This window comes from Quercus suber, unplaced genomic scaffold (genome assembly GCF_002906115.3).
Source record: "Quercus suber isolate HL8 unplaced genomic scaffold, Cork oak 2.0 scaffold_596, whole genome shotgun sequence".
Lineage (NCBI taxonomy): Eukaryota > Viridiplantae > Streptophyta > Magnoliopsida > Fagales > Fagaceae > Quercus > Quercus suber.
The window spans coordinates 395541-460761 of NW_027070040.1; the positions used below are offsets into that span (position 1 = coordinate 395541).

General features: G+C 36.3%; 4 protein-coding genes and 1 long non-coding RNA gene across 5 annotated transcripts; 3 read left to right on the forward strand and 2 right to left on the reverse strand.

The window, feature by feature from the left end:
* The first annotated feature begins 11776 nt into the window (after positions 1-11776).
* On the forward strand, positions 11777-17498 carry LOC112030772 (armadillo repeat-containing protein LFR). Its single transcript, XM_024063438.2, has 8 exons — positions 11777-12027; positions 15287-15456; positions 15538-15680; positions 15781-16037; positions 16293-16398; positions 16480-16618; positions 16701-16828; positions 16978-17498. Exons 1-8 carry the CDS (start codon positions 11835-11837, stop codon positions 17231-17233), a joined length of 1392 nt encoding a protein of 463 aa, XP_023919206.2. The 5' UTR covers positions 11777-11834; the 3' UTR covers positions 17234-17498.
* A 10014-nt stretch (positions 17499-27512) lies between these two features.
* On the reverse strand, positions 27513-30878 carry LOC112030764 (3-ketoacyl-CoA synthase 20). The gene is given in 5 exon segments (XM_024063430.2): positions 27513-27958; positions 27961-28026; positions 28029-28124; positions 28127-28421; positions 29974-30878. Coding segments are annotated over 5 exon segments (1563 nt in total). The 5' UTR covers positions 30760-30878; the 3' UTR covers positions 27513-27638.
* Positions 30879-43863: 12985 nt separating this feature from the next.
* LOC112030769 (uncharacterized) lies at positions 43864-44658 on the forward strand. The gene has a single exon (XM_024063435.1). It carries the CDS (start codon positions 43864-43866, stop codon positions 44656-44658), a length of 795 nt encoding a protein of 264 aa, XP_023919203.1.
* A 2129-nt stretch (positions 44659-46787) lies between these two features.
* On the forward strand, positions 46788-47696 carry LOC112030766 (uncharacterized). Its single transcript, XM_024063432.1, has one exon. It carries the CDS (start codon positions 46788-46790, stop codon positions 47694-47696), a length of 909 nt encoding a protein of 302 aa, XP_023919200.1.
* Positions 47697-54312: 6616 nt separating this feature from the next.
* On the reverse strand, positions 54313-55961 carry LOC136063925 (uncharacterized). The gene is made up of 3 exons (XR_010625576.1): positions 55896-55961; positions 54713-54801; positions 54313-54600 (listed from the first exon to the last, which is right to left on the reverse strand). It is a non-coding gene; the product is annotated as an uncharacterized LOC136063925 (long non-coding RNA).
* Positions 55962-65221: the final 9260 nt, after the last annotated feature.

Genomic DNA, 65221 nt, shown 5'->3' on the forward strand with positions numbered 1-65221 from the left:
ATTCCATTTTTTTTTTTTTTTTTTTTTTTTTTTTTTTTTTTTTTTTTTTTTTTTTTTTTTTTCACTTAAAGTTATCTTTATACTTTTATTTTTTTCATTTCAGTTATACAAACTGCATATATATTTCAAAACAATGCTTAATTTTTAATTATACCTGTTTGAACTTTTCATTATAATGTCTTTATCATGTCATAGCAACAGTACTATGTAGTTGTTGTGGGGTAGAAATCAGAACAAATCTACCTGAAAGGTCTCCTGTTTGTCAGATTTCCAATTCCAAAAGAAAACGCCATTGCTTTTACTTCCCATGTGCCACACCACTTGAAGCAATTTACAATATTATGCTCATCAATTTGTCTCTTTATATATGCCTTTTGAATGAAGCAAGTTCAACAATTGTTAGTTTTGTTTGTAAATATAAGTTTTATTTCAAGTTTTAAAAAAAATGGTAGGACATTGAGAAATATAAGTTCTTTATGAATGTTCAATCAGATTTCTCATCATTATATAATTCTTTTCATGAGGCAAGATTTAGGAGGAAAATTTGTGCTATTGTTTAAAATCCAACAAGAATTGGCTTTTGAGATTAATTTATGATTAGTTTAGTGTTATTTTATAAAAGAAACACAGTTGACTGTAATCTGTATAAACTATAGATTTTTTTTATTAAAAAGTTTTGTAGTTACATTCAAAACTATAGATGCTAAACAATTATTGAATTCTAATGTAAGGGGGTGTATTTTGCTGCATTTAGAGTCAGTGATTCAGTGTTATTCTGTTTTAGTTTTGTTTGAATTATTTGAACAATTACCTCAAAAAAAAAAAAAAAAAAAAACTCATTAGTTTTGCCTCTTACTCATTTAAAAATTATAAAAAAGAATCTTACATTGTAGACTTGGAGTTGATAATGGAAGGAGACTTATTTCTAACTCTCTCTCTTTCTCTCTCTGATTCCTTAATATTCAGCATCTAGACTCAGTATTTAGTTTGGCCTTTCTTTCTCCTCCTTCTTCTTATTCTTTACTCCTTTGTCCCTTTTATTTATGAATCTCTATGTCTACGATAATATTTAGATTAGATTACATTTTACTTAAGGAGAATGAGGAGGGGGAAGCTTTTGCTATAGTGCTTTTTGCAAGATTTGGCCACAATCTTGTTTGCCTACTAAAGTTGATCTTATTAGAATTTATGGTAAGCTTGGCGAGCTAAATAAAGGGAAAATAGAGATGCTCAATGACAGTTTCTGTGCTCAAATTGGCTTTAGAAGTCTTGGTGATGCCTTAGAAGCCTTCAAGGAGTCACCATGAAAGAAAACTTTTACAAATCCCCATTTCTATAAAAAAGAATGAATCCCCCATGTCACTTTCCGCCTTCTTTATCCTACACCTGAGCATGTGAATTTGTTTCCAACTACTAAAGCTTAGAATGACCTATTTTTCATGCTGTCTTCCAGATCTTGCACATTTGTTTACTGCCTCCTAAAGATTGCAATCTCTATAGTTCTGTACCTCTATAATGCACCTGAGCATGTGAATTAGTTTCCGACTATTAAAGATTGCAATGCCAATACCTCTTTTCTCTGAGAAACTGAACATTTTGGTACCACACACAAACAGACATACATTGATCAATGTCTAGGTTTAGAAATATATATTATGTTACTTTCTTTTTTGTGTGCTTGGAGTTGCAAAGGATGTAGGAGTTAACTTTCTTGCTGTCGTTTTTGTGAGTAGGTGTTAACTTGATTTAGGTGGTCATTTATTGCTCTATTATTGATCTTCGTTATTCTATTTTTACAAATTATTTTAATTAAAAAAAAAACTTAAAAAAAAAACTTATTTTGCAGGTTCTACTTTCATTTTTTCATTGCTTAATAGCTAATAGTTGTTATGTTTGTAAGCGTTGGTCCGCATGAAGGTGTTGTAAGATAGGAGCATCGCCTAAGATGGGGTGATTGCCCGTCTGCGCAAGTGCAATGGGACCTTGACCGAGGAGCAAGAGCAGTACAAGGAGGCCCTTCGTACTCTCAATGAGGAGGTGAAGGAGATAAGGGAGAAGCTGGAGGAGGAGGGTCGTTAGAAGAAGGAGCAAGAAGCTAAAGCGACGATAAAAAAAAGAGCTGACAACCCTTCTTGGGCAGGTGGAGAAAGCCAGGGCTGACACTGTGAAGGAATTTAAGGCTTCACAGCCATTCATTGATTCCTGCACTGTCTACTACGGTGACAAGTTTGAGGATTGCCTTAAACAGGTCAAGTCCATCTACCATCACTTGGATTTGTCTTAGGTCACTATGGACGATTCCTTGTCGTCAACTCCTGCCAGCGACACTATCCTTGATGAAACCAATGACTCCACATAATCAGAGCCTGGTCCAAAAGATGATAGTATCGTCCTTGTTCAACCTGCTACGGATCCTCCTGTCACCCCTTTGGTCCCGTCCATTGAGCCTCTAAATGTTGAAAACCCCTCTACTCAAGACGTTCAAGACAAAAATGACGAGAACCCTCAAGACGCCCCGGCCTCTTTGACTTAGCTTGTTATTTTTTGAATGATAATCTTATTGTGTATTTAGTTTAACTTTCAGACAATGTTAAATGCCCCTTTGTTTTTGGGCCCTTTTTATAAAGACCTTATTTTATGTAAGGTACACTTTTTACATCCGTCGCTTTTTAGCATGTGTTAATCTTTATGCATTGATCTATGTTTGCTCATTCTTTGTGCTTGTATGTAAAAGGGCTTAGGATGAATCCGTCAGTCATGACAAAGACCTCATCCAGTTTGAGGACAAAATAAGAACTCGTCTTCTTGGTCTTTAATAAATTGTGGCGTCAAACTTAATAGTCTTAACAATGAACTCGTCTGCTAGTGGGTTCTTGCAATAAACCCGTCCACTTGGAGGCTCAATAATTTTAACAAACCCCAAAGGGATGAACTCGTCCATTTTTTGATTTTATAATGAATGTCTTTTTTGTGGACGTTAGTTTTAAGGCATCCTGAACTCGTCCACTTGTGGACTTGATAATTTTAAGGCATCCTCTTAGGATGAGCTCGCCCACTTTTGGACTTTAACCATGTACTCATCCACTTTGCTTGACAGTCTTAAGGCATCCTCTTAGGATGAGCTTGTCCACTTGTGGACTAAAACCATGAACTCGTCCACTTGTGGACTTGATAATTTTAAGGTATCCTCTTAGGATGAACCCGTTCACTTGTGGACTTAATAATGAAGTCATCCACTAGTGGACTTAAACCATGAATTCGTCCACTTTGTGAACTTGACAATGAACTTGTCCACTGGTGGACTTGATGATGAAAGTAGTTTGTAGAGACAGATAAATACAGAGTTTATATATGAAAAACTCCTCTTATTGTGATAAATGCATGCGTAACTTTTTAAAATAATTGTTCATTTCAAAAAAGATAAAAACTTGCCCTTTGGGCTTAGAAAGTACTGGAGGCAAAAAATTAACTAAGGAAATAAACTGGAAAATGAGGAGTGACGGTCTTTATGCTGCCATCGACTGGTAGTATCTCTTAAGATGCTCAGTGTTCCATGGATGGTACAACTTTTGTCTGCCTAGCGTCTCCAGGTGATTCTGTAAGGTCCCTCCCAATTAGGGCCGAGCTTTCATTGGGTGGGGTTTTTAGCGGCGCCTATTACCTTCCTCAAGACGAGGTCTCCAACCTTGAAGTCTCTGTGCCTGACTCGAGAGTTGTAGTGCTTAGCCATAAGGTCTTGGTAATGTGCAAGTCTTTGTTTAATTGTTGCCTTGACTTTTTCTAGTAAATTGAGCTGTAGGCATATAGCCTCGTCGTTCTTTCTTTCATCATGATTACCCACTCTGTAGCTTGTGAGTTCAACCTCTGTTGGGATGATTGCCTCGCTTCCATATGCTAGTCAAAACGGTGTCTCTTTTGTAGGTGTTTTGGTTGTTGTTCTATACGCCCATAGTATGCTTGGCAGCTAAGGCTTTTGCTTCCACCTATTTAGTGAAATAGTCTATGCTGAGTATAAGGAACTTTAGCTGTCGCATTGCTATTGGGAATAGACCCATGATGTCGAGTCCCCATTGAGCGAATGGCCACGGGGCTGTCATCGGGGTCAGTTTTTCCGTCGGCTATCTAATGACGTTGCTGAACCTTTGACAATTGTCGCAGGCTTTGATGTAAGTCTGGGCGTCCTTTTGCATAGTAGGCCAGTAATATCCAGCTCGAATCAGTTTATGTACAAATGACCGCGACCTTGAATGGTTCTCACAGATCCCTTCATGTATTTCTCTCATGACATAATTTGCTTCTTCAGGGTTTAAACACCTTAGGTACGGGCGGGAGAAGCCTTTCTTGTACAAGATGTCTCTTATCAAAACGAATCGTGTCACTTGGACCTTCCGCTTCCTTGCGGCTTCCTTACCGTCTGGTAATGCGTTGTTTTTCAAGTAGGAGACTAATGGCGTGGTCCAATTACTTTTAGAGCCAATCTCCTGTACATCGATGGGATCTATTAATGGTGAAAACTGAATAAAAGAAAGTACCTTGTCGGGGATGATCATGTGTTTTGCTGATGCGGCCTTGGCAAGACGGTCGGCTTACTCATTCTCCCTTCTGGAGATTTGAACAATCTTGGCCTGTAAGTCGCCTACCCTTCTCTTTACTCGCTCCAAGTACTTTTTCATCCTTTCACCCTTACATTTATAATCCCCATTTACTTGATTGGAGGCAACTTGGGAGTCGCAATGAATGACCACGCTCGCGGCCCTTGCCGCTGTAGCGAGATCTAGTCCTGCCACCAGAGCTTCATACTCTACTTCATTGTTGGTAGTAGGGAAGTCGAGACGAACTATGCATTCAATCTCTTCCCCTGCCAGAGAATGAAGCACAATACCCGTTCCCCCAGCCTGTCAGTTGGACGATCCGTCAGTATGTATACTTCATCGAAGATAATCTTTTGCCTCTTGGCTCTCTCCGTTAGTGAACTCTGCAATGAAGTCAGTGACTACCTGCCCCTTAATGGCATTATGCAGTCGATACTGTATGTCAAACTCACTCAACTCTATTGCCCAAAATGCATTCGTTTGGTGGCTTCAGGATTGCTCATTGCTCGTCGTAAAGGCTTGTCAGTGAGGACGATTACCGTGTGGGTCTGGAAGTACGTTTTGAGCTTGCAGGTGGCTGTAACCAAAGGAAGGTGAGCTTCTCCATCAGTGGGTACCTTTCCTTTGCACCACGAAGTGCTCGGCTAGCATAGTACACAAGTTTTTGCACCTTGTCTTCTTCTCTGATCAAGGCCGCGCTGATGGCGGCTAGGGATACAGCCAAGTAAAGGAACAATTCTTCCTTGGTTTTGAGGGACTCAGCAATGGCGGGGAAGAGAGGTAGGCCTTTAGATCATTGAACGCTTGCTAACACTTGGTCGTCCACTTAAAAGATTTCTTCAACATGCGAAAGAAAGGTAGGCACTTATCCATTGCTTTGGACATGAACCCGTTCAGCGCGGCTACCTTGCCGTTGAGGTTTTGTACTTCTTTCATGTTCTTAGGGGGTGCCATTTCTATTATGGCCCGGATTTTATTTGGGTTGGCCTCGATACCTCTCTGCGACACCATGAATCCTAGGAACTTTCCTACCGTTACCCCAAATGCACATGTGCCTAGATCGAGCTTCATGTTGTAAAAGCGAAGGGTGTCGAAGGTTTCCTTGAGATCCTTTAAATGATCGTCCTCTCTTCGACTTTTTACCAACATGTTGGTGACATAGACTTGGACATTTCTCCCAATCTGCTGTGCGAACATATTGTTCATGAGCTTCTGATATGTTGCGCCTGCGTTTTTGAGGCTAAATGACATTACTTTATAGCAAGAGAGGCCCTGGCTGGTAACAAATGAAGTCTTCTTTCGATCTGCTTCATCCATTTTGATCTAGTTATAACCTGAAAAAGCATCCATGAAGCTCAATAACTAGTGTTGAACCGTAGAGTCAACTAAGACGTCGACCCGCGGGAGGGGGTAGCTATCTTTGGGGCAGGCTTTGTTCAGATCTGTAAAGTCCACACATATTCTCCATTTTCCATTGGCTTTCTTGACCATCACGAAGTTTGCTAACCAGTTGGGGTAGTAAAATTCCCTGCTGATAAAGCCCACCCCTTGTAACTTGTGGATTTCTTCTGCTATAACTCGGTCTCGTTCTGGGGCGAACACCCCTTCTTCTGACAGATGGGCAGAAAGAAGGGTGACACATTTAACCTGTGCACCATGACATATAGGTCGATTCCTAGCATGTCTTCATGGCTCCAGGCAAATATATCTTGGTTATCTCTAAGAAAAGTTGTAAGTGCTTGGCGGACTATTGGGCTGGCGAGGGTGCCAATCCTGGTTGTTCAATCTGGCTTGGAGTCGTCAAGAAGTATCTCTTCAAGCCTTTCAATGGGTTCTGCCACTGTCCGCTGTTCTTCTATGTTTATCATCTGTAGGTGATCGTCCATCTCCAATATCACTATGTAACACTCACATGTAGCCACCTGATTTCTACGTATTTCTCCTACTCCGTATTTAGTAGGGAATTTGATCATCAGGTAGTACGTTAAAGGAAGGTGAGCTTCTCCATCAGTGGGTACCTCTCCTTTGCACCACGAAGTGCTTGGCTAGCGGAGTACACGAGTTTTTGTACCTTGTCTTCTTCTTTGATCAAGGCCGCGTTGATGGCGGCTAGGGATACAACCAAGTAAAGGAATAATTCTTCCTTAGTTTTGAGGGAGTCAGCAATGGCGGGGAAGAGAGGTAGGCCTTTAGATCATCAAACGCTTGCTAACACTCGGCCGTCCACTCAAAAGATTTCTTCAACATGCGAAAGAAAGGTAGGCACTTATCCATTGCTCTGGACATGAACCCGTTCAGCACGGCTACCTTGCCGTTGAGGTTTTGTACTTCTTTCATGTTCTTAGGGGGTGCCATTTCTATTATGGCCCGGATTTTATCTGGGTTGGCCTCGATACCTCTTTGTGACACCATGAATCCTAGGAACTTTCTTGACGTTACCCCAAATGCACTTGTGCCTAGATTGAGCTTCATGTTGTAAAAGCGAAGGGCGTCGAAGGTTTCCCTGAGATCCTCTAAATGATCCTCCTCTCTTTGACTTTTTACCAACATGTCGGCAACGTGGACTTGGACATTTCTTCCAATCTGCTATGCGAACATATTGTTCATGAGCTTCTGATATGTTGCGCTTGCGTTTTTTAGGCTGAATGACATTACTTTATAGCAAGAAAGGCCCTGGCTGGTAACAAACGAAGTCTTCTCTTGATCTGCTTCGTCTATTTTGATCTGGTTATAACCTAAAAAAGCATCCATAAAGCTCAATAACTAGTGTTGAATTGTAGAGTCAACTAAGACGTCGACCCGCAGGAGAGGGTAGCTATCTTTGGGGCAGGCTTTGTTAAGGACTGTGAAGTCCACGCACATTCTCCATTTCCCATTGGCTTTCTTGACCATCACGAAGTTTGCTAGCCAGTTAGGGTAGTAAAATTCCCTGATGAAGCCCACCTCTTATAACTTATGGATTTCTTCTGCTATAACTCGTCTCGTTCTGGGGCGAACATCCCTTCTTCTGACGGATGGGTAGAAAGGAGGGCGACACATTTAACTTGTGCACCATGACATATGGGTCGATTCCTAGCATGTCTTTATGGCTCCAGGCAAATACATCTTGGTTATCTATGAGAAAAGTTATGAGTGGTTGGTGGACTATCAGGCTGGTGAGGGTGCCAATCCTGGTTGTTCAATCTGGCTTGGAGTTGTCAAGAAGTATCTCTTCAAGCCTTTCAACAGGTTCTGCCACTGTCCGCTGTTTTTCTATGTTTATCATCTGTAGGTGATCGTCCATCTCCAATATCGCTATGTAACACTCATGTGTAGCCACCTGATTTCTACGTATTTCTCCCACTTCGTATTTAGTGGGGAATTTGATCATCAGGTAGTAGGTCAAAGTAACAGTCTTCCATGAGTTGAGGGTAGGTCGTCTGAGGATGACATTATAGGCGGACGAGTAGTCGACAACGAGGAATGTAACATCTTTAGTGATTTGCTAAGAATAATCGCCAACCATAACGGGCAACGTGACCGCACCGAGGGGGTATATTTTAATACCTCTGAACCCTATGAGCGGGGTATTGATCGAGACTAGCTGTTCTCTATCAATCCTCATTTGCTGGAATGCTGGATAGTAGAGGATATCAACAGAGCTTCCGTTGTCGACCAGGACCTAACGTGTGTTATAGTCTCCTATTCGTATGCTGACGACGAGTGAATCTTCATGCGGGTGGTGGAGACGTCGGGCATCCTCTTCTGAGAACTCGATCAATCCGCACCATCTTTGGGACGAAGCCCGTTAGTTGGACATTCTGAACCATCCTGAGGTAAGTCTTTTGAGCCTTTTTGGACGAACCAAAGGCCGTCGTGCCTTCCACAATCATTCTTATATCTCCTATGGGCAGCCTTGGATGCTCGTTCTCCCGTCGGGGCACTTACTCTTAAGGTGGGTTTTCTTTTTCCTTGTTGACGAATCTTTGCAACTTTCCTTGCTTGATGAGAGCTTCAATTTGTTGCTTCAAGTCGTAGTAGTTGGTTATGTCATGACCGTGTTCCCAGTGGAAGTGGTAGTACTTGTCTTTAAACCTCTTATTAGGATCTCTCTTCAGCTTGCCAGGAAATGTCAAGGCTCCTTTGTCCTTGATTTGCATCAAGACATGGTCGATCAGGGCAGTTAGCAGGGTGAAGCTTGTGAACTTTCCCATGGAGGGCTTGAAGCGCTTGTCCTCCCACCGTTTTCCAGTCCTAGCCATCTTCCACCCCCTATCTTGCCATACGTCTTCCTGTCTTTTTCTCTTCTCGGGCCAATAGTGCATCTTCCACGTTCATATAGTTTGTCGCCCTGTAAAGTAAATTTGACATGGTCTTCGGGTCGTTCTTATATAGAGAAAATAGAAATTACCCTTATGTAGCCCATTCGTGAATGTAGCCACAAGTATCTTGTTGTCAGCTTCATCGATTGAGAGTGTTTCTTTGTTAAAGCGGGCTATGTAAGACCTCAACATCTCTTCCTCCCATTGCTTAATGCTCATTAGGCATGTAGTAGACTTCTTATATTTGTGCCATCCGATAAAATGCAAGGCAAACTGGGCGTTTAACTCCTTAAAGGTACCAATAGAGTTAGGTGTCAATCTGCTGAACCAAATCCTTACGAGGCCCTTTAGCGTAGCGGGGAAGGCCCTGCACATGATCTCGTCCGCCACTCCTTGAAAGTGCATTAGGGTCTTTAAGGATTCCAAGTGATCTAAGGGGTCCTTGAATCCATAGTAACTTTCCACCTGTGGCATACAAAACTTCGGTGGTAGGGGAATGAAGTGACGGACGTAGTGAATGGTGAATCAGTTTGATGGACCAAGTCATCGAGGTCGCTGGACACTAGTCCTTTGAGGGCGTTACACTTAACTCCTTAAAGGTACCAATAAAGTTGGGCGTCAATCTGCTGAACCAAATCCTTACGTGGCCCTTTAGCGTAGCGGGGAAGGCCCTGCACATGATCTCGTCCGCCACTCCTTGAAAGTGCATTAGGGTCTTTAAGGATTCCAAGTGATCTAGGGGGTCCTTGAATCCGTTGTAACTTTCCACATGTGGCATACAAAACTTTGGTGGTAGGGGAATAAAGTGACGGACGTAGTGAATGGTGAATCAGTTTGATGGACCAAGTCATCGAGGTCGCTGGACACCAGTCCTTTAAGGGCGTTCATCATAAAGTCCATCTGTTCCTTCATTATCTAAATTTCTGCGACTATGTGAGGTGGAGCTGTATCTGTGACAGATGGACGGCTGGTATCCAGTTGCTCTTGTCTGATTGGGGCGTTGTTGCCTTCTGGCCCCTCTTGATTTCTTCTCTCAGCGCTGGTTCCTTCCTAGTCTTCCTCCTGAGTGTTTAGTGCTGCATTCCTTTGGCGTAGCTGTTCCTCTAGGTTATGATTTTGCTTAGTGAGGCGTTTTGTTGCCGCTGCAAGAGTCTGGACCTGCCTCTCGAGGGTAATGGTATGCGATTCATATCCTTGAGCATTATTGGTGGTTGCTATCAAGCGAGTAAGTACCATGCAACTCTTTGTCTGGGAAACGATAGTATGGCTTGCAAACTAAGAACTTCCCATAGATGGCGCCAACTGATGATTCCAAAAATCGTCAGTAAGTCACACGATCTTCACGTGCTTAAGACAATACCTACACAATATAGAACAAGAAGACCTTAAGAGAGTGTCGATGTGGTACCAGCCAAAGACCCTCCAAAGGTTAAGTCAAAAAGCTTTTCACAACTCTAGAATGTCAAAGCTGGGATAAATTATGCGTACCTTAGTTTGTAAGGGTCTTAGGATTTTTATAGCAGCATGAGACTGATATTCGTTTCTTGGCTTAGAAGATCTTTCCTTGTGGGAGAGATCTTCTTTAATTCATGTATTTTACGGGATCCTTTCCTTATAGGACTCCCCTTGATTAGGGTTGATTGTGGGGGTGCAAGATATTTCCTTATATACTTGTGCATGGAGGCCAAGTAAGGCCATGTCAGACTTATTAAAGGTTTGCTTATTCCATTTAGCTTCCTTCCGTCAACTTCTTATACTGTTTATGTGCTCTAGTCATCTCGTTCATATGCTTGTTGACCTCAAGACGCACCCATCAACTTCGAGGTGGAACCGTCGTCTTTATACTTGGTTGTTTATGAAGGTGAGGCCAATGAGTTCATCAGGGCCGTCTCCTTTGCCAAATATGGACGAGTTCATCAATATTATAAATTTACTCTTATTAGCTTTTGTAAATTTGTTCACTTTATGAAACTTTATAAGATTTGCTCAAAGGTTTTTTTTTTTTTTTTGACTGACTGACTGAAGGGAAATATTGAATAATAGCATTATCTTCCAATTATCAAAACGTTGATCATTGCATTAACAAAATTGCCAAAAAAAATGATGATAATTGCAGAATATTAGTCTCTGAGCACACGCTTATAAAGACTTCTATTTTTTTTTTGGTAAATATTAATAATTTGAATTCATTATAATTTAAGATTACTACATTTTTCAATTACAAAATATCTAGGGGTGTGATGAGTGTTATGCGTTTGTAGATGAAATATTTTTTTATCACACCCCTATGTATTTTGTGATTAGAAAATATAGTAATCTCAAATTATAATAAGTGTGCGTTTGCCTAAAAATTATTTTGCTTTTTGCGTTTTTGGCTGGTTCCACGACACTATTCACAACCTAGCCAAACTTGTGAAAAACGCGCATAAGCAGGTCAGCTATGGGTCCCACGACACTATTTATAATTTAAAAATTATTTTGTTACAGTATTTTCAGTAATAAATTTTCAATTTTTAACAAAATAAGCGGTATCTAAACATATCATAAATTCAAATTATTAACTAAAAAAAAGGAAAAAAAGAAAACAAAAAAGAGCTAGTTTATTTATTGCTTGTCTGCTAGTGCTAGGTGATGTGGCATTTTTCTAAAAGATATATGCTATGTCTACAATAATTTTACAATATTATTATAACAAATCACATGTGATTAGTTGTTATTAGTTCAAATTTTAAAATAACACTAAGATTACTTTTTTGTCTCAATAATAACAACCAATAATAACCTACCACTTAAAATTTATTGTAAAAATATTATAAAAATATTATAATCATATCATTTCCCTAAAATTAAATAAGATATCTAAAACGAAAAAACCGGTACCCATAGGCACTTAACATTAACAGAGTCAGAGAGTAGCGGCGAGAAAGAGAGAGAGAGAGAGATGCAGAAGAGATCAGAGCAGGGCAAGTCTGGTGGCGGAGCCTCCGCTCCCACGCCCAAAAGAGGGCGTCCATTCGGCAGTAGCAACAGCAGCGCCGCAGCCGCCGCGGCAGCTGCAGCAGCCGCAGCTGCCGACACGGCGGCTCCGTCAAACCTCCTCGGCCCATCTCTCCACGTCCACAGCTCCTTCGCCGGTCAGTCTTTCTTTCTTTCCTCCCTTCAAACCCCTAGCTAGCTCGCTCTTCGCTTAAATTTCACTGATTTACTTTTTGTAAACCCTAATGCGTGAATTATGCTTCAACAAAAATCTTACTTTTTTTTAGAACTGAAAAATTATTTACAACTCAATGTGCTTGCGAATGCAATCAATGCATTCTGTTTTAGATTCAAATGTGCTATTCGTTGATGCTCCTCTGTTTATACTCCACAACTTGTAAAATTTACTGTTTCTTATATGCTATACACTACGAGTGTAGGAGGGTAGGATTAGATGAATGCCAATGCATTCTGTTTTAGGTTGTAGATTTAGTGGCTGATTTGAAGTGGGAATCTCACAGGAACGCGCTGGTGAAAGAGATGTGGATTCTCAAGAATTTGCTTGGAACATTAGGTGTCTTAATGATCTCAGTAAGTAAAAAGAGGTTAGGGTGGCGAGTTAATGGGAGAATGCTGTTAGGATAAAACAGGTGCTAGCTTTGAGTTCGGGTTTTATTTCTAACCTTGACTACCAAGCTAGAGGTAGAGTTTGGGTATGCTAGAATGTGGAAATCATGCGGATTTCTTTAAGGGAAATGTTAATGGATGCCCTAAGGGCATTAGTTTAGGAAGGATTTTTTTTTTACCTATCAAAAAAAAAAAAAAATTTATGAGAAAAGAAAAATTTATTGATTTTTTTAACAGCTTTTTATATTTCCCGTAAAAGTGATATTAAAACTTTCCTAAAATTGCAAATGCCCTAAGAGCATTCGTTAACTGAACCCTTTCTTTAATATTGAAATCTAATCAAGCTCTTCACTGTCGGATCTAGGATAAAAATATTAAGAAAGGGGTTTTATTTATGAATTCTTTTATGGTTGCAATACGAGGACTTAAAGAATGCAACTTTAGGAGTTTTTGTTATTGATCAAGTCTCAAGTTCAGGACAAAGCAATGATTATAATTGGGGATTTCAATGTTACTGAATATGTTATTGAAAAACATGGTGATCAAGACTATGTTGTGAGGTAAAAGAAAGGGCTTCATTTGGGGTTTTAAGGAAGAAGAGAAAGGGCCTCATTGCTGCATGCTTCTTTGAGAGGACTGTATTGTCTAGATTATTAGGGATGTTGTAAGGTTTAGAATTAGTGGTATATGTACTCAAAAACTCCCCGCCGAACAGGGTGTTATGTGTTTTTCCAGGGATATGAACTTACAGTTGTGGATTTGAAGCTTTAGTGGATGCTGGCCACAATAACATATCCTTTTTCTAATTTATTGAATTTAGGGATCATTCTACTTTTTGACATTAGTGTTGTTGATCATCTAGTATACTCCTTATGTACTTGATGCATTTTTATATATCTAATAAAACGTAGTACTTATAAATATATAAAAAAAAGAACAGTGTTATGTGCTACATAGAGGATTCTTGAATGTATTCTTAGCGAAGCCTGTGTTGAGTTATTATTGTTTTTGCAGGCATCTGCTGCGTATTGGCTGTTTATTTTTTAATATATTAGCTACTTATATATCCAAAAATAAAAAATAAAAGTCCATTCTGTGACATCATTTATAACAAGTTCCATCTAAGCTTTTTCTGCCATTCCATTTATGCTTCCACAAACTGTTTGCAATCTTTTCCTGAGATGTTAGAGCAGTGTTGTGTTCTTCATCTGTTACTGATACATTCCCCTTATTTTTTGCCAAAAATTCTGTTTTGCTTAAACTATTTGGGAATTTGGGATTGATATTTCTGATGATTCTGATGTGGTCTGCTACATCTCTTCATTTTATTCACTCCACTTATGCACTACTGGCCCTCCAAGATGTTTGAGAAAATATGTTGTCAATATTCTCTATCCTAGATTGTTTGACTGTTAAACTCTTTCTAGATCAAAACAATAAGAGGATAGTTCTAGCTATTCAAAGTGGACTAAAGAGTGAGCTGACCTGGGCATTAAATACTCTCACATTGCTCTCTTTCAAAGAAAAGGAAGACATGCGCAAAGATGCAACAAAAAAAAAAATTTATGAGAAAAGAAAAATTTATTGATTTTTTTAACAGCTTTTTATATTTTCCATAAAAGTGATATTAAAACTTTCCTAAAATTGCAAATGCCCTAAGAGCATTCGTTAACTGAACCTTTTCTTTAATATTGAAATCTAATCAAGCTCTTCACTGTCGGATCTAGGATAAAAATATTAAGAAAGGGGTTTTATTTATGAATTCTTTTATGGTTGCAATACGAGGACTTAAAGAATGCAACTTTAGAAGTTTTTGTTATTGATCAAGTCTCAAGTTCAGGACAAAGCAATGATTATAATTGGGGATTTCAATGTTACTGAATATGTTATTGAAAAACATGGTGATCAAGACTATGTTGTGAGGTAAAAGAAAGGGCTTCATTTGGGGTTTTATGGAAGAAGAGAAAGGGCCTCATTGCCGCATGCTTCTTTGAGAGGACTGTATTGTCTAGATTATTAGGGATGTTGTAAGGTTTAGAATTAGTGGTATATGTACTCAAAAACTCCCCGCAGAACAGGGTGTTATGTGTTTTTCCAGGGATATGAACTTACAGTTGTGGATTTGAAGCTTTAGTGGATGCTGGCCACAATAACATATCCTTTTTCTAATTTATTGAATTTAGGGATCATTCTACTTTTTGACATTAGTGTTGTTGATCATCTAGTATACTCCTTATGTACTTGATGCATTTTTATATATCTAATAAAACGTAGTACTTATAAATATATAAAAAAAAGAACAGTGTTATGTGCTACATAGAGGATTCTTGAATGTATTCTTAGCGAAGCCTGTGTTGAGTTATTATTGTTTTTGCAGGCATCTGCTGCGTATTGGCTGTTTGTTTTTTAATATATTAGCTACTTATATATCCAAAAATAAAAAATAAAAGTCCATTCTGTGACATCATTTATAACAAGTTCCATCTAAGCTTTTTCTGCCATTCCATTTATGCTTCCACAAACTGTTTGCAATCTTTTCCTGAGATGTTAGAGCAGTGTTGTGTTCTTCATCTGTTACTGATACATTCCCCTTATTTTTTGCCAAAAATTCTGTTTTGCTTAAACTATTTGGGAATTTGGGATTGATATTTCTGATGATTCTGATGTGGTCTGCTACATCTCTTCATTTTATTCACTCCACTTATGCACTACTGGCCCTCCAAGATGTTTGAGAAAATATGTTGTCAATATTCTCTATCCTAGATTGTTTGACTGTTAAACTCTTTCTAGATCAAAACAATAAGAGGATAGTTCTAGCTATTCAAAGTGGACTAAAGAGTGAGCTGACCTGGGCATTAAATACTCTCACATTGCTCTCTTTCAAAGAAAAGGAAGACATGCGCAAAGATGCAACCCCTCTTGCAAAAATACCTGGGTTGCTGGATGCTCTTCTCCAAGTGGTATGTGTTTTTATTCATCTATCCTGTTTTAAATTTTTTTCACTATGGTATAATTACTCACTGCATTCAAGATTGAGACAGATTGATGACTGGCGTGATATAGCACTTTCGAAAGAACCCATAAGGACACCGAGGGTCAGAACACTAGGGGCAAATTCTCTTGTAACAGGATTTGGGAATGAGTATGAGGTGTTAGGCTCAAATGGCACTCTCCTGTATCCTGGGTAGGCTCAACGTATATATTTTATTCCTGTTATCCAAATGTTGAGCATTAAATTCACTGACTAATTGGGACCTAATTATGGGGTAGTATTCATATGGCAGCCTGGGATCTGGTTCTTCTGTTACAGAAGCAGTAGTGCAGAGAAATATGTCCAAATCTCGTTCTTCGGATTGGTGGTTTGATGAAGATGGTTTATTTAATCTAGATGAAGAAGGGCGAGCAGAAAAACAGCAGTGTGCTGTTGCTGCTTCAAATATAATCCGGAACTTCTCTTTCATGCCAGACAATGAAGTCATTATGGCCCAGCATCGGCATTGTTTGGAAACAGTGTTCCAGTGCATAGAAGATCATGTCAAAGGTGAGGCATTTTGTTGTAGAAAGCTTAAAGATTTCTTTTATGTCATCAGTTATGAGTACATATTATCTCATCTAAGATGAGAAGTATAATTGATTTTAAAATTATACTTAAAAGTATAAATGTATAATATCATGATATTGCTTTTAAGTATTCTAGATATTTCCTGGAATGTTTTGGTAAAAAAAAAAGTCTCTTAATGTTTCTGCCTTCTTGTTTTGTTGTATATTGCCACTAAAAGTTCCCGTTTGTAAACAGAGGATGAGGAACTTGTCACAAATGCCCTTGAGACAATTGTAAATTTGGCTCCATTTCTTGATCTTCGAATATTTAGCTCATCAAAGCCATCCTACATCAAAATAACGTGAGAAATCTGATCTGATTTTTTTCCTTTAGCTACTGGTACTGATTTTCTAACTTCAGGATGATAATTTCCTCTAAACAGAGAGAAACGTGCAGTTCAAGCTATAATGGGGATGCTGGGATCTGCAGTCAAATCATGGCACTGTGCGGCTGCTGAATTACTTGGGCGTTTGATAATAAATCCTGATAATGAGCCTTTCCTTCTTCCCTTTGTTTCACAGGTTAATTTTGTTCCACGTAAGTAGATTGAACATATATCATTTATGCACAAAGACTATAATGAGGGCTGAATGAACACTGCAGATACACAAGCGTTTAATTGATCTTTTGAGCTTGCCAGCATTTGATGCACAAGCAGCTGCTGTTGGTGCACTCTATAACCTTGCTGAAGTTAATATGGACTGCCGACTGAAGCTTGCCAATGAGCGATGGTGACTTTCTTTATGTTCTTTCAAATTTCAGTCTTAATAGTTCAAGATTAGTGGCTTCTTCCTTCCTTTTTTTTTTTTTTTTTCTCAAAACAAAATTTTTGTTGCCAAAATTCCGTATTAATTTATATTTACAATTTAACAAAATTCAGGGCAATTGACCGACTGCTGAAAGTGATCAAGGCACCGCATCCTGTTCCAGAAATTTGCAGGAAAGCTGCAATGATACTTGAGAGCCTCGTCTCTGAGCCACAGAACAGGGCATTGCTGCTAGCTTACGAGAATGCCTTTGCAGAGATACTCTTCTCGGATGGCAGATATTCTGATACGTTTGCAAGGATATTGTATGAACTGACATCTAGACCGAGCAACAAAGTCGCAGCTGCTCGTGGTGTATGGGGCATGTAACTGGAAAACCTGACATCATATGCTGATTTGGCCCTAGCTTCCAAGGATATTGGATTTGTATTTAGCTATCCATTTGTGAAATTCTAGTGGTGTATATCCCCACTGGAGTATTAAGAAGATTTTTTTTGGATCATAATTCAATGTCTTATTTGTTGAATTTAGTTAGGATAAAGTTTGGTTATAAACTTGGTTGTAACTAATAGTTATAACTCTACTCAATATATTTTTATTGAATGTGAATTTTGACAAATTCACTATTGAATTACATTTTTTTATTATATCATTCATGTTTGCAAAATTTTTAGAAGATTAAAGATCATTAGTTGTGTTATTAATCAAATATTTAAATTTCAAGTTTTTACAGTTTAAAATAATGTATAAAAAATAAGTTTATGGTTTGAAGAGTTTTGACATGTGTATTAAGGACACAAAGAACATGTAATTTAATTATTAGATTTTTAAAATATATAGTCATAGTAAATATTTTTTAACTTAAGTTGTAGCTAATGGTTGCAATTAAGTTTGTACCGTTATGTTTCTCAAAAAAAAGTTTGCACCGATATGTTTAAATCTAATCTATTACAGCATCAGAAACTACCTGCTGTGCATCTGTAGTTTGTTTTTCGTTTTAATTTTGATGTAAATGTGAGATGGATATCATTTATTTAAAGTGCTACCATGGTTGCTGCTGTTATTGGTCTCTTTTTGGATTGCAGTTTTGTAGATTCTTGAAGATGAAAATGTCGTTGAATCACTTTATGATTTTTTTTCCTATGGTTTTAAGTTTTTGGGTCTACAGTACTGGTAACCGAAAACAGAAAATATCAAATCACAAGTCCCAAACCCCAACACGCAATTAGTTGGATTCAATACTAAAATGAATATGACAAAATACCTACTCGTAAAAAACGAGTGCACACATATTTCCAGGCTTTTGCTTTTGTTTTGTTTTTTTGTGGTGTTAGAACTCGGGAAGTAATGAGTATTTCGTGTGTGGGGCTTATTCAATTCTTGTCCACCATTTCTAAGTTCTAACTACTTTGTTGTTTTTGTTTTGTTTTTTTTGTGGTGTCAGAACTCGGAAAGTAATGAGTTTTTCGTGTGTGGCTTATTTCTTGTCCACCATTTCTAAGTTCTAACTACTTCTGTTGAACTCCATCCAAACCCAAAAAAAAAAAAAAACTACAGGGGGGGACTTTGGTTGAATGAACCAAATTGGTGGGAATTTGGTTGGAAGTTTAGGCATCAGAGGAATGGCTAAAGTTGGGGAAAAAAATGCCTCAAATTGACTTGGACACGATGTCCTTGATTGAGAGAGGGTGGCTTTTTCTTTTTAAAGGTCAAAATGTATAGCTTAATCTTAAGTGTCACCATCCAATATGACACAAACCCAGTAGTCTAACATGCTCAAGCCACCTTACCTAATTTTATCCCTTTTCTTTTTGTTGTTATTATCTCTTTCACCTTCAGACTTGGTTTGCTCAAGTCTCTCTCTCTTTCTTTCACAGCTCTGTCTTCCCTGAAGCTAAATATAGAGCTTACCCTCTTTATTGAGCTTCGACCATGGCCCAAGCTTATGCTTCTTTTCTTCTTCTAGCTCTCTCGTTTATGGGGGCTTGTGGATTCATGGGCTGGGACGTCGACGGTTGAACCCTCATTATAAAAGAATCTGCAATGTTCATTCGACACTCTACATGATACACTCATAAAAGTGGTTGAGTTAAGACTATCAAGGAATTGATGAAAAATGATTTCAATTGAATTAATTAGAAAGAACGAGTACAAATGTTTTATATACAATGATTGAATCAAGCTAACCACCTAACTGCAAAAACAGAGGAGAAAAACTAACTTCACACGTGTCCCTATAGTAATAACTAACTTTCTCACTTGCTCTTACTTAAAGAAATTAATTCATCTACTAAACTTCAAGTTGCATGTACAAAGAAATTCATTACAAGCTACTGTCGTTTTTGTGCTTTGTTTGTTCTAGCCACAAAGCTTGCTGTTCTTGTTGTTTACTGCTATACTCATTGCTGTCTTCACTCTAATACTCCCCCTCAAGAGCAGCTAGTGTATGTATACTTATCATTCCTATCTTGCAAGTAAGGTTAGAAAACTGATTGAAACTCAATGTTTTAGTAAGTATATCAGCTAATTAGCAATGAGTCCTAATATGATTTAGCTTGATAACCTTTTCCAAAACTTTATCCCTGACCACATGACAATCAATTTCAATATGCTTTGTCATCTCATGGAAGACTGGATTGAAGCCAATGTGCAATGTTGCTTGACTGTCACAAATAGCAGAGCTTCTTTATCATGTTTTAGTCCAATATGTTTGAGAAAGTACAAAATCCACACTATCTCACATGTTGCAACTGCCATGGACCTGTATTCAGCTTCTGTTGAAGACTTTGACACTGTAGATTGCTTTTTTGACTTCCAAGACACCAAAGAGTCCCCAATGAAAATGTTGTAACTTGTTACAGACCTTCTAGTGTCAAGACATGAGGTTTAATCAGCATTTGCAAACCCTTTCAAGTGCAATTTTGTGTTGGAAGAAAACAAAAGTTCTTTTCCTGGTTCACTCTTCAGGTATTGCAAGATTCTATATGCTGTATCTAGATGTGGCTTTCTTAGTCTAGACATGTATTGGCTAAGCTTATGAATAACAAAGGTAATATTAGGTCTAGTAATTGTCAAATACAAAAGTTTGCTTATCAACCTTCTATAACTACTTGGGTCTTTAAGTTCTTCTCCCTCAAACTTACTTAACCTGAGATTTTGCTCCATTGGTGGTTTAGCAGGCTTACACCCAAGCAAACTAGCATCATTAAGAACTTCAAATGTGTACTTTCTTTGACAAAGAGCTATGCCTTTGTCTGATCTAGCAACCTCCAAGCTAAGAAAGTACTTTAAATCACCCAAGTCCGTCAACTTGAACTTTTCATCCAACATAACCTTGAACCTACGTATCTCATCTTTATCCTTGCAAGCCACTAAAACATCATCCACATATACTAAAAGAACTATAAAAATATCCCCTTGCTTCCTAGTGAATAAGGAATAATCGGCTTTGGATTGATTGAAGCCAAGTTGAATCAAAGTGCTGGAAAATTTGGCAAAACATTGCCTAGAAGCTTTCTTAAGGCCATATATTGATTTATTGAGCATACAAACCACCTCCCTCTGGCTATGAAACCCTTGTGGAAGGGGGATTTTGAACCAAATCACTATGTAAAAAGGTATTGTTCACATCCAATTGACTAAGGAACCAACCCTTAACTCCTGCCACAGCAAGAAAGACTTTGACAGATACCATCTTTGCCATTGGGGAAAATGTTTCAAAGTAGTCCACTCTTTTTTATGTAAACCCCTTAGCCACTAACCTTGCCTTGTATCTTTCAATTGAACCATCATCTTTGTACTTAATTTTGTAAACTCATTTGCACTCTATGGGCTTTTTACTTGCAGGTAGTGGAGTTAATGTCCATGTATTGTTAGCCTCAAGTGCTGCTATATCAGCAGCCATGGCCTCTTACTATTTGGGATTAGAAACAGCTTGATAGTAGAAAGTGGGCTTAACAATGGATGAAATAGAACAACAAAAGGTTTTGTAAGAGGGAGAGAGGTGCTGATAAGAAATATGAGAAGATAGAGGATGGGAAGTACCTAAATGAGTAGGACTGGCATCAATGACAGATGAGACTTGATTGTAGTAATATGCTTGTAAGTAAGATGGTTATTTGATTAGTCTAGATGACCTCCTAAGAGGGATAGGATCAACAACAGGTTCAGGAGGTTCTTCTGGTACTTCAGCAAGAAAATCATCATCAAGTGTATGATGAACTTGAATGATTGAATCTTGAGGAATGGTAGAAGGAGGTTTGGGTAGAATAGTGCCATCAAAGATAGTAAAGATAGCAGGAACACAAGGTAAAGGCAATGAAGGATAAGAATCAAATTCACATGAGTTTGAAACATAAGGGAAGATTGACTCATGAAAAATGACATCCCTTGAGACAAAAACAGTATAAGACTCAAGATCAAAAAGCTTATATATATCTTTTATATTAAAAGGATAACCAATAAAAACACATTTTCTTGCTTTTGGAGAAAACTTGTTCCTAATTTGAGCAATAGTGGAAGCAAAACACAAACAACCAAACACATTGAGAAGATTATAATTTGGTGGCCTTTTAAAAAGAAGTTCAAAAGGTGTTTTATCATTCAACAAAGGAGAGGGCAATCTGTTGATTAGATAGGCTGCAGTTAAAAGACAGTCACCCTAAAATTGGATAAGAATTTGAAATTGAATTTGTAGTACTTTAGCTATGGAAAGGGGATGCATATGTTTCGTCTTCACAACAAAATTTTGTTGTGGAGTGTAAACACAGCTATGTTGGTAAATGATACTATGAGAATCAAGAAAATCTGGCATATCAAATTCCTTAGCATTTTCAGTTCTTAGAGCTTTGATTTTTAGTCCAAATTGTGTAAAAACCATGGTATAAAAAGAATGAAACAACTGCCTAACTCCAGACTTTGACCTCATAAAAAACAACCATGTTGCTCTAGTTGTATCATCCACAATAGTTAAAAAATATTTGAAGCCATCTAAAATAGGAGTTGAATATGGTCCCCATACATCCATATGAACCAAATCAAAAGCACAACTACTGATTTTATTATTGAAAGGAAATGGCAATCGTTTAAGTTTTTTCATAGGAAAAACTTGACATTCTTTATTACAAGAAGATTGTAAAGAAGGAATAACATGACTCAAAACATTAAGTTTGATGTCAGAAGGGTGACTTAATCTTGCATGCCAAAGGAAAGAAAAGTTACAATGAGGATTTGTAGAAGTTGTTGTAGAGAAAGGATGAAATGTAGCACTGATTTTGTGAGTAGCTAAGAAGTCAGCAAGGGAAGAACCAAGAGTATACTGAAGGCTTTCTCACTACAATAGGTACAATCCATCAATTGCCTTTCCTACCCATATCGTTTTCCAAGATAAAAGATCCTGGAAAAAAAATAAATAAATAGAAAAAAAAAACAAGGCAATATGGTTGAGATTAAGTAATTGTACTAACAAATAAAAAGTTAAAGGTGAAAGATGGAACACAAAGGGCATTTTTGAGAGTGAGAGAGGAAGATAGAACAAGAGTTTCAATGTAAGTCACTTGTGCTGATTCCCCATTAGGCAATTGAACCAAAGATTGCATAGTAGCAGTAATTGTGGTAAACAAGTCAACAGAACAAACAAAATGGCAAGTAGCACCAGTGTCTAACACCCTAGTATGCCTACCATAAGCCCTTCTATTGACCACTTGTATAGAAAAAAGACTGTGAGAGAAATCAATGACTGTGAGAGAAATCAATACCTGCCATTGCAGTGTTGGAAGAAGATGCCACATTGGCCATTGGAACTTCCTTTGCTTGAGATGTTGCTACAAGGGATGAGTTTGAAGCATCAATCAAAACTAGCAGTTGCTAATATTGATCAAGAGTGAAAGCATGATGATTGTACAATGGAGAAGCAAAAGGCAATGACTCTGAAATTTGACCTGAGGACACTTGATGTGCCATTAAGGGTTTGTTCTTGAACTTAAACCCTGGTGGAAATCCATACAACTTGTAGCACTTGTCAATAGTACGACTCAATTTTTTACAATGTGTACACAATGGCCTATCCTTCCCTTTATTATTCTGATTGCTTGTTGATTTAGAAGAGAAGTTTTGACCTTTGGCTGCAAGCACAGTAGACTCAACATGAGTACTTGCACCATTGGTCATGGTCCTTTGCACTTCTCCTTGAATTAACAAGGCATACACCTTATTAAGTGAGGGAAGGGGATCCATTAACAACACTTAAGTTCTTACTTGGGAAAAAGAATCATTTACACCCATCAAGAACTTCATTATTGACTCTCTAACTTGCAGTTCAATCAATCTCTTATTAATATAGCAGACACACTTGACACAAGTATAAGAAGGGAAAAAGACTATAACTTTGCAATTGATCCTATAGCACTTTAAGCTGAGTAAAGAAATCAGTAATTGAAACTTCACCTTGATGCAATTCTGCTATCTACTTTTGCAAATTAAAGATTCTAGGGCCATTCTTTTGAGAAAATCTATCTCTCAAGTTTGTCCAGATCTCTAAGGCTGTGTCTTCATACACAATGCTAGCTGAATCTTGGGAGACACTGAGTTTGTCAACCATGTCTCAACCATGTTATCACACCTAATCTAGGCATGAATGGCTGAAGGAGTTGACACTAATGGAGATGAAAGAGTCAAGCTTCCATCAATGAAACCCAATTTGTTCTTTGTAAGTAAAGTCTTTCTCATAGATCGAGCCCAAGTTAGGCAATTCTCATTCCTTGTTAATGGCTGAGTCACAAGAATAGTGCTGATGCTTTCTCCATGATGAAGAAACAAAGGATCATCCCTTGGAGATTCTTGTGTTGAAGTGGTAGTCTCAATAATAGCAACAGGAAGAGATGAGTCAGCGGAAGCCATTGTTGAAAAAGGAAAATTCTTTGAATGAAGAAAGGAAAAATTTCAAGAAATGAAGTGTAATTGAAAGAAAAACTTCAATAAACGAAGTGAAATTGAGGGAAATGTTGAACTGGAAGAACCTTAGATTGAATGAGATTGGGGAAAATCTAGAGCTTCAGCTCTGATACCATATCAAGGAATGGATGAAAAATGATCTCAATTGAATTAATTAGAAAGAATGACTACAAAAGTTTTATATAAAGTGACTAAATCAAGCTAACCACCTAACTGCAAAAATAGAAGAGAAAACTAACTACACACGTGTCCTTACAGTAATAACTAACTTTCTCACGTGCTATTACTTAAAGAAATTATTTCATCTACTAAACTACAAGTTGCATGTACAAAGAAATTCACTACAAGCTACTGTCGTTTTTGTGCTTTGTTTTGTTCTAACCACAGAGCTTGCTGCTCTTGTTGTTTATTGCTATGCTCATTGCTGTCTTCACTTTGATAAAGACTTAAGACAACAAATAAAGTTACTTGGGATTTATTAGTTTGCAAGTTTTCTCTAAATATACTTATTACATTTATTTTTCCCTAGCATGATATTAAAACTAATCAACTAATCAAGTAGACATTAAGTAGTTAAGAGAATCCAAGAGTCAAGATCAATTGAGAAATGGTTTTGAAGAATTTAACAAGTTAAAGATATGTGAAAATAGAAAAGGAAAGAGAGAATTTCATTCAAAAAAAAAATATATATATAAAAGGCAAGAGAGAATTTTGTTCAAGGCAAAATTGGAAAAAAAAAAAATCCTGAAATGGAAATATTTTGGCCATATCTTTTCATAAGTTTATTCTTAGATTTCCTTATTGTTAGAATAAGGTTTTATAATCCCTCTAGTGAAACACAATAATTTTGTTAGATTTTACTTTTGTCACAATAATGCCTCTAGTGTATGTGATGTTTTTGATATTTTCTAATGAAGTTATTCTTTTCTAGACTAAATCAATGGATCAATTGATGAATAGAATCAACCAGAGAAAGTTTTACTAATAAAAATTATTTTTAAATCTTCTAATCAAATAATTAATTTATGCGTTTACTTACCTGATTGTGTACTAAAATTGAATTGGTAGAAGATGCTTAATGATATTGGTGGATAAACCTAGATGCCCTAGTAATTTTAATTATTGAATTTTACCAAACTCTTTTTTTGCTAGTTTCAACCATATTCTTCTATATATTATTGGTCATTTTTTCTGTGGAACAATAACCTTAGCTACACAACAATTTCTAACTTAAAATTGGACGACATCAAAACACATTTTTGAGTAAATTACTAACCACAGAGCTTGCTGCTCTTGTTGTTTATTGCTATGCTCATTGCTGTCTTCACTTTGATAAAGACTTAAGACAACAAATAAAGTTACTTGGGATTTATTAGTTTGCAAGTTTTCTCTAAATATACTTATTACATTTATTTTTCCCTAGCATGATATTAAAACTAATCAACTAATCAAGTAGACATTAAGTAGTTAAGAGAATCCAAGAGTCAAGATCAATTGAGAAATGGTTTTGAAGAATTTAACAAGTTAAAGATATGTGAAAATAGAAAAGGAAAGAGAGAATTTCATTCAAGAAAAAAATATAAAAGGCAAGAGAGAATTTTGTTCAAGGCAAAATTGGAAAAAAAAAAAATCCTGAAATGGAAATATTTTGGCCATATCTTTTCATAAGTTTATTCTTAGATTTCCTTATTGTTAGAATAAGGTTTTATAATCCCTCTAGTGAAACACAATAATTTTGTTAGATTTTACTTTTGTCACAACAATGCCTCTAGTGTATGTGATGTTTTTGATATTTTCTAATGAAGTTATTCTTTTCTAGACTAAATCAATGGATCAATTGATGAATAGAATCAACCAGAGAAAGTTTTACTAATAAAAATTATTTTTAAATCTTCTAATCAAATAATTAATTTATGCGTTTACTTACCTGATTGTGTACTAAAATTGAATTGGTAGAAGATGCTTAATGATATTGGTGGATAAACCTAGATGCCCTAGTAATTTTAATTATTGAATTTTACCAAACTCTTTTTTTGCTAGTTTCAACCATATTCTTCTATATATTATTGGTCATTTTTTCTGTGGAACAATAACCTTAGCTACACAACAATTTCTAACTTAAAATTGGACGACATCAAAACACATTTTTGAGTAAATTCTTTATTAAATTAGTTTATTTAACTAACTAACCTAATATAAGTCGTGAAAAAACTTGAGCTCGTTTTGAAATTTAAAAACCAAGCTTGGGTATAAAATTTAGCTTAGTGAGCTCAAGTTTGATATTAAGTAGACCAATCAGCTTAAGCCCTTTAATGAGTAGTGGTTCCTTCACAGCAAGCATCTCTAGCAAACCTTGGCTTACTTAGTTAGAATTTAGTAACATCCAATAAAAATATATTGAATGAAATTGTAGTTTGAGGCTACAATCAGTTTTGTAGTTGAAATTTGTCCTTGATAATATTTCTCAAATCTCAAATCACAACAATGATATTTCGCCAAATGTATTTCCAAGATATAAACAGTTACAAATTAGGATCTACTTAAAACTGGGTAATTACTGGGTACTTTCAAAGTACTATAAATGCATATGCCTTCATCTCACATAATTGTGGATCTCACTAATTAAATTTATGGTGGAACCCATAATTTATGTGAGAGAGGAGAGTATGTATTTATGGTATTCTTAGAGTATTCAATAATTTTCAGTTAAAAGTAAACAACAATAATTCCTACTTCTACAATTAAGGTATGAGTGGCAGATTCAGGATTATTTTCTAGAGGGGTTAGTAAGAAGATATATTTTGGGTTAGTAAGAAGATATATCTTAAGTAAGAGATGAATCTTATAGTCTACATGGTTTCCTTATTACAAATTTGTCTGCCATTTGTACACGAACTAGAATAAAAAATAAACCGTAAGTTCATTTAACACATTTTTTCTTAATACAATGAACATATTAATTGTTGCTGTTAAATGAATTTTAATTATTACTGCTTAAAATACTTTTATCTATTAGTTTAGAACAATTATACTTTATATTATATTATCAATGTTAGATTTACATTGTAGACAATTATATTGTACACATTTGTCTAGAATCAATGTAAGATTTACATTGTAGATAATTATACAGAGTACACATTTGTTTAGAAACGATGTAAATTTTATATTGATAGTACAATGTAAACTATAAATTTTCCATTAGTTTATTTCAAATTTGTTAAGATCTAAATGAGATTTTTTGGAGATTTAAGATGAAAAGAAATTTACTTTTGTTGTTGAGTTTTCTATTTAGATTTTAGATTAAAATTGATTTGTTGTTGGGCTTTTTTGTGTTTAAAATGACCGAAATATTGTTAAGAGGATCATATTTAAACTTATTTCAAGTGGGTTTAAAAAAATTTCAGAGTTAAGGTGTTCAAATTTTTATTTTAGATGGGTCAAATAAAAAAATAAAAAAAATTATATATATATATATATATTGCCAGCTCAGGGGTTAAACCCCCTGAATTGTACATGGCGCCCCTGCCCTTACCTCAATATTTGTATGGCAGTACGGATGAGGAAAATATTTTAAGGAGTTACCTTTTTTCTAAAATAAAAATAAAAATTATGAAGAGTTCCCTCATTTTTTTTTTTGGCAATGAGTTCCCTTATTTTATACTACTATATGGGAATTAGAAATGTAGGCAATTAATTAACACATAAAAACTATAAGAAACATTCAATTAAGCAACAGATTTCAATTGTTTATATGGCATTCAGAAATAAATTTAATACACACAAATTTCCTCCCTCCCACGAAGAAACTTAATTTAAACTTTCAAGAAACATTAATGGCTGACACTTTAGGCACATGAACTGGAAACTCATCAATCTCATCCACCCAAGGACTCTTCTCCTTAACTGGGTCAATGGTCTTTAAAGCACGCCATACAGCACTGTTACACTTGAATCCCGAACCGAAAGCAATCTGCCACGTCCTGTCACCCTTCTTGATCCTCCCTTTAGCCTCAGTGTAAGCCAATTCATACCACAAAGAACTACTAGAAGTATTCCCAAACCTATTAAGAGTCATTCTTGAAGGCTCCATCTGCCAATCCGTGAGCTCCAGGTTTTTCTCTAGCTCATCTAGCACTGCTCTCCCCCTGCATGAATGCAAAAATGCTCGAAAGCTAGCTTAAAATCTGGAATGTATGGTTTATCTTCATTTTAAAGATCTTCCTTCCCACTAAAGTCGCAAAAAATAGTAGTTGTTCAGACATGGGAAGGACTAATGGCCCAAGTGTTGTGATGTTGGTTTTGAGGGCTTCTCCGCCACTGCCATCAGGTCTTTTGAGAGTGAGACACCAATTCTTTTGGTTTCATCCTCTTTTTGGAACACACAATTGTAACACTTATCATCGGCACCCTTGTGGGTACGTACGGTGTGGATGAGTTGATACTTTGAACGACGACGATCTGAAGAACGATTGGATAGGAGGATCGCTGCTCCACCCATGCGAAAGAGGCAGTTTGAGACTAGCATTGATCGGTCGTTGCCGAAGTACCAATTAAGAGTTATGTTCTCCATGCTCATTACTAGGGCGTAAGAGTTAGGGTGCACCTGCAGGTAAATTAATTAAGAGGAATGGATAATTAAAATTTTTTTTTTTTTGAGAAAGGGATAATTAAAATTTTAAACTATATTTATGAAACCCATCGTACGAAAAGGATTATTTCTATTTGAAATAGTTTCATTTCAAAGTCTAAATTAGATATTTGCCTTTGTATGGTATGACAAGCTATTTAACTATTTCTATCTATTTTCCACATAAAGTTAATTTGGATACAAAATTAGTTGTAGGCATTTAATTCTACTTAATATATATTTTTATTGAAATTAAATTTTAATAAATCTACTATTGAATTACATTTTGTTTTTCTTATATGCTTTATACTTATAAAATTGCTAGAAGATTAAAGATTAATAGTTATATTATCAATCAAATGTTTAAATTTCATGTTTTTCTAATTCTAAAATTTTGTATAAAAAATATGTTTATGAATTGAATAGTAAAATTTATTATATTGACATGAAATTTAGTGTATATATATATATATATTAACAACATGAACAATATGCAATTTAACAATTAAATTAAAAAAAATGTAACAATATTATTATTTTTTAGTAGGACATCAAATTTAGTACAATTTTGTATCACAACTCATTATATAACAAATTATTATTAGTAAAAGTGTGATAATAAGTCATGTAAAAATACACCTTTATCAATTACAATTTAAAACTGTAGCACAAAATTGTGTCAAATTCGGCATATTCAATATCACTTTCAAGAAAGGATGGAAAAAATCAGTATCTATGCAGACATTATTATGAGGGTGGATGGGAAGTACCAGTTTTTTAATGACTGTGTTGCGGACCCAATTAATAACCCTCAGGTACCTTTAAAAAAAAAAAAAAACCCTCAGGTACGTACATCTTTCAATATGCGACACCCACGACCAGCTGGACATGCAGACAAGTGGACCTAGCTATTTGAGGGGTCTATCATTATGTGGCTGGTATCTCTCGGCTGTGAATCCCAGACGCATATGAGGTCCTCCCATATTATGAGAGAGGGGCCCACTGCATATAAGTAAGTGAGAGTTTTTACTATATGCCTAGTGATCAATACCATTTTTTGATCATAGACAGATGGATCATGGACTTCTAGTATGGTAAAAGCATTCACCCAACGACTACTAACAAAAAAAGGAGGGCTCTTATTGGTCAGTTACTGATTCAATTGCTAAGAACAGATGTTAAAGAGTATTCAACATATTCTATTAACTGATATATATATATATATATATATAGGATTTACTAATATACATTTTAAAGCATCTTTTAATAAATCATTTTGAAATTTTTTTTTATAAGAATATAAAATAATAATTAAATTTTTTTTGACAATTATTTCAATTTTTTATAATTTTTTTTCTAAAATAGATGATCATGAATGTCATCAAAACATACATTAACATAGCCATTTTCTCATGAAGTGTGAATTTGTTAAGAGTTGGATAAACAAAGAGATTTAAATTTGAAAATTTAAGTTTGCGTAATACTATTAAAACAAAAAAAAAAAAACAAAAAATGGAAGAAAACCAACCTGTAATAGCTGCTTAGCAAGATCTATAGAAATAAGGCCGGCACTACAACCCATACCGCCAAGATTGTAGCTTAAAATGTTCCCTCTGAGCTTGTAGTGATTCACAATCATGGAGGAGAGGGATGGAGTTGGGTTGAACAAGCTACAATTGACTACAAGAATCCCTATATCCTTAGCCTTCACTCCAGTCTTTGCCAAGAGCTCATCAATGGCTCCGAACATGACAGCCTCAGCCTCCTTCCTTGCCTCGGCCATACAGGGATTAGGCGGGACTCTCAACACGGCCTCAGGCAAGTAGGTCTTTTGGCCCAATCCTGACCTTTCCAGAATCTTCTTTTGAAAAGCCAAGTTCTCCTCCGTGAAACTCCCAGTTAAAGTAGACCTTTCCATGAAAATCTCCCTCGTACATATTCGAGCCTCTTCAGGCTTGTAACACGCAAAGTTTACTAGGTAAACTTTTCTTGGACGGCTGGTGAAGTAAAAGGTGGCAAGGAAAACCATTACGCATGAGCCTATAGTCACCGAAACAAGATTGAACTTTATTAGGTTGTCCCATAACTGCAAAACATCTTGAAGAGTGAGCATAGAAAGATGAGCCGAAGTCATGCCAAGAAGTGGTACAAGCAAGAGGTACATGGCATTGGAGATTAAGTAGTGGTACCCAAGTTTCACATATTTGAGTCTGACGGATAAGAGAAAGTTAGGGAGCTTATTTTTCTTTCTCTCGGGCAGAGTTTGAACCGAAACCGGTACAGTTTCTGGGGGTTGCTTCCTCTCGTCTCCCATGGTGGTGGTGTTGGGATCTTTTAGAGAAGAAAGAAGGCAGTTGTATGTGTATTATGGGGGTTGGAAATTTGGATATAAAAAAGCAAAATCCAAATCGGAATTCAAGTGAAAATTAAAGAAGGGTAGATGTACAGTCTAGCTAGCTAGGAAACGTGAGAGAGTAATGGCTTGAAAAGTTGGGAAAGAAGGTTGAGACTTTAAAGGGGGCGATGAGGCAATGGTGGGAAGGGGGAGGATGCAACTACCCCAACGAACATTTAATTGTTAACTTCGGCGGGGCATTGAATTTGCCAACTCATGGGGAATTTAAGGAAGAAAATAGTTGGGGGGTGTTTGATAATAAGTAACAACAATAATGATAAGTTAACTATCATTTCATTTCATTTGATTTCACCGTATTAATTTTTATTCACCCACTTCACCCCTACTAATTGCTACTTTGCCATTCGTAGACTATTCCCAATTTCCCACAATGTCGTCACATTTGATGAACGTGTCAGATGATCAATGGTTGTATTAATATCACATGTTGGGTGAACTACGAGGTCGTGAGTCATATTCCTACTTGAAGTTGAACAACTCTTCATACTTCATACTAACACGTAAAATAACACTCAATTTATATACATTGCTTTTGTTATTTTCTTTTCCTTTTTCTCGCTGCATACTTAATTTTTAACATTCCCCCCCATCCCCCCCCCCCCCCCCCTTATTTATTAATCAGAAGGGAGACTAATAGGCCCTCCACTTTCTTAAGACATAAGGGATTATAAAAGACCATACATCATTTGCTTACCATTTTCTCTTTCTCAAATTCACATTACCAAAGAAGTTTATGAAGTTAAAAACATTGTGAATACATCTCTGTTCAGTGAAAGTCTATTGGTAGGCACATTCAAATTTGTAGCCATGTATAAACTCAAATTTTTATTTAAAAAAAAAAAAACTACATATTAACCCAAACCAAAATTCAAACAAAGCTATAAGAGTGATTTGTGATGGAAAATTTGAAAAATACAACACAAAAAAATTAAATAAAAAAAACCATCAACCTAAATTAGAGTTATAAGAAAGAACAAAAATCAAGAGAGAGAGAGAGAGTACTCACAATTTTTGTGGAGAAAAAAAAATATGAATTGAACGGAATAAGTGATATCAAATTTATACAAAATAAGATGGAGAGAAGAAGAGTCAAAATATAAGAAAAATGAAATGATGAAGGAAGTTTAATGGTTAAATAAAGAGTAGCAGGGAGATAAAGAGGCAAAGAGGAAAGGGAAAGGTTGGAGGAAGAGAAGAAGAATTATTTATTTATTTATTATTTATTTTTTTAGAATAGGAAGATGAAAAGTTTAAATATTCAATTTTAACAATTACTTGAAATTAGAAAGAAGAAAACAAAATTTTAAATCAATTTGGGTAGTTGAATATAATCAAACATTTGCATATAATGAATAACAACGTTTGTAATGAATAGTGAAACATGTGCATATATCCACTAAAAAGATAATAAATTATTAAGTTTTAACAATTACTTGAAATTAGAAAGAAGAAAATAAAAAGTTGAAATCAATTTGGGTAGTTGAATAGTCAAATATTTCCATTTAAAACAAATGAATTGTAACAGGTTGAATAGTAATGGCGTGCATTGACAGGTTTTTTCATGAATTATATGTGATTATTTTATATAAAATAAAATAGAAAAATCATAAAGGATTTTTTTTTAACGCATGATATGGCCGATGAGGTGGCTTAACAGGAATATAGCAATATTAAATTCTAAGTCTTTTTTTTATTTTTTATTTTATAAAAGATAGAAAGTCTACTCTAACTTAATTTAAGTGTATATGTGTATGAAAGCTCTTTCTTGGAGACTTAAACCCTGACCCTTGCCCTCCACACCCCACAAGCACTAATACTTGTGGAGTAACCATCGCACCAATGGTGTGCGGTGGTTACGTCTTAGTTTTTATATATATATATATATATATTTAAAACTATGTGAATGGAGAGCAGAACAACAGCCACACACTTTACCCAATTAGCTTTAAGTATCAACTTGTGATCAATTTGCATCATATATCAACTTGTGATTGAATTATATTTATATATGGATAATCACTAGTATTTAATGAAGAATAAACCAAGGGAAAAGAAGAAATAAGTAAATTTTTTTTTGACAAATTTTTATATTTTTCATAAAAATAATGTCAAAACTTTTTAAAATTGGTTTATTAACAATTGTGGACCCATTAATATGACTCATTAGAGAATTAATTAAGCTATGACCCATTTTGACCTTAAAGAGAAAAGTCAGACTCCTCAGTTTAGGATATCGTGTCCAATAGTCCAGGTTTGAGGCATTTTTGACCAACTTTATACACTCAACAAACTTTAACCATTCCTCTCTTACGTGTAAACCACATCCTATAGCTGCGAAAAAGCAAACGTTTTTGCGGGACCTACAAGAAAATTTCCAGAAGTGGTTAGAAATGGTGGACAAGAAATTTGCCACGTGAAATCCTCGAGTCCATTCGGTAAAGGAAGCGGATTATGTCCGTGTCAGTAATCCTTGATTAGTTGTGGCTGTACTGCGTGTTCATTTTTAGTCATAGATTACTATATATTGATGAGNATACCAATCATCGCTTTTCACATGTATAACTAGTCCCAAAATGTATGATCAAATGTGTGGCCTTTGAGTTTTTAAATAGAGAAATGTTAATGCCACAAAAAATATTACATTTTTGAAGTAAATGCACTTTTAGTCCCTACATTTTGACATTTTTCCATTTTAGTCCCTACATTTTTTTTTTTTTCACTTTTAGTCCCTAAACCAATTAACGCGTTCCATTTTGGTCCTTTCCGTCAGTCAACCGACGGAAATTGCTGAGGTTGCCGGAGAAATTAAAATATTATAAAAAATGCCACATCACCCTAACACATCAGCATATAAATTTAAAAAATTAATTTATTAATTTTAACTAAATAATAAAAATAAAAACTAAATTAAAAACTAAATCAAACCCACATCAGCTTGTTCTTCATATTGTTCTTTATTTTACAACTTGTTCTTCATGTTCTTCCCAAACCCATCACAAGAACACAAACCCAGCAACCCAACAACTCAAACTCAGATCACTAGGACATAAATGAAAACAAGAAGAAAAACCCAAATTCAACACCTCAGAGATCAAGAGGCCCAGCACCATCAGATCTACCACAAATCAAGATCATCGAATTTTTCATATTCTTCCCCAAATTCTAACACAATCAACACCGAATTCTCAACAAATCAAACCCATAAACCTAGTAAACAAACCAACCCAGATTAAACCCAGATCAAGAAACCAATCACAACATACCCAGATCAACACAATCAAACCCAAACCAACATAATCAAACCCAGATCCCACCACCACCCCGCCGATCAAAAACATTTCTTCATAACATTAACTTCAGCAGAATGGAGGAGAGGTAGAGATGTGGCTTTGCCGTGGGGACTGACCTGGGCTTCACAATACCCACAAACCCACTACCTAAGGAAATGAACCAAAACGACAACGATGACGACGACGAAGAGGAAATGGATCCAGAGCAAGGAGAGCCTTTGGCGATGTGGTTGATTGTCGTTTTGAAGAACTGGTAGTTGTTTAGAGAAGCGGTGCCAGCGTAGAGGTTGATAGGGAGATTCAGGAAAATTGAGAGGCGGGCGATGGAGGAGAGTACGACGAAGCTTCCGCCTTCGATCGGGAGGAATTGAGCGGCGTCAGAGCCGCAGTGGCGAGCGATCTCGCGACACGTGGTGTGCCAGACAGCAAGGAGCTTGGTGAAGAGGGCGGTGGGACTGGGGATCCGACGGTGGTCTCTGCGAAGCTTGATGGAGAGGAAGATGACGACGCAGGCCCATTGGATCCATGGTTGAATATGATGATAGATTCTTTCTAGGGTTTATTACTTTAGGGGTTTTGGAATTTAAGGAATTTTTGAGCTACAAGAAAATTTCCAGAAGTGGTTAGAAATGGTGGACAAGAAATTTGCCACGTGAAATCCTCGAGTCCATTCGGTAAAGGAAGCGGATTATGTCCGTGTCAGTAATCCTTGATTAGTTGTGGCTGTACTGCGTGTTCATTTTTAGTCATGGATTACTATATATTGATGAGTTCAGTGCACTAAATGTACTAGACATAATTGGCTCTCTCTGTCCAAAAAACATATAAAAAAGAGAAAAAAAAAATAAAAATTGCCCGCTTGCTATATTGAAATATGGTCCATTTTTGCTCAGAGATTTTGATAAAGTTTGACCTACAAATAAGTAATGACTACAATTTTACAAAATTTATTTTTATTGGATATAAATTTTGATAAATCTATTATTAATTTACATTTTTTTTTCTTACGTCCTCCATCTATGCAAAAATTTTAGAAGACAAAAAATTAATAATTATGTCTTCAATTAAAATTTTAAATTTCAAGTTTTTTATAGTTTACTATTATGCATAAAAATAAGTTTATAAATCAAATAGTAAATAATACCTGATTAACACAAAATTTGACATGTATGTTAAAACCATAAAAATCATGCAATCTAATGGTTATATTTTTAAAATGTGTAGAGATATTAATTTTTTTAGTGAGAGTTTGTCATCATTTTGTCATACTCGTTTTTTATTTTTTATTTTTTTATTTTATTTTTTATGAGTAGTATTTTGTCATACTAATTTGAGTGTTGAGTCCAACAAATTGTGGTTGGGTTTTTAAAATCTGTTTGTTTTTTTTTCTCAGTTTGTTTAATGGGTTTGGTTGGGTGTTTTCTATTTTTAAAAAATAATAACTAAAAATTCATAAAATAAGTTACATTTAATTAATCAATATTGCATAAGTCACATAGAATTAAAAGCAATAAGTTTAAGAAAATAATTTAAAGTGATGTTTTAATCACAATAAATCATTACAACATTTGTAAAATAAAAAAAGAAAAAGAAAAATTTGAAAGGATTTTGAAATTTTTTTGCACTTAAACTGTTCCCATTAAAAAAAAAAATTGTTCCTACTTTGACTGTGAAGCAAAACCTTATGAAGAAGTCCGGTAAAGGACAGTGAGTTTCAATTAACTTAATTGATAAAGTTTTTTGTCATCAAATAAGTGATTTAGGGTTTAATCCCCTACACCAAAGGATTAATTTGTGTTTTTTATTTTTTATTTATGAAAAGATTAATTTATCTCTTGGCCTAATAATGATAAAGAACAATTATTATAGAATAGAAACCCATAAATTTAAAATACAATAGTATTTATTAAAAAAAGAAAAAGAAAATTAAAGTTTAAGGTTGATGTTGATGTTGTTACTTTGATTTTGAATGATTGACAATCATAGCCGTTCCATTAAGATGAATCTCTCTCTCTCTCTCTCTCTCTCTCTCTCTCTCTCTCTGAGTTTCCAAATTCGTGGACGGCAAGTAAAGATTGATAAACATAAGAGACAATATCTCAACCACTTTGAGAAAAGAATTTAAATAAGTGATTGCTACCACCGTACAATGAACAAGCTCAACTTTTGAGAAAAGGATTATTACTTCATTAGGTTTGTCATGTATTTTTTTTTTTTAGTTATAACTTGTAAGAAACAAATAATTCAATCATGTGATTATGTTGGGCCAATACCATGCAAAGGATTATAATTTTAGAAGTTGAAGTAATAATTTGGATTAGATACAACAAGCACGATGTCCACCAAAGTCAAATGTGATCGGTCGTGATCAGTGGTGGAGCCAGAAAATCTTTCCAGGGGGCCAAGATGATTATAGCAAAAAACTTATGTAAACAAAAAAAAAAACAAAAAAAAAACTTGATTTATCAGTGTTGATGGTCATTTTGGAAGCCAAAAAGGAAAAAGGGAGCCCAGCAACACAGACCGAAAAGAAGTTGGCAAATAGATAGAAAAAACTATTAAGCTCAAGTGGTAGAAATAATGGATTACAGGTCCATAAAATAAATAAATGAATCTTGAGGAAGCAAATGGGCTCAAAGGAGCCTAGAAAGAGAGAAATATTAAATAGCAAACCCATGGGCAGTGTATGATGTAGAAAAGTGAGAATGGACTGTGGCAGACCCAAAGTAATGCAAGCAAAAAGAGTAAGGGGTTGATGGTAGGCCCATAAACCCTAAAGATGAGTATGAGGTAATTAGGCTGGGAAAGTCTAATGAAGTTAGTAAAAGCCCATGGAAACACAGTGTTGGAAAAATGGCAAGAAACCCAAAAAAAGCAAATGGGCCAAGGATGCCCGAGAAAAAACAAAAGGAACACAGGAGCTCATAAGTAAGAAAACACATGGCCATGCTAAGCCACTGGGGAAAGAATAAACAGCAGGCCCGAAGAGACCCAGTAAGATCAAGTCATTAAAGCAGGAATGACAGAGTAATATGGCAGGACATGATAGCAATCAAGGAATAGGCTGAAATAAATATAAAAATCAGTATCAAATAAAACCCAGCCTTTAAGGGGAGCGAAAAATTGTAAAACAACCCACATAAAAGGTCAAAGAAGGGCAGCAGACTATACAGGCAAGCCTCCATATCGTGGCAAACGCATGAGCAGCAGGTAGATTTTGGACATACATGAAAGGGAGGCACACACAAGGCCCAGACACCACCAGCTTGTACCTAGCCAATATGGGACATGGTGGGGTCATGGGTCAGAGGTAAGAGGGCATGGTTTGGCAGTGGGGAGAAGGGAAAAAACTTATTTTGCGATTCTTTCCCAAGCTCTTTTGGGGGGTACGTCCTGCTGGGATGACATACTACCCAAAAGAAGCAAGATTGAGTGGGAACCGCTAGGTGCATGCCATGAGGGATAGAGAGAGAGAGAGAGCACCCACACCATGGCAGGAAAGGATGCCACGACAGACTAATAAATAAAACAACTCTCCTTTGTCTGGAAAGGAGGAGTGGCACACAAATAGACTAGTGGTGGTTGGCAAGTACACCCAGACCAAACAAAGGTGGTTAAGGGCTAAAATAGTAAAATCTGGTCATGGCAGGCACTATATAAGAAGACCCTTATCATGCCCAGAAGTGGGTAGCAAGAATTAGGGGAAAGGAATCACAAAGTAGAAAACAAAAGAAAGAAAAGATAAGAGGAAAACTAAAAAAATAAAGAAAGAAGAAAGGAAAAAACAGAGAGAGTTAGTTTGGCAGACATGCACTAGTAGGTCGATTTCCCTCTCTCCCTCTCAAAATCCTACTCTCTGTCAAAAAGTAAAAGGATTCCTTTGGGTACCAACCATTTAGGTCCGTTTCCCTCAAAGCCATTAATTTCCACGGCAGGATTTCCCTGGGAGATTAACTGTATTGAGAGGAGGCGTTCTTCCCTCTTTGGTCTTGCTCTTACAGACTGGACTTGATTTGATTTCTTTCTCTTTTGATTAACCCATATTACCATTTGTTCCCTTTACTTTATTTGTAAAAGTCATTGTTATTATTATGATTATGTTTCATGAATATGGATTATTTGGTCTTTTTCTATTAAATAGCCAGAGTGCTCTATTTTGTTGTTATTATTATATTTGCCTGCCATGACTCATTTGAAATAGTTTTGCCTGCCATAAGCGCACTCTTGGCAGACGAGGTATAGTTTGTGCATAAGCCGGCCTAAATTGAGTTGCAGTTGGACCGGTCTCAACTCCCTTACTCAGAATACTTGGGCTTATTACCGTAGGAGGTAGCCCAGCCCAACATAACGAAAAAGACTCCTACATTAAATTGGTGACTCCACTAGGGAGTTGAGAAGCAGATAGGGACGAAAGGCCTTGCAAAAAAATTCCTTTAAAGTCCAGGACGACGCGAAATATGAGTGCCGTACCCTCACAAGCAGAATCTAGGCCAACAACGCCTTATCAACAGCAGCCTAATCAGGTAGAAGGCGTTAACGGAATAGGGGCTGAACCCCAACCGCCGCCCAGAATTTCTACTGATAATGCCAACGTCTTTATTGAAGTCTTGCAGTCCCTACAACATTCACAGCAACAAGTAATGGAAGAAATCCATCAACTGAACATGCGGCAGACAAAGAGAAGACACTAGCAGGAGGTGTCCCACAGAATGCAGAACAATGTTTCATCACTATGGCCAAAGTAGTGGCTCTCTTGGAACAAGAAAGAGTTAGAGCACCTAGGGAGAGATTCTATTCACAAAGGCCTCCTTACCCATTGAAGGTACTTAGTAAACCGTACCCCGAGAGGTATGAGCTAAAGGTCTTTACACTGTATGATGGCAAGAAGGGAAGTGTCGTTGAGTATGTGAGTAAGTTCATTGATACTCTTGGCCTTTATGCTGTAGACGAAGACTTGTGTCTTTGAGAATTCTCCAAGTCACTATGTGACCGGGCATACACATGGTACATCGGCCTAAAGCCAGGATCCATTCCAACTTGGGATAACATGGTAAACATATTTTGCACTAAGTACTTCCACGGAAAAGAAACAGTAACACTTGTAACTCTGTAAGCAACCAAGCAAAGAAGTGGTGAAGACTTGATGGAATACATCAAAAGATTCAGGGACATAGCATTCGATTGCTATGATCATTGTGAAGAAAGAACATTGGTGGAAATGTGTATGACAAACATGATAAGGGAGTATAGGGCAGTCTTGGAAAACTTAGAAATTTCTCAGTTTACACAGTTGTTGCAAAAGGCCAGGAAGATTGCCCAGTTTATAAAACCAAGCATGGACAAAAGAAGCACTTTGCAGGCTATGGCAGTATCTAATGATGAGCGAAGAAGAAAGACAGATGGAAGAGAATACGATACTCCCCCACCAATACCATGCACTGCGAAAGAGTTAGACGTGTTGTTAAACAAATGGATAGCAGAAGGAGTTTTCAAACCTAATCAAGTTTTTAAAGAGCACACAGAAGAGGAGCAGAGGGACCTACGCTTTTGTCGTTTACACAATTACGTGCAACATCCTACCACCTAATATTGGGTGCTTCGCAGGCTGGTGCACCACAGGATCAAAGAAGGGACTCTAGAACTATCCCAACAAGAGATTCAAAGAAACCTACTCCCAAACCACAAAGGGAAGGGGGTAGCAGCAATAGTAATTTGTGCAGATCCAGGTGAGGACGAAGAAGAGAATCCAGCCCTACCTGCTGCAGCGATTACCACTTTATAGCAAAGCTTTAAGTTCAAAAATCTGTTCGACCAACTGGGGTTCACAGTAAAGGAAAGGAAGATAGTCACGAAGGTTTTGGTAAGCATTGCCTTTGGGGCAGGAGTAGAATGCCTATTAGCGGAAACCCCAGATGATAGAGCCCTGTTGCAGGAGTCAACTGAAATCACTTTTAGTAATGAGGATATGGAGGTAGGATACCCAGACCATATGAGGCCCTTCTATTTGGCAGCATCCATAAATCAAATCCCCATAAAGAGGGACTTGGTAGATACAAGTGCTTCCGTAAACTTCATTCCATTGAGTACTCTACAAGCCCTAGGAATTTTAGAAAAAAAAAAAAAAAAATTAAGGATGTCCAATGGAAGTAACAGGATTTGGCGGAAGAGGCGAATACACCGTAGGCCATATCTAGCTGTGGTTAAAGGTGGACCCATAGCTTCTTTAGCTCGGCTCGACGTGGTGAAAACAAAAGTCTCATACCATGTGCTTTTGGGGAGACCATGGTTGCACAAATACCGGCTTTTCCCATCCACTTACCACCAATGTGTGAAGGGAATGTTGAATGGAAAAATGATACACGTAGCCACAAACCCCTCACTGTTCAAGCAGGTAGAGGTCCATTTAGTAGAAATTATGTTCTATGACCAATGGGCTCCATCTGGGGAAAGCTCAGTATCGAAGCCACGAGGTACCTTCGTGCCTAAGTGGGAAGACATCCAAGGTGACCTAGAGCTTGATTTGAGGGAATTATTAGCATGAAAGAGGTAAAGAAAAGAAGCGCCCACCGCAGAATCAGATGACATGCCTCAATGCATTAGGGTTCGAGACCCTGATGGCAGAATTATGTACAAATTATAAAGGCGTGCAGGGCCCACGATTGAAGCACAGATGGGCCCCACCCAAGAGTGGTAGCATGAGAGTTTGGCGTGTTGCGTGATTCAAGAAAATCCAGAGGAAAAAAATAATAAGGAGGAAAGTGAAGGAGTTGTGGCAGAAAAGGAGGTACAAGTTGCGACAGAAGAAGAAATGGAGGAAGTTGACATGGGGTCTGTTTCGCAAGGACCGAGGCCCATCTCGATTAGTGCAAGTTTGACAGAGAAGGAAAAATCAGAGTTGATACTACTGTTGAAAGAGTTCAAAGACGTTTTCGTGTGGGATTCCAGGGTTAGACCCTAGGCTAGTTGCATATATGCTGAATGTGGACTCGGAGGCCAAGCTAGTGGCCCAACCTGCCAGGATATTTCACATAGAAATAGAAGGGAAAATAGTTAAAGAAGTGCAGAAATTGCTGGCCACAGGATTCATTAAGCCTATTCAACATCCTCGTTGGCTATCCAACATAGAACCAGTAAAGAAGAAGAACGGTAAGATAAGATGTTGTGTAGATTTCAGAACTTGATTTATAAGTTAACTTTAATCGATTAAAGTTGTGTCATTAGTTCCTTCATGGTACTAAATTTTCTAAAAAACACATTTTATTTACAAATTTGAACAATTACTAAAAAAAACTCAATTTTATTTTGTTACAAAATTTTCGTTTTGACAAATTTCATGGTGGAAAATACACATTTTGTGGTTATGGTTGCAACATCAAGAGTAATAATAAACTTTTAAGCCCTCCTAGAGAGTTCAATATCTAAAGATTTAACAATTGAGACAAAGGATTGAACACTAGTTTCTAAATGTTGAACTTTTTTCTTGCTTTGTGTCAATTATAGACAAGTTACTTACAATTTGTAATTAGCAAAGTATAAACTACGTTTAAATATAGTAAGAGAAAACTTTATCTTAGTACCTTCAACTAATAAGCAAATAATAACTCCATATTAAAATTAAAAATTAGAAAACCAAAAAGCATTATTATAAAATATAAGTTATATTTCAACAACAAGCACTTTTATATTTTTATAAACAAAATATCATATCAACAGTGACTATATGAATTCAGGCCACTCATTCAATGGTAAATAGATTACTAAAGCCATTCACTCATTCATTCACATTATATATTATATAAAAGCTATACAAATATTATCAACATTATTGCAGAGTACAGAGAAAGAAACGGAGAAGTACTAGTGGTTAGCTGCTGGTGAGTGTGGATCGTTCGGTGGAATGCCTTGCAAGCGGTTCCTCGAGTAAGGTAGGCATCAAGGAGATGGCGGCACAATGGGATACAGTAAGACAAATTTGGGATTATTTTCTTTGTAATGGTGATTAGGAATTGGTTAAAAAAGACAGATTTGGGTTTATTTATTTGTAATTTAGGGATTTGTTTAAGGAGAGAGATTTTTTGTATTTAGACTCTGGAAGGGCCTCAGTTGGAGGAATAGGCCAGATATAGGGAATGATTTTTATTTTATTTTATTTTATTTTTCATTAGAATATATGGTTAATATTGGGCTTGGGATTGTTGTGTCATTTTAATTATTTTGGGGTTTTCTGGACTAGTTGACAAACTTGAAGGTTCAAAATTTTCATTTTTAGGAGACCAAATTCTAAAATCTGAGGGGGCCGATAAGGAAATTTTTATCTTAACTTGTAATTTTGCCCAAACCTCTAATGGGAAATTTAAAAACTCAGGGGGGCATGCCCCCCCCCCTCTGGCTCCGCCAGTGCCGTGATTCTACACTTTTATATGTGAACAAATAATAATACATTAGTCTCTTTACAAATGTTTAGAAGTGGGTGTGGGTGTGGGTGTGGGTGTTATTCCTTTATTTTATTTATTTATTGAGATTTTTATTTTTTATTTTATTTATATATTTATAAATTTTAAGTCTTTTGAGTTTGAATTTTAAAATGTGGTGGTAATGTAAGAATTTGAGATGTTTTAAATCACTTTCCATTTTACATTTTTTAAATTAGGTAACTCAATATTTGAATAAATATTTTTGTTAAAACGATAAGAGAGAAATATGGTTAAAATTAAAGATCAATTTTGTTTAATCTTTTAAGTTTTAACCACGTTATAGGACCATTTTCTTTTTGGAGGAGGGGGGGGGGGGGGGGGAGGGGCTTATTATAGGACTATAGTTCATAAATGTTAAGAAAAATCCTAAATTGTAAACCCTAATCCAAATTGGGGGAGATTTGTATTAAAAATAAAACCCATGATGTCTACTTTCTAATAAAAATGACCTTATTCAAAAATTCTTTTTGAATTAAAAGTGATGGTCAAAATGGTTAGTAAATGTCATTTTCCAGCTTTGTTTTCAATGTGATTTGTAGTACATTTGCGTTGTGATTAACTAGTTATTCGCATATCTTTTTTGAATGATAGGATAAAGAAAAGATTGATCACGCGATGTTGTATATGACAATATAGAGTTCCGGGATTGAGGTTGTGTGTGCAACCTCATTAGTGTGGTTTAAGGTTTAGAGTTTGAGGATTTAGGGTTTAGAGATTAGGTTTATAGAATTTAGGTTTAGGTTTATAGGGTTTAGAGTTTAGGGATTGAGAATTACAATTTAGGGGTTACTGATTTACGGGTTACAATTTAGGGGATAGAGATTTAGGTGTTAAGGATTTAGTGGTTAGGGATTTAGGGGTTAGCGATACTGGGGTTATTTGTCCTTCTAAATAATAGTTTTTTTTTTTTTTTGGGGAGGGGGTGGGGGTCAATTGGTATCCATTTCTCTCCATTATATTCTTCATAAAAACCACAATTAATTTTTGTATATTTAGTTGGCTAGACAATATTCCCTTCCTTTTAAAATTAATTTAAAAAAAAATAAAGATATAATAGTATTTCAAATTAATGACAATAAGTTTTATGGTAATTATTCTTTATCAAGACAAGATATAAGAAAAAGTCTCTCCTCTCTGTAGGAGTCCTCCTCTGTCTACATGAGCCCTACCTCCCTGGATAATCCGAGGGCTTGAATTTTTCTTTTTTTCTTGCTTAGCTCACTACTACTGTTGATACTATGGCGGATGATGTGATTGATGGTCTAGAGAATATGAAGTTAACTGCTGAGGAGGAAGAAGTAATAGAGATCTCAGATGAGGGTAGATTGCCTGCCATTGAAAGCTGTAATTTGAGTTTGATTGGGAAGTTTCTGACCTGTAAAGCCTTTAATAAGAGGGCAGCGTTGAATACAATACGTGCAGTGTGGGGAATGCAGTTAGGAATACAGATTTTAGAGGTCGGATCAAACCTTTTTCAGTTCAAGTTTCAATCTGAATTCGATCTGAACCGAATTTTGAAAGGGGGACTGTGGAGTTTTGATAATCAACTGCTTATGCTCACAAAGTGGAGGAAAGGAATGACAGCGAGTAATGTGAAGTTGGACTGTGCCTCCTTATGGATACAAATTTGGGGAGCACCCTTTGATATGGTATCTCCCCAAGTGGCAATTGAGGTTGGGAGTAGATTAGGTGTTGTGGAGGATGTGGAGAGATGTAGAAGACAGGATGCTCCAAGTTATTTTATGAGGGTTCGGGTGGCGTTGCCTATATCAAAACCTTTGAGACGTGGTGGCTTCATTGCAGATTCGGATGGGGGTAGAACGTGGGTGCATTTTAAGTATGAAAGACTGCCCATGTTCTGTCACTTTTGTGGAATCCTGGGGCACGATCTTATCCATTGTGCGAGACACTTTGCTACAGGAAAAAGTGATGGGGAAATTGATTATCAGTATGGAGATTGGCTGAGAGCATCCAGTGGACGACAAAGATCTCCTCCTCATGACAGAACTGCCAATTCCAAGCAGCAACCATAGAGGTCCGAAAATCAGGGAATGGATGGTGATTCACACGATGTGCAAGGCGAGATTATTGGGATAAACCCGGATTTTCAGCAGCCCAAGCCCGTAAATGATGTGATAGAGCAAAATCAGGAGGGTAGGTCTATTGTAGTAGAGGATGTAGATATTTTAAATTCAACTTGTGATATTCCTGTGGAGGTGCATGGCAATAAAATTGGGAATAGGGATATAGTTGAATGTAGCTTGATTTCTGACACTCCTAAGGATGTGATGGTTCCGGATTTTGTGGAAGATGTTGCTGGAAGTCTGGAGGAAAAATCTGAGAAAGTGAATGTTGCGTGTAACAGGCTAGGTGGGGACGTGACTGGACCAATACTCTCTAAACCAAAATCCACGTGGACTAGAATTGTGAGAATGGATTTTGGATTGGGAAATACGTTGAAGGCAGCAGATGTACCAGTGCTTGGGAAGAGAGTTAGTGCACAAAATAATAAACTTTCCATGTAGAGGGATGAGGAGGAAATTCAAAAAACGAAGGGGGAGAAAGTGGGTCAAGATTCTAATGAGATATCGGCGAGGGTGGGTAAGCACCCTTGCTGGGAGCAATGAGGCTCTTAAGCTGGAATTGCCAAGGGTTTGGGAACCTTTGGATAGGCCAAAGCCTTCGCAAAGTTGTGAGGGAACAAGCTCCCAATGTGTGTTTCCTTATGGAGACGTGGTTGGATAAAGAAGGTTTTGACAAACTTTATGGCGAATTACCTTTCCCGAATAAATTATTGTTAAAAAGCCTGACTCAGGGGGAGGTTTAGCTTTAATACGGAAGAATGAAGTGCAGCTTGAGTTAATTAATTAAACAGCCAACCATATCCTTTTTAAAGTTAGAGAAGAGGATGATTATGAGTGGTGGCTAACTTGCTTCTATGGATGGCCGGATGCGGCTCAAAGAAATAAGTCCTAGGAATTGTTAGATCATATTAAATCATTTGTGGGTGTGCCTTGGATGTGCATTGGTGACTTTAATGCCATTCTTCATTCTACAGAGAAGCTAAGTAAACGTCCACCACAGCTGAATCAAATGGACGCATTTTGTGAAGCTTTAGAAGGGTGTCAATTGGAGGATCTTGGATTTAATGGGTATCCATTTACATGGAATAATAAAAGACCGGGGGAGGCAAATACAAAGCTTAGGCTTGATAGATCAGTAGCTACAATGGAATGGAAAAATAAGTTTCAACTTAGCTCAGTTACTCATTTACCTCCTCATGCATTAGACCACCTGCCTTTAATCCTCCAAACAAACCAATTTAGGAAGAATAGTATGCAGAGAAGGACTGGGTTTAAATTTGAGGAGGCTTGGCTTCTATGGGAGCATTGTGAGGAGGTAGTTAAGAACTCTTAGGAGGGTGCTGGGAATGGTGGCCACGGGGTTGGAGAGTATCAAGGAAAGAATCCGGGTTTGTGGAGAGAATTTGAGATTGCCTAATGCTGAGGAAATAAAAATACTGCAAAAGAAACTTGAAGTATTAAACAGTGAGGTGGTCACTGAGGAGTCTAGGGCTGAGTTTTTGGAAGTAAGTAAGAATTTAGATGATTTACTGATGAAACAGGAGATATTTTGGGTTTGGAAGAAATTGCAAGGGTGGAAAGGATGCTTGCTGTCAAAAGCTGGAAAGGAAGTACTTATCAAAGCTGTAGCTCAGGCTATCCCGACATATACTATGGGTGTGTTTCAGCTACCTATGAAATTGTGTGATGAATTGAATGCCCTCTGTGCTAAATTTTGGTGGGGACAAGTGGGGAATGAAAGGAAGATCCATTGGAAGAGTTGGACCTCTCTTTCTCAACCAAAAAAAGAAGGTGGGATGGGATTTAGAGATTTGAGATTATTCAATCTTGCAATGCTAGGAAAACAAGGGTGGAGATTAATACATGAGAAGGATTCACTCCTTTATAAATGTTTTAAGGCCTGATATTTTCCCCGGTGCCAATTTTTAGATGCAGTTATTCCTTCTAATAGATCCTTTGTATGGAGGAGTATAATGGCTGCCATGCCAATTTTGAAGAGTGGTTGCTGTTGAAGGGTGGGTAATGGTGATGACATTCGGGTTAGGAAACACAAATGGATCCCCAATTATCCCTCTAATATGGTGCTGCACCCGGTGACTGAAGAGGTGGAGGAGTGCATGGTTTCTGAGCTCATAGACCCCGGTTTACACTGTTGGAGGCGAGATATTATTATGGAGAGTTTTCAAATAAATGATGCCAATGCAATTTGTAAAATCCCATTAAGCCGAAGAAGAGCAACAGATTCTGTGGTTTGGTTGCATACAAAAACTGGAGTATACTCGGTTCGGTCAGGCTATCATACGGCTAGGAAGGTGATGACAACTAAGGTGTGGGCAGAGAGTTCAAGTAGTGCAGCGGGACAGCAGATATGGAAGGTTCTTTGGAGCTTAAAGGTTCCTAGTAAATTGAAGGTTTTTGGGTGGAGAGCTAGCCATGAAATCCTACCGACTACAGTGAGTCTTGCAAAGCGGAAAATTCTGGATGATGACAGGTGCCACTGCTGCAAAAGGTTTGCCGAGACTACTATACATGCCGTCTGGGATTGTGGAGTTGCACAAGACATTTGGGCTGGAAGTATTACTCCACTGCAGAAATGGTCCACGAGCTACCATAATTTCAGGAGTTTATTTGAGTCCTTGATGGAAAGACTATCGAAGGCAGAGCTGGAATTTTTTCTGGTGCAAGCGTGGCTGATATGGAACCAAAGAAATGCTGTAATACACAGTGGACAATTGATGGAACCGGGTTGGCTGAACAGGAGAGCTGAAGAATTTCTTGCTGAGTATAGGAAAGCGCAGGTGGTTCTCACTCCTTCGAATGGGCTATCTGGTAGCTATGTATGGCGTGCTCCACCATCAGAGGAGTTTAAAATGAATTTTGATGCGGCTGTGTTTTCAGACCAACATTGCTCAGGCTTTGGAGCAATTATCAGGAACTCTCAAGGTGAAGTTATGGCAGCTATGTCCATGGGCGGAGCTACATGTTAGGGTGGGGGGGCCAAAATTTTTGAATTTTTTTTTTACTATATAGAAATATTTAATATTTTAATAATTAGCCCTCAAAACTGGGACTTGACCCCCCTTAACTATTTGAGTTGGTCCAATAATGTTCTTAAAAAAAATTGTCCAATTTGTTTAGTAGTCATAGAGAACATATTGTTTCTCAAATTCATTTTTTATAGTAAAATTGTCCAATTTTTATAGCGCAGCTAAAACCTCATGCTATAGCTGCGTTTTTCAAAAACGCGGCTATAGGTCCAGCTGAATAATTCTTTTTAAAAGGGACTTATAGCTGTGTTTTCTAAAAAACGCGGCTATAGCTGACCTTTAGCCGCGTTTTAAAACGCAGCTAAACATAAGCTATAGCCGCGTTTTTCAAAAACGCAGCTACAATTACAGCCAAATAATTTTTCTACAGGAAAATCTTTAGCCGCGTTTTTTAGAAAACGCGGCTAAAGGTCATCCTTAGTGATATGACCTATAGCCGCGTTTTAAAAAAACGCGGCTATAGGTCTAGCCGTATAAATATGTCACTAAAGGATGACCTATAGCCGCGTTTTTAAAAACGCCGCTATATATAACACCCAAAAAAAAATTTTTTTTTTTCTTCAGCTTTCCCACGTGCCCCATCCTTTCCCACCTATATCCCCACCTACCCCACTTTCTTCTTTTCTTTTATTTCTTCTTCTTCTTTCTTTTTTCATTATTTCTTCATTCTTCACTCAGTGCTCCACTCCACCGTAAGTCTTCTCTCTTTCTTCCTTTTTTTTTTTTTTTTTCCTTCCTTCCTTACATCTGGGTGACACTTTTTTTTTTCCTTCCTTCTTCTTATTGGGTAACTTTTTTTTTTTCCTTTGTTTCTTTGGAGCTGCTACTTCTTTTTTTCTTTTTTTCTTCATCTCAAGCACACTAATTTGTCAATAGATCTACTGAAAATTTTGAATGAAGTGGATATTCTAGCAATATTTGATTTTGAATTTTTTGCATCTGTGCTTGAATTTGTGCTACTGTGTTGCTAATATTGTGATTATGTTTAGATGAGTTTGTGTTCTTATATTTTGGAGCACGTTGTGTATGATTTTGAATTTTCTGGGTGTAGTATTGTGAGTATGTTGTGTTTAGTTTTTAATTTGCTGGATTTGTGTTGATTTTGAATTTTCTGGGTGTTTTTGTATTGTGAGAATGTTGTGTTTGATTTTGAATTTTTTGGGTTTGTGTTTGATTTTGAAATTTTTGGATATTTACGTTAATTTTGAATTTTTTTTATTTGAATTTCAAATTTTAATTTTCTGGAAAAAAAAGAAACCCAAAAATATATATATTTTTTGTTTTCTGAGAAAAAAAAAAAAACCAATTTTTTTTTTTTTTTTTTGTTTTTAAAAAAACCTATAGCCGGTTTTTAAAACGCGGCTATAGGTCCGAACCCTTAGCCGGGTTAAAACGCAGTCCAAGCTGGCCTATAGCCTCGTTTTTAAGAAACGCGGCTATAGGCCAGAATCCTATAGCTGCGGTTAAAAGTGCGGCTACAGGTCTGGCTATAGCCGCGTTTTTTAAAACGGGCTATAGGCCTGTTGCTGCGGTGTTTAGGCCGTGTTTGCAAACCGGCTAAGGAACCGCGCTCTAATCCTATAACCACGTTTTGGGGTCTATAGCCGCGTTTTTGAAACGGGCTAGAAACCCATTTTTTTGTAGTGATTTTTTAAAGTTTTGGATTATTTATCTCTTTGAACACTTCATTAATTTAATTGAAATTTTTTTACTCACAACAGCAGACAATTTGGTAACTTATATTGAAATGAAAATTGAAAGATTTCACTATGGAAGATAGTGAAAGATTAATTTAATTCTATGAAACATTTAAGGATTCATTATGAAAGATACTATTTTTTTTTGTGTGTATGTGTATAGATACATGTGTTTGTGTATTTGTATAAAAGTTTGTATAGACTAATAAATTAGCAACACAAATCGGCCCCTCCAAACAAAAATTTCTGGCTCCGCCCTTGGCTATGTCAGTAAAGGGTCCTTACGTGAATAGTAGTGAGGAAGCTGAGGTTATGGCATGCCGAAGAGCTGTTGAATTCTCTAGGGAAGTTGGGTTTACTCGATTGATCATTGAAGGAGATTGCCTAAATGTTATGCGGGCTCTATCTGATCCTACAGAGAACAGCTCGATGCTTGGCCACATTTTTGAAGACATCAAGCTCAATCTTAGAGGAATGCAGGTTCTATCCCTTAGTTGGGTAAAGAGAAGTGGAAACATGGTAGCTCATACATTGGCAAAACATGCGAGGAATTTAGTTGATGATTTGTATTGGATTGAAGATACTCCACCGCCTACGGCGGATGCTTTGTATTTTGATTCTTCACATATCAATGAATGAGTAACTGCTTTGCTTTAAAAAAAAAAAACAAGACAAGATATCTTCTGCTCAAAAAAGAGAGAGAGAGAAAAAAAAAAGACAACATTTATTGATATTTGATGTAGATGAGAATTGAATAAAAAATCGTTTATTTTAAGATAAGATACCTTATCAACTGAGCTAAATTAAAACCCATTTTAATTAATCCTTTCGGTCTGAAAATTTCTAGAGCATTGTGATGACATTTGTTGTTTGCGAAAATTTCTAGAGCTTTGATTACTCGTCTTTCTAAATTATATCTTTATATATTCGCCAAATGCTCTTTGAAGTCCGATTATAATTCTGCACAATAGTCTGCAATTTGTGTAGGTCGATATTTTAGGGTGCGACTCTTTTATTAGGGTAAGGGTATCAGTCTAGAAGTTTGACCCATAAATTTCTAGAAACAAGCGTTCAAAGTTCAAACAAACACCGCATTAAACAATTTAAAGTAATGGTTCGATCTTGTAAAAAAAAAAAATCAATGAGATGATTTAGTAACAAATTCAAAACAACAATGCCACGAACTATTTTTAGACACTATTGAATTCAAAAGTGATATTGACGTGTAAAAAAAATATCCATCACTATATTCATGTGCGTACTATAAATCTATTGCACTTGTACTTCTATGGACAAGTCTACTGCAACCAATTTTTTTTTTTTTGGTTTAAGTATGGTTATAAATTATAATCGAATTCAGACAGCCGAATATTAAAAGTTCAAATTTGTACATATACTTATTTCAAGCGCAAGTTGAGCTTACCAAAAAAGATTATATGTTGTTATATTTTCCTGTCAAATAAATTCAAGCATGTTCATAAGCTATTTAACTAACTTATTCTTTTTCCTATATATAATAAAACTATGACAATTTTTTGACTCGCTCACAAATTTGTGAATTTTAACTACAAATGGATTGTTGATATTATCAATGAACTACAAATAATAATTTAATATCATATAAACCTATTTAAAAACTTACACAATCTAATCCTAAGTCTAGCTATATAAGTATATTTTTAGACAAGTATACACATAAAATATGAGATTATATATATATATATATATATAATTAAATCGAGTATCATGTTCAAGATTTTATTTACGAACACATTATTATATTTGAGTTTAGCTCGTTTAATAATTAAGTCTAAACTTGAGGTTGAGTTTGACATGCTTGTTAAACAAATGAATATAAATAAGGTTTTTTTTTTTTTTTTTTTTTTTTTAAAAAAAAAAAATACACAACTTTTTATTATTACTGGTTGAAGAGTTTGGATGAGAATAATGGGAAAGAAGTGTATAAAGTTTTAGCAAAAGTAATATGCTTATTGTACCTAGGTAAATATATGATGATGTACAAAATCGTTAGTGTGTTGATCATCCAGATGCACAGTGCCTAGGAGTACCTAAAGAATGAAAGGTGAAGAACCTACAGTGAGTACTGGTGGGGTTAAGTCAGTGACTAAATGACCTTCAATAACTCTAAAAGTATGAGAGCTAGTAAATTTTATGTATCTTGAAAGAGATGAGGCTTGGTGTTTCCATAGTGATGTAGAGCTGACTAAACTCTTGTGAATGTAAGCTTTTTCCTTACAGGGAGTGTATGGAATTAACACCGGAGATCTTTGGGCTTAACTTCCCACGTTTGAAGAATCTTTGGGTGTGATGTGCAAGTTCTTCTCATATGGGGATAGCTGAGTGGAGAATTCATGAGGTGGTGTGGTGGACCTCTAAAGGAGAACTTCTCACAATTGTATGGTATTGCACATAAGAAAGATGTTTCAGTGGCAGCGCTAATATCTTTCTTAGGGGAAAGCTATCATTGGAATCTCAGTTTTAACCAATCCATTCTAGATTGGGAGTTAGAATTGGTTATCCCCTTTATGGATCTACTTTATTCTGGTGTGTGCGGGGGGACAGAGTGGATAAGTTGATCTGGAAACTTTCATCACGGGATTTTTGAAGTTCGTTCTTACTATAAAGTCTAACTATCCCCTTCTCATGTCTTTCCTTGGAAGACTGTGGAAACCTAAAGTGCCAACAAAGATCAATTTTTTCAAATAGATGGCAGCGTTGGGTTGAATTTTAACTAATGATAATTTACAGAAATGTCAGCTTGCTATTATTGATTGGTGTTGTAAGTGTAAGAGGGCTGGGAGACCTGTAATCACTTACTTTCACATTGCCATGCAGTCAGAGTAGTGGAGCATGGTGTTTACACTTTTTGGTGTTTATTGGGTTATGCCTGGTGGGGTCATAGAGCTTCTAGCCAGTTGCCCGGCCAAGTTTATTATGCATAGAAATGGGGTGATTTGGAATATGATCCCTCATTGCCTAATTTGGAGCATTTTGGCAGGAGAGGAATACTCGGATGAGGGAACCGAAAGATCAATTCATGAGCTGAAGCTATTTTTCTTCCAGACTTTGCTTGGGTGGACAGCTGCATTGGGTTCTTTGCTTGATTTTCTTGATAATTGTACTTTCCATGCACGTTAGTTTTGTTGTTTTTATGTTTTCCTCGGCACACTTCCTGTGTGCTTTGGCTCTTTGTATTTGATATTCTTTTCAAAGAAGTTTTACTATTTAAAAAAAAAAAAAAAAAGAAAATCATTCGTAGGAGTTTGATACATAATTTGTTCAGTAAATTTTTAATAGTTTATCAATCTAAGGCTGGACCACACTTAGCCTGAAACTCATCAAAGACCTATAAAAAAAAGCCTGATACTCATACAAATAGTAACAATTAAAGCTGGTGTAATGGCATTCCTACATTAAAGGTTATTCAAGCACCATGAATGGTACCCGAGATTCATACAAAAAATAGAAGATAAATAATTTGTAAGATGATCAAATAGTCCAAGGGGTTAAATTATGGTGCATGCTTAGTGGTCAATTTAGCAAATTTCAAACGGTGCATCTGAAATCACAAGACAAACCATAGCAAAAGCAACTACAGTATATGTAAAATCTGCAATATAAGACTATTCCAAAACTGATTAGAAGCCATTTGTGTGTGTACAGACTCTTTTTTTTTTTTGGATAAAAGTTTGAAGAATTGTATTCAAAGGATTGGATTGAAAAAATGGGAGGGGAGAGATATAAAGAGGAAGAGTGCCTATTATGCCAAATATGTATACAATATATTATATAATATTGATAAAGTAACAAATCAAAAACAACAAAATGTAGTCCTAACACCACAAACGCGCGCGCGCGGACACACAGCCCTATATGTAGACAAGACTGAGCAAGATGAGATTCATTACTCACAGATCTGATGAAGGAGCTACTGGTCTAAATCCATGAAATACATTCTCAGTTTCATGATCATCCAATACTTTAACCCTTTCAAACAGAACTCTTCTTGAGAGCCGCTTTTTTACTTTAACCTAAATAAAGCACCAATTATGAGCAACTGAAAACAAAAACAAAGCTAATTATACGCAACTGACAGTAAAAATCAATAATGAGTATTTCCAAATGATTGAAGGCAATAAATGAGTTCAGAAAATTCTTCACACGTCAAATTACAGGAATCTAGAAACCACCTCATATATTAAGCTTTAAAATCACATAAATGATAATAAATTGCATGTTCTATCTGGGAAGTTTGCTTTTTAAAAACATTCTAATANCATGACCCAGTGCCACAATAAAGAACATACCATATCCAATTTACTCCTCTTATTAAGGGGGACTATAATCCCACACATGAAGGAAGTGTAAGAATAATGATTAAGTGATTAAATTCACCCTTTTTCATTAGCTTAAACTTTTGAGACAAGTGGTTGTCTAGGAATAAGTATAACTTAAATAAATTTATATAAAGGTCATATACAATGCACAAAACTCTCACTTTTGTGAGATCTGGGAGAGGTCATGGTAAGTAGCCTTAAACCCCATTTTTTTTTATATTTTTTTTTCTCTCTCTAGAGAGGCTGATTCCTCGACTCAAACTTGCAGCTGGTTACTTTTGGTGGAAGGAACTTGCCATCACACCAAGATCCGACCTCAATAATCTAAAATGAGTTTATATGTGATGAGATTTTCCACAGCTCTATGAATTGAAATTTTTGCTCCACTACAATAAATTCATGTAAAATTTGTTGCAAGCATAGCATATATCAATTGCACATTACATATCATGGTCTAGCCCATGGAAGAAAACTTCTAGCATCCACCCCACCCTTCCCCAAATGAAAAACCTCTGTTCAGGTTGCATTATAACAGCCGCTTGGTCAGTGAACAACATATCTAAGGACAGACTGGAAATTGCCATCATTAACACAGGAAGGTGAATAAGAGAGGAAAAGAAAGGCAGACAAACAAATCTATTTAATAGTGGCTGCAATGGTGTTTACAAGAATCAAAATCAACATAGAAACTTATAAAGACAGAACTATTGAGCTTATGCATGAAATATTAACGTAACCTTACTCACATCCTCAAGCAAGGAAAGATCTCTGGCAGGATCAAGCCAAGCACTGTAAAGTAAAGGCTTATTGTCAGCTCATAAGACAAAGACCATGCAGAGTCCCAAAAAATTTCCGTCAAAAGATCTACTTCAATATCAGCATAGAAGGTTAGAAATATTACTTGTCACGACTACCGTAAAACTCAACTAAAACATGTCTGCCAGTATCTTGGTTCTTTGAGTCAGCTGAAGTGGATCTTTCATCCATGATCTGAAGATGTCACTTAACTTTTTGTCAATCCAGAAGTACTGACTTTTTAATTGAAACTAGTATATAAATTTTGTATCCTCACTTGTGTCCTTGTAAGAACAAGGTCGAGGATGAGTTCATGGGTTCAAGACCCACTGTGTGCATATGTAATTACCAATAAAAAATTCTTATCTTCACTTGGTTTTGATAAGTAAAAAACTCATTGAGGTTGTGTAGAAGGGGCGCAACCCTAGTACACAGGATACAAAGGAAGTGCTGGAAAAAGGGAAAGATACAATATAATATGTGTTAGAGTTACTTCTAGTTGTCATTTATTCTAAAATATTAGTAAGGGTATTTTTGTAATCATGTCATGAACCCTAATATAAATATATGCTAAGGTGTGGGCTTGATCGTTGATGCCCTCAACTTTTTCTTCTTTTCTCTTTGTCTCTCTTCTCTTCTCTCCTCATTATTCTCACTCAACTCTAAATTTTTATATTTTACAACTTAACTATATACATTACCTAAAATTCCTATGATCCAGGAACTCTACAAAGTTCGAAGTATAGAATGAAATTGAAGCCTAAACAGACTCTCAAACAGAATTTAACACAAGACTTCTGCTTTAGAATAGAAAAGTGATAGTTACATTTATATAGTTCAAACTATCATCTGCTTAGAACCAGCATAACCCAATTGTATAACAAGTTTTCTTCCAGCCCATAAATAAGTTGTCGCCAACCTCCAACCTCCAAAGTTTCTAGAAGAGGAAATAAACACTTTGATTTCCAGATCTGAGGAAAATGAAGGATTCAAAAACTGGAAGTTTGAAACATGTAATATAAGATTTCAGAAATCATGTGACTTTTATTACTAATATGGGACAATCTAGTGAACAGGATGTGTACAAGAAAGTACCAGGGGAAAAAGGATGTTTCATGTGTCACATTAGATGAGATAGCCCGTATCTCCTTCATAAATATCACCTAAGTTACATTAAAAGGCTGTACATGGTTCCTTAAATCAAGTTACAGAAAGAAAATATAACTTATATCTAAGAGGGGAAAAAATGATAACAAGAAAGCGCAATAGAAGATGGCAGCATAACATACCTCAGCAGGCCACCATGTCTTGTAAGCAGTTTTAGCCCACACAACGCTCCCTGGTGTAATGCAAAACTGTTGCTTTCTGTAACTTGTGATTTTTTGGGGGTAAATTCCAGTGACCTTGCAGTAATCACTTGATTGTTCACCAACATTTCTGTATAAAAAAGGAAAAAATCATTGCAATGTAACTGGATTCAAATATTTTGCATGGTATGAAAATGTGCCGAACAAACCTATCACTGCAGGAGCCATAATTTTCATTTTGGACTATTGTTTCAACTTCTACAACTGTAGTTTCAGAGAAATTGGAAGCAATCTGTGGTCCCTTATTCTGGGACTTGCTGCACCAAACCAGAGAATGCTCAGGCAATTTCCTTCCCTCAGCATTCCTGTCATGCAAACTATTTGTGGTGACATTGGACAATCCAACTTCCAACAGGATGACCCCAGAGAGGAACCTGTGGACAATATTGTTTGCAAGAAAAAGTTGATAAAAAAATAAGCTTTTTGAAAAACTCATTACATAATAATTCATTCCTGAGACACAGTAAAGTTGAACAGATGAGACTATAATGACCATTGCCCACACACAGTTAAAAAAAACTTAAGAAGTATTTTTCCAAACTTAAATTGCCCTTTGAGTACTCAAAGCATTATCCTAAGGATCATCCTCTCGCGTGCTCTAGTAACAGAGATGATCTTTCTTTCTTTTTTTTTTTGAAATCCCCTTCTTCTACCACCCAATTAGCAAAACAGCATAATTTCACTGTACCATTAATGCCTATAAGAGAGACAAAATCAACCCTAGATCTCTTATTCAACATCAGAGACTTTCCCAGTTGAGCTAACTAGAACCCACGAAGAATATATTTGATTTATTATAGCTAATATCATAAATTACAATATTCAAACCCATACACAGTCATAACTCATAAAACTTATGAATTCTGACAGGCAGCAAGTAATCGACCAAGGTATATAAACCTCGTATACATAAACATCTACAAAATCACACCATGGATCAGCAATCTTTCGGGAGGAAAAAAATAACATAAACCCCTCAATCAGCCTTATAAGTATCTTCAAAAGGAACAGATAATTCATTAATTCCCAAGTTGACATCTTTAGAGCTATATAAGGCAACTCCTAATTCTTCATGGGGACACAGCTTATAACAGTGCCACAAATAGAATCCACGAAAAACCCACTAAGCTATTTAGTTTGCAACAAATCCTAAACATACCTCAGAAGATTTAAGTCCATTTTTGCAACTAAGAAAGCAGAAATTGACAAAATTCAATTCAAATTCATAATAAAAGTTATATCAGAGAAATGGGATTTACTCAATTATAATTCAACCGAACTCAAAAGTGATAAAAGCAATGAAACATGAACACACTTAATCAATTCCTAAAAAAAAACTATGATAACACCATCTTAGAAAAAAATCAAACTACCAACTTTAGTTACTATAATTCAAAAATGTTAATGCTAAGAGAGAGAAAGAGAAGGACCTGAATTGGAGATGGAAGGAAATAGAAGAAAGAAAAATCAAAACGGCGTTGGGTTTTGAGCTTCTGGCTTTTGAGAATACTTCGATATGTTATCAAACTTGCTCTGTTGAAATTCTTCACACGTCAAATTACAGGAATCTAGAAACCACCTCATATATTAAGCTTTAAAATCACATAAATGATAATAAATTGCATGTTCTATCTGGAAAGTTTGCTTTTTAAAAACATTCTAATAAGAGAATTCACTTATCTATCATTACAGAATATACGTGTGTGTGAGTGTAATAAGATTTCATTGAAAACAAAAGAATACATAAAAAAAAAAAAAAAAAAAAGTACATATGAACACTAGATGATTCCAATATGTGAAAATGTTATTTCGGCCTTATAAACTCGAATACATGAAGCCTCTGCCCAGCTGAATTTGAAATGAAATGTGTATATTACCATAGTGTGATTTTAAGCCCCTTATAATGTGATTCAAAGAAGTTAAAATCGTCTAGAGTAGGATCCTTCCCCTCACTCCTCAGTCAATCCTTTCCAAATAGTCATCAGGATTCATATTCAGAGTAGGATTTATGATGTCTGCAAGTACTTTCGATATTATCCAGTGTGGTCTCAAAGACCTTTTTACCTAAAAAACCTTATACTTTAATATAGTGAAAAACCCCATGGTTAGGGACCATGCCTCATGAAGTGGAGGTTGCAATTTCAAAACTCACCTTCCCCTCCCCTTGAGGCCAAAGTCTTATATCTGTATATTGTGAACCCTAACTTGTTAACTTTCTGTTTATATTTCACTTCCAGAATCTAAATGCAGTTTCAAGCATGCATGTCAAGGTTTGTGATTGACACACATTGTTGGTTAACTTGGCAGTCTAATCTTTAAGGAGAATCACTTCCCAAACATGGTTACATTAATTTGGGTAACTCTTTATATTTTTCACGAATAATATACATCTTGGTGGGTCTGTGTATGTGTGTGTGTGGTTTTTTTTTTTTTGGGGGGGGGGGGAGTGAGAGAGAGAGAGAGAGTTGAATGGTTTCTCATAATTACCTTAGGATGAAGAGTTTCAACATATAATAACTCACGGACCAAAGGGAAAATTGCATCCTCAACCATCGCTTTGGCTCTATATATGTTACAAGGCTCAGTTTTACCTTTTCATTTAACCACCAGGGTTTAGATTTTTCCGGAGGTAGTTCAATAGAGTCTGCACATATAAGCCAATAGACATCATAAGAAAAGAACATTTCAAAATGAGATACCAAAATTTTTTGGAGGAGCTAGCAACGAAAGTGCTTCATCTTCTTTACCTTCTTCTACAAAGAGGAAAGCCAGAGTTAATCTGGCATCAATATTGTCCTCAAGCATTTGTAGAGCTGAATTGGATTGGAAAATTAATAGTGCAGACAAGAGGTACAAGCCCCTAATTACACAAACATATAGGAGGAAGTGCAAAAAGAAGACGACCCAACCTATGACCTTATGGATGGAGTCTATTAGTTATTGGGTTTGAGTTTGAGCAAGCCTGAATATTTAATAATTAGGATTTCTTTATGTTAGCTATTTAAACACTTTTTGGGATTATTGTAAAATAGTTTTGAGAATTATTAAAAAACGTATGTTTTCTTTTTATTGGTGTCGACTCTAGTTTTGCTTGGTGTTGACTCCTAGGGTTTATCTTTTTATTCTATTGTTGTTTGTGGTTGTCCTATGTCAGTTTTGGTATCAGAGTAGATTTCCTGTCCATACAACACAACTGTAGACAACCACTTGAAAGCAAAACTATCAAAAGAGCAAACCAGCCAAGGATGACATTTCCTTTCAAGTATTTGCCCTATGAGATCTTGAACAAGCCCAAACCAGCCCCTGTAATCCGTATATACCTCGCAGCCCCACATGAGTTTTTCATCCCCAAGCCAACAGAGAAGCCAGTGACACCTCCTAAGCTGGTGACCACCATCTGTGCTTGTCTCTGATCACAACCCACACCCACAAACCAAAAAAAAAAAAAAAAAAAAAGTAAGAAAGAAAGAAAAAGAAAAAGAGACCTACGTCGAGACACATCGACCACCTCGATCCACCACCGCTGAGATTGACCCATTAGCCGCTGAAACCTCCAGACCAGCACCTGGCCGCCACCAACACCATCATCACTGTCGACCACTGCCGTTGAGGACGTCGACCACCACTGTGTCCTGTGCTGCTGCTGCCTTCCCTGTCTTCGTGTAGCACAATCGTCGGCCTTCTTCTTTTCTTCTTCTTTTCTTTCGTGCAAGAACTAATTTTCTTCCTTCTTCTTCTTCTCCATCGCCGAGCCGGTTATAATGCTTCTTTTAGTTTTGTGGTTTTCATTTTTAGTCTGTACTGGAGCTCTTTTAAAGTCCTTTGAATTTCTTTTAGTCTATGTCTGTCGTTCAGTGTATTTTATTATTTTTGCCCCCCCCCCCAAAAAAAAAAAAAAAGAGTAAAAAGAAATCAAAAAAAAAAAAAATCAAAAAAATTAAAAAAAAAAGAAAAAAAGAAAAAGAGAAATATTGTTACTGTGATAGCCCACTGCATATATTGGGCTTTTTAAATTGTTCATCCACAGGTACATTTGTCCAAGTAAGATCCAGTCACTTGAGGAGCCAAGCATGTGACTATCAAGTGCAGTAAGTTGGCCACTGGCAAGGGTACAATTCTTACTCTCTTTTTGGTGGATTCAATTTTGTCTCATTGAAAAAATAATATCTTTATATTTTTTATGTGCATGTCCCACCATACCCCACTGGCTTACCCATTTTGAGCTCAAGTTAGCTATTTTATTATTTGTGCTTTCTTTTAGTAGCCATTCTAAAATTTCAAAAAAAAAAAAAAAAAAATTCTTTGAAGTATCTAATTCTCATTATTAATTGTGGAGCTTATTGGAATTTGACTTTTATTTGGGCTATCTCTCAATATTGTGAACACTGTTACTATTTGACTGCAATTTACTCCTTTGATTCATTGGTCTAATCTCTACATGCACTCTTGTTTGACCTTAATTTTACATTGAGAATTGGTTACTTGAGCTTTTGTGAATCTCAATCGCATTCATAAATATAGTGTGCATGCATCTGCGTGGTGGTCAAACAAGAGTGGATGGTCATGCCTTTTGGATTGTCCAATGTTCCTAGTACCTTTATGAGAGTGATGACTCAAGTGCTTAAGCCTTTTATGGGGAAGTTCTTGGTTGTGTACTTTAATGACGTCCTCGTCTATAGTAAGTCTAGGGAGCAACACTTAGACCATCTAACTCAAGTTTGTACTACTTTTAGGAAGGAGTGTTTATATGGAAACCTCAAGAAATGCTCTTTCTTCAATGATAAAGTCATCTTCTTAGGTTTCATAGTATCCTCTAAGGGAGTTTTTGCCGACACCCAAAAGGTTCAAGTGATTGTGGAGTGGCCCGAGCCCAAAAATATCCATGAAATTCGAAGCTTTCATGGGCTCGCTTCCTTTTACCGCCGATTCATCAAGGGGTTTAATACCATTATGTCCCCCCATCACTGACTGCATGAAACAAGGGGAGTTTGTTTAGACTAAAGCTGCTACTAAGGCTTTCCATGAGGTAAAGCAAAAGATGACTGAGGCACCTGTCATGCGTCTCCCTGATTTTACCAAGCCTTTTGAAGTGGAATGTGATGCCTCAGGTATTGGTATAGGGGGAGTACTTAGTCAAGAGCGCCACCCAATTGCATATTTCAGTGAGAAATTGAATGACGCTTAGTAAAAGTACTCCACATATGACAAAGTATTTTATGCCATTATTCAAGCTCTTTGGCATTGGCGCCATTACCTATTGTCTCGAGAATTTGTTATCCACTCTAATCATGAAGCTTTGTGCTATCTTCATTCCCAAAAGAAGCTGAATTTTAGGCATGGTAGTTGGGTTGAATTTTTGCAATGCTACTACTTTGTGGTGAAACATAGGGCGGGAGTTGAGAATAAGGCTGTTGATGCACTAAGTCGAAGGGTGTCTTTGCTATTCGTCATGAGTGTTAAGGTTACTGGGTTTGAACGACTCAAGGATGAATATGAGTTATGCCTAGATTTTGGGGAGCTCTACGTTAGCCTAAGTAATGCCCCACAGCCAATCCTGGATGATTATACCCTTTGAGATCGTTTTTTTTTTTTACCTGTGAGTTACAGTGCACATCTAAAGATAGATGTGCACTGTAGCTAAGGAGCTAAATCTTTTAGATTTAGATTTAGCTCCACTGCTGCGTGATATTTTTTGTGATTTTGAGCTAAAAAAAAATACCATTATACATATATAACACCACTGCTGCGAATGCTCTTACAGTACCACTATACCACGTACAGAGCTCTAGGCTTCGTAAAGTCTCCTTTTTAAGGCCGTTAGGTTGAGCAATTTAAATACATGTTTTTAGTTTTAAAACAACACTAATCGTTAAAAATGAAAGAAAATATGTAATTTTCTTCAAAATAAAGTTCAAATAATTCATCTAAAAGTAATGAAGCTAAAACAAATGGTTAATACACTACATTTGTATGAAGGAATCTGTGGCAGGTATAAATAGGTTAAAACATAATGAGTAGGTATGGTAAAAACACACTAAAAACATTTATATTCTTGCAGGAACGCTTTGTGGCATGTCTGTTAATGTCATATATATATATATATATACACACACACATATAGATGTAGAAGGACCTTCGCCCATTTGCTAGTCCATTATTCTATGATCCAATGCTTTGTTGTTGTGTCATAATTACGTTATAGCTGTCAACTGAGAAATTAACATACAAAAAATAATGCTTCACATAAAAACTTGGCAGAAAATATGGTAGTTCAAAATAAGTTAAAATCAAGGAGTATAAGTTTATACGTACATATGCTCCATTTTTTTTAGAGAATTTCTTTATCATCAGATCAAGACATCAATTGATTTTTTGTGTAAGTGAGGATTGAACTCTAAATTTCTTATTTAACCATTAAAGACTTTACCAGTTGAGCTAACTAAATCCCATAACATAAACTCTACTTAAGTTCTTACACTGCCCCTATGAAGTTATGAACATTGCATATATCGATATTCCATGACCCCTTATAACGATGACAGAAATTCTCTTACCACTCATCTAGCTCTTTTGAGGATTAATCATATTAGCTCCACAACTTGTTGAAATTGGCCACGGCTAGAACATTAGAAATCACAAAAAGCGTGCACAATGCTCCTACAATTTGACATTTATAGAATTAGAACCCCATATTTATTGAAACAAATCCAAAATATATAACAACAAATCAGATAAAATATAAGAAAAATATAAAACCAAAGATTAACTCAACATATAGAAATGGTGTACATCGGTGAAATCTGCTTATGATTGGTTGTGGGTTATCTTGTTAACCCTAAACTTTTTTAATATTTCTGTGAATTGAACTACCACAATTAATATAAAACAAACCTTCTCATATTCAACAACTTAATAAAACCGAAGATTAAGTTAATGTTATTGTTCGTACAGTGCCTGTGAATGAGACTTCACCAACAGAAAAATCAAGCAATATTATAATTTCGCAAAGAAAGTGGGAAATAAGAACATCCCTTACAATTCATTAAAAAAATATGATAAGGTTGTAATCTTAAGTTGAATGAACCCAACTTACAGGAGTCCCATAAAAAAATAAAAATAAAAATAAAAAACTTACAGAAGGAGGATGCAGAGGAGAAAAGTAAGCAAATCCAGCGAAGAGGGCTGGTTATGCAATTCAGCAATCCAAATATATTTCTAACAAAAAAAACAAAAGCAATCTAATGTTTGTGTTGGTGGCTTAGTGCTTACCGTGAGGTTTTTTTGCAAAAGAAAGAAACCTAAACAACTAAATTTAGGTGATAATTTAGGTCTCCTTTAAGTATAGTGGTTGTATGGCACTAAACAACTAAAATTTTTATTATAGAATTTCAGTTGAAGTAGAATTTTCAAACTCTTGAAACATATATTTAATAGAATTTTACTTAAACTAAACTATATTATAATACTTGATAATATAATTACATGTTGAAGAGAAATAATAAATCTATAAGATATATATAAAACCTAAAATAAAAAGAATCTAATAATAATAATAATAATGGTGACGTGGAAAATTGTGGGAGTTTTAGAGATTTCGGTTATATATATATATATATATATATATATATATATATTATAGGGTCAGGATTTGTAGCCCAAGCTCAAAACAATGAATTTATAGAGAGTGGGTGAAAGAGCTGGGTTAGTTGTGAATTTAGCAATTGTTAACTATAGTATTCGAGAATGAACCAATGTAAAAACACACTTAAAAGCTAAACAAAATGATGTCCGAAGAGGAATGTTATTGATTGAACAGTGAATACAGTTCTTAGTGCTACAGTAAAATCTTTCTTCCTTTTTTATTCTCTTTTTCTCCTCCTCCTTTTATCAGAGGCCTCTTCCCTTTATATAGCGTCCTTCTCTATCATCTCCATCATCCACTTGTTCTTCATCTATGTATCCACTTTAGTATATGTCACATCAAGTATCTTCTTTAGCTCTCTGTGAGTGGCGGTAGTTGAGATTACAATGTTCCGGGGTCTTCTCCACATAAATGCGGCTAGGAAAGTTGCTGCAGTGCATTAAACACGGTGGTAGCAACTTTTTCTTTTAGATATTTCTCCGTTCTTATCATCTCCAGGTATACCCAAAGCTCATCATTCTCATTGAAGACTTTAGGAAGATCACTTGAACCTTCCAGATATTTGCTTGATTGAGACTTTTTGTATCCGAAGAGAATGAACTCTTCGGACCACTGGTGCTTTCTTCAAACTAAATTCCTCGTTCATTTCTAGGTATATCTCTTCCACACGGATTCCTTCTCAACCACTTCCTTCTCTTCGGACACACAGTAATATTTAAGTAGGGCCCTAGGCCCAATACATAAGGTTGGGCTTTTACCCCCTATAATAGCCCCTCAAAATTTTAATTTTTCCCTCGCATTCGAGGAGAAAAAATAGGATTTTGACTTGTCACAGAAAATAATGGCTAAGAATATGAAAAGTACCTGAATTTACACGTGTGAGCATAGATTTAGGCACTCCATCATTATTTGTTGATGTTTCGGTATTCACGAAGCGCTACTAATTGCTCCAGGTGGCGCTATGTATTTGGTATCCAACGGTGGGCCATTGATCCAACGGACAACATTTTCCCTCAGAATTTGGGCGGGGTGATTCCCACTCATTTTCTGACCCCCCCATATAAAGCCTTGAAGGAAAACGTTTTTCCTTTACTTCACAGTTTCTCAGATTTTCTAGCAAACTCAGACATTCAAACTTCCAAAGCTTTCCTAATCATCAATCTTAGTTCTTCCTAGAATCTGCAAGAATCTCTCTTCGAGTTCAAGGATCATTCTTCGATTTAGTTTGCGTAAGTTCTCCTTTATTCAAGCCTTTCATCTTCTCTTCGGCAAGCTTCCTCGGCCTTCAAGCTCTCGTTTCCTAGTTATTATTCTGTGTCTCTCTTCTAGTTAACTAAAAATGGGTAGATTTCAGTATCTCGTCGATAGTCTTGCCTTAATAGAGGAATTTAAGGAGACATACGGTATACCACAGGGGTAAACTTGAGGTATTTTCCCCCCAGAAAAGATATTAACCGACCGAAGAGGGGGAAGTCGTAATCCCTATGATGCCTTCATAGAAGGAGGAATGACTCTCCCCATGAGTTCTATTACCAAATTATCTTCGTAACCATAGACTTTCTCCTGATTAATGCGCACCTAATATGTTTAAGATCCTAAGGGCAAT

Coding starts and splice junctions, on each gene's coding strand:
- LOC112030772 (XM_024063438.2), top strand. CDS start 11,835: ATGCAGAAGAGATCAGAGCAGGGCAAGTCTGGTGGCGGAGCCTCCGCT. Junction 15,457..15,537: donor TGGATGCTCTTCTCCAAGTG/GTATGTGTTTTT, acceptor AGATTGAGACAG/ATTGATGACTGGCGTGATAT. Junction 16,619..16,700: donor TTCTTCCCTTTGTTTCACAG/GTTAATTTTGTT, acceptor TGAACACTGCAG/ATACACAAGCGTTTAATTGA.
- LOC112030769 (XM_024063435.1), top strand. CDS start 43,864: ATGGCGGATGATGTGATTGATGGTCTAGAGAATATGAAGTTAACTGCT.
- LOC112030766 (XM_024063432.1), top strand. CDS start 46,788: ATGGTGCTGCACCCGGTGACTGAAGAGGTGGAGGAGTGCATGGTTTCT.